Source organism: Pleurodeles waltl, chromosome 3_1 (assembly GCF_031143425.1).
Source record: "Pleurodeles waltl isolate 20211129_DDA chromosome 3_1, aPleWal1.hap1.20221129, whole genome shotgun sequence".
NCBI classification, from domain to species: Eukaryota; Metazoa; Chordata; class Amphibia; order Caudata; family Salamandridae; genus Pleurodeles; species Pleurodeles waltl.
Window position 1 is genome coordinate 1,075,817,077 of NC_090440.1, and position 72,089 is coordinate 1,075,889,165.

Genomic DNA, 72,089 nt, shown 5'->3' on the forward strand with positions numbered 1-72,089 from the left:
CAAATGATGTCACAAATGCCACTACAAACAAGATTATCAATAACTTTAATGAAACTGCTATGAGGGCTGTGGTGCTCTGCTCAAGCATTGGTCAAAAGGTGGGATTTGTGTCGAGCCAAAACATAAGTGAGCTCTGCAGAAGACATACTGAGCACCATTCTGCCCAGAACCACAAAATGTCTGGTTTACTACTTTTGAAAAATTTTACTCCTAGCCCTAAATAATTATAATACGTTTCTAATTCTACTTAATGACTGGCAGTAAAATTCATCACATTTTAGGGATAAGATTTTTAAAATTATGCAACATGCACCATGTGTCCAAATATATTTACTGCTCCAAACTTAAAGCAGACAAAGTGCAAGTGGATGTAATAAATCAATGTTCACATTTATTCCCCTGCGATATTCAGATAATAAAAATAAAACAATAAATGTAACGTTTTGTACAGGGCCTAATATAACAGAATTTTCCAGTTCAAATCACTGTAAATAACAGGTTTTGCTATATGCTTTAGGACTTTAAAATCTTTGGAGATGTTGTTCTATCAAGATGGAATTAGACTTTGAAACTATGGCATTGCATCAAGCTGATTTGGGAATGAAGCAATTTCAATCCACTTCAAACCTCTACACTTAATAAAGTTTAGATTGTACCATTTCAGGTAATGTCTTTCACCTTGGCTCAAATTTTCCTATTATACCAGCATGAGGTCGGAGTAAGTGGTTTATTGAATTAACTCCGCCATCCACTGATAAGCACAGGCGGGAAGAGTGCGGCGCATGCCCGAGTGCTCGGTAAATGATATTATGAACTCACACATATTTCTGGGCCTAATACTTAAAAGGCTTGTGGCGCCCACTTTTAAGGCATTCATTGCCCTTCTTTTATGCTGAATTCCTATTGAGCCTTTCAATAAATAAAACCTTTAAACTACGAGCCTTATTTACAAGTTTTTGATGCAGGGCAGAGCAGCAAGTCACTTAGCATCAAAAGGAAAGGGCAGGAATATGGCACAGTCCTGTCCCTTTTGCCTGTGCCAGTGCGCAAATTGGTGCCTAGCACCAATGCAGGCATTCTTGCACCATGATGCAAGGGTGTCTGTGTTGTTGGCACAATTGTTTTTGTGCAGGAAAGGTCACCTTCCTGTACAAAACAAATAAATGGGGGCATTTTCCACTATGTGTACTGCAGAATGAATAAAATTGTTTCTCCTTGTTAAGCAGATCCTTTGTAAATCTGAGAATGTGCAAAAACCCATGGGTGTATTCTGGGAAAGAGTAAGGTATCGCAGTGACTTGCGCTGTCTTATCTTACTCCATATCTACGATGCCATGCAAAGCACACAGGGCAGCTTTGTGTCGCCTCCTGGATATGATTGAAGTGCATGTGATGCTCGAGCAGCGCAAGCCTCTTGTAAATGAGGTCCTATAAGTTAACAGGTTTAATATAGTGCTGAGATTCTTGCTTATCCTATAGTTGTAGGCCCAGCAAAGCACATGTGAGTGGAGAGAGATTGATGAAGTATGAAGGTTGGGGGGCAGTACAACATATAGTATTCCATGTAATGTGTTCATTTTGTTGCAGTGTAAAGGGATAAAAATCAGTCAGTTCCACATGTCTTGTTTTGCATGCTCAGTAGACAAAACATCATGCACAAATAATACTACAATGTACTGTACACCATGCATATGTTTCTGGCTGATAATAATGTGCACATACAATTGTTTCTAATTTTCCTGAAAGAAGAATCAATAATACTATTACAGCATAAAGACATATCCACCTATTTACATATCTGTGGTTCTGTCAAATCAAATCAAATCAAATCAAGATTTATAGACTGCAACTACTCACCCGTAAGGGTCTCAACGCACTGAGGGGGTCTGTCCTCTGAGCTTCAGTTGAAAAGTCAGGTTTTAAGGTCCTTCCTGAAGTGAGGTAATGATAGTGATTGCCTGAGGTGCAGGGAAAGGGTGTTCCAGCTCTTTGCCGTGAGGTAGGCAAAGGATCTTCCACCAGCCAAGGTCTTCCGTATGTGGGGTACAGTGGTTAGTGCTTGTTGAGCAGAGCGGTCTGGTGGCAGAGTAGAAGGTGATGCAGTGGTTGAGGTAGGAGGGTCCTAGGACATGGAGGGCCTTGTATGCGTGGAGGGGGAGTTTGAAGTTAATTATTTTCTTGATCGGAAGCCAGTGGAGGTCTCTTAGATGATTGGAGATGTGTTTGTGGTGGGGAATGTCCAGGATGAGTCTGGTGGAGATGTTTTGGATGTGCTGTATTCTGTTCAGGTTCTTTTGGGTGGTGCCGGTATAGTGGGCGTTACCATAGTCAAGTCTGCTGGTATCCAGGGCATGAGTTACAGTTCTGCAAAAGTCCTTTGGGATCCAAAGGGATCCTTTGGGACAATCTTTGGCACTACCATTGCAACACACAGGCAGATGTGCTGCGCTCCATATACATTATAATGCTTCTGTATAATTTGACAATACACTCACATATTACACGCTTAACATATTTCTTAATCTGTAACAGTATGCAATGATGTTGATAAGGCACTGGTGAAAAATTCAAATTCAAATACTAATGACTAATGTGGAAGTGGATTGCTAGACTCAGAAACTGTTGTGCTTCAATGTTTGAAAGCATGCTCTGAACTTTATGTAACCCATGCTGCATGAATTTCAGAACTCGCTAGGTCGGCACGTATTTTTATTTCATGTTTCTTCTCAAACCGCTTTTTGAATTGAAGAATGCTAGAAACTTGTCTTAAAACTATGGAACCAGTATTAACTACATCCTTCCCCACCTACTAAGCTGCTTTGATATGCACTGACGTGTATTTAGAAAATAACAAGAAACTTAACATTATGTGAATAATGGGAATTGAAATGGTGTTACAATTATGTATGTAAAATTGCTCTGCAAAAGTAAAGGAATGCTTGGGAACGGGGAGTGATGTTACAGAATCCAGCTTCCTTGCCTGCTAAACCCTCAATTTCTAAATAAATGTATACAATTGTTAACAAATGTAACAGATGAAATACTATAAAAGTGTCCTAGGGAAGACAGAAGGGGGTAGAGAATATAGAGAGTGAGAGGGTTCAGTGCTGGGCTGAGACTTTCTTGAGAGAGGGCTTCTCTACAAGACAGGGACAATCAGAGTAGGGACAGATTCAGGACACTCTTCATGTGTGTTGCTGTAACCTTTTGATTTTTGATTTTTGAAAATGACACTACTTAAAACATATTTTAAACTACAATACCTCTCTTTCTTGACTACAAAAATGATCTGTTAGACAGCTACCATTAATTGGTTGTTTGCAACTGATTAATTACTCACAGTCACTCTCAGATAAAGCTCCATACCGAGGGCCCAGACAAAGGGTAAGTAGTAGCAGTGAAAAAAGTGTATTTGATTAAACAAACCTGTACTGGTGTATTTTCGTAAAGAGCAGTGTTCCCAGCAGTTTATCTGTTATAAGAGGAATAATGTTGTGCTAGGGAGAAATTCACCTGCAAAAGATTAAAAAGGAGTTAAAAGCTAGGAGAAAGATAAAATAAATAATAAATATGCCAAATGTTTGAAGCCTTACTGCATTAAACAGATGAGGTGTGGTTGATGAGGTGGTCAAAAGTGACAGCTGCTGAAATGAAGAAGATTTTTGACAGATGTGAGTATCAAAAGGGTTGTTGCGTCAATTTATGTGGAAATTATTGGATGTTTTCTTCTTTCCAAATTTAAAACTTTGAAAAGAATAAATAGAGGTTATCGGACTAAGAAGTAGCTAAGATCCTAGGGAGCATTAAGATATCTTTTGTATCTTTTGTATATTTGTACTAGGAGAAATTGGGGAACCTAATGCGCAAAGGGGATTTGTCGCTGATTGGGTGATTTCCTGGAAGTCGAGAATTCACTCAGATGAATAGTGGATTAATTCTCTTGATAAATTAAGAGACTGTCTTCTGATTTTTTAGAAAACGCAGATATTGTTTTTGGTACATTTTGTATTTTTAGTGGTTTTTTGTTGAGAATGGATAGAAATGTAAAGAGGGAGCTGCTGCAGAGAGTAAGATGTGATGTAACAGAGTGCAGCACTATTAATGGTTGAAAGGTGAAGGTTCGCTCTGATTTGTGTACGTTTGGCCAAGGAGACATTTTGTTTCTGATCATTGTAGTTGACCAGAGTTTTGACAATAATGAATTTAAAAGCAATAATAAGATTCATACTGCGATTCCAGTTAGAGAGGGAGTATGAACTCCCCCAGAAGGAACATCAGCTTACCATTCGATGTTGGGTGCGAGGATTACATACATGTCTTTGGCTCCAAAAATGGAGTAGAGTTACAGAGAAAGAGGGTGATTTGAGTTTTCTAGGATGGGGAACATTTAGGCGGTCATTATGAACACGGCGGCAAAGACCGCCGACCGCTGTGTCGGCGGTGAACAGAATTCCACCGGCGGCGGCAGCGAATGGAAACCCGCCATATAATGAACAAAAAACCCAACCCCACCAAGCATTCCCACACCACCACTCCCCGCCAGGACCCTGTCGGCGGGAATCCCGGCCCACCCCGCCACCGCCAAGCACACCCTCATCCCGCCCTCCAAATAAAGATGCACAACTCACCTCGGCGGACAGTGGAGGCTGGACGACCATTGGCGGCTGTGACCGCCACGGGCGACAAGTGGGCCCAACAGCAACCACTGCACACATTGGCTAGTCTTAGCACCCACACACCTGACACATATCCAGAACACCATAAAACACCCCCAGACACACCCCACAATCCTGTGCAACGAAACCAGGACCACAAGACGGAGAGCACCAGAGCCAGACAGAGAACGCCAGCAGACAGGACACGCACACAGGAGCACCCAAACACCGTCCCCAGTCCCAATGCCATCCACTACCCTCACCATGTCCCCCAAAAAAAATCCAAGCTTCACAGAAAGGGAGCTAAGGACCATGGTGGACGAGATCCTAAAAGTGAATCAACAAATATTCGGCTCCGAGGATCAGCACACATCGATCGCCCGGAAAATTGAGCTGTGGCAGACCATCGTCAACAGGGTGAATGCAGTGGGACACCATCCAAACACCAGGGATGACATCCGCAAGAGATGAAACGACCTGCGGGGGAAGGTCCGGGCCATGGCATCCAGGCACCACATCGCAGTGCAGAAGACTGGGGGAGGGCTGCCACCAACACCACCGACTACACTGACTGGGAGGAGAAGGTTCTTGCCATCCTGCACCCAGAGGGACTCACTGGAGGAATGGACTCGGGTAAGTCATCTACATTTACCCAATATACACCATACCTGTAATGCATGGACCACCCCACCCACATCCACCTAGACCGACATCCCTCCCAGCCATTACCCACCACATCCACCACCCTGCATCACCCACAACTCACTACCAGGCCCACATGACTCCCGCTGTGCACAGCCACCCACCCCTGCACATTCCCACAATGGAATAATAACCCCCACCACAATGTAAACCCACCACAATGTAACCCCACCACTGCCACTAGATGCTATGTCCACCTCACAAAGGCACCCCTGAAGGCCACTGAAAGGCACACCAGCACTAAATTGTATAGTACAGCCCGCCTCAGACCCTCCTGCATATGTAACAGGCACCACCACCCATGCAACCCTAATGGAGGGGACAAGGAGTGCCACAGCATTCCAGGGAGACAGAGGCTCATCGCAGGACACTGGTGAATGATCCCTGGACAGAAGATGAACAGGCAGACCCTTCACACAGCCCTGGATGCTCACCATGCAGCAGCCCCACCCAGGAAAACACTGTCACCCCTAACACCCAGTCAAGACCAGCAGCCCAGGGGAGGCGTGCCCACACCAGTGGATCCAGGGGACAAACAGGTGGAACACAGCAACAGAGGCCACAGTCTCCCACCCCCAACATGCAGGAAGACAAGGGCCCCAGTACTAGTGGCAAGTCCAGACCTGCACAGGCGACACAGGACACCGGATAGATGCAGCAGCCCAGGACGTCATTGCAGAGGTATTGGGGGCATACCAACATACCCAAGACAGGTTGGCACAGATTGTAACAACCCTGGAGCAAAGTCAGAGGATTCAGCTGGAACACCACCAACAGGCCATGGAGCAGTGGAAAGAACACAATGCCACAATGGCCATCATTGCTGGAGCACTGCTGCAGTTAGTCAACAAACCCTCAGACACCCACACCGGACAAGAGGCCCCCACAACAGCCCTGGACAACCAGCAACAGTTGTCCCAAGCAGCTGAAACTGCACAGGTAAAACCCTCCCAGGAACCACAAGGGCCGACCATGTCACCCCCAGTAGCTCCACAGCAGGCACCCAAATGTAGCCTCAGGCCAAGATATGGCACTGGAAACCCAGCCAAGAACAAGCCCCCTACCAACAATTAACACTGCTGCTACTGCCAAGCAACCAACACACACATTCACAAACTGCACTTAGCTGAGGGCTAAATGATGAACAGAACTACAAATAGGACCCACCTATGAAATCAAACAGGCCTGCCACCAAGTCGGTTTTGAGAACAACCAACCATAACGACTTCCATCACTGTACATAGGACACTTCACTGTATTCCACCAATAAACAACATATCTCATCTGTAACACTGTCCCCTGTCTTCAATGTTGAACAAAGTGGAGTAATGATGCAACAGGCAGGGATAAACTTTATTGTCAAATTGTGCATGCTGCTGGTACAGTGTGTTTATAGAAAGTCAAGAAGGGAATGCTTATGTTGCCTGTCTGTACCATGCTGAAGAGGTCCATGAATCGCATATCATGTCCAATTCCCCCTGGTTGACATGGCACACTTACAGTATCATTCACTAACCACATATACAGGCTGAAGTCCCAGACAGTTATTGGAAGTAGAGTTGTATCAGTTGGTTTCTGGAATTTACATCTTCCCCTTCCTCATCCTCACCATCACTCTCCTCTCCTCTCTGAGGTAACAGATCAGGACCTATAGCACCCTCCACCTCCAAAAGGGGGATTCAATGTCTCACTGCCACGTTGTGCAGCATGCAGCAGGCCACCACTATCCTACACACCTTATCAGGCCCATAGGCCAGGGAATCCTCAGAGATATGTAGGCACCGAAATCTAGCCTTCAGGAGACCTATATTACGCTCTATCACCCTCCTAGTACGTCCATGGGCCTCATTGTATTTCCTTTCTGCATCCGTACTGGGATTCCTCACTGGTGTCAGGAGCCAACGCAAGTTTGGATAGCCAGAATCACCTAGAGAAATGGTCAATACAGAGTCGTCATTGGAATGTCCTTATTCTGACAGGCTGTTTTTCAGCAATGTGTCAGTTAGTGACAGGCACACTTAACTATGACCCACCCTCTGTCCTCTTGGAGTTGTTCCATCTTTTGTGGCACACTACTGTTCCTCAAAACAAATGACTCATGGACTGAACCAGAAAACATGGCATTCACATGGGATATGTACTGGTCTGCTGTACATATCAATTGGATGTTCATGGAGTGAAAGTTCTTCCTGTTTCTGTACACCTGTTCACTCACTCTTGGGGGGATGATGAGTATGTGGGTTCCATCAATGGCACCAATAACATGGGGAATGTTTGCAAAGGCATAGAAGTCTGACTTGATGGCAGGGAGATCAGCACTTTGGGGGAATCGCACATAGGATTGCAAATGTTGTACAAATGCATTTAGAAATTTTGTAAGTACCTGGCTGAACATTGGCTGTGAGAAACCAGCAGACATGCCCACTGTCACCTGAAAGGAGCCTGTGGCCAGGAAATGGAGTGTGGAGAGCACCTGCACTTCAGTTAGAATGGCATGCTGATTAACATTTCCAGGAGTCAGTGCAGGATCCAGTAATGCACATAGGTCCTGAATAGTTGCACGTCAGAGTCTGTAAGTGATAATGATCTGACGCTCCACCATGGTTCCCATATCCACAAGTGGTCTGTACACAGAAGGTGCCCTTCCTCGCCACAAGGGTCTGTACCTGTGAGGGGTAAGAACAAGGAGTCATGTGCACACATTCACAGGCATATTTGCTAAACACATTCACTGCATTCTTCATAGTAGTGTCTGTACAATAACTGCAACCTGACAGATGTACAATATCACCACTGAGAGGGAAAGGAGTAAATAATGTGTGATAATATACTCTATGGATAGAGACATATGTGAATCATATGGCTGCTAGGGCCAGCATTGTGACTTAATTGAATTTCAAGATGCGTAGGTGATGGCAAAATGTCTGCCCACTGTAGTTCTGCCCCTTCATTGTGGAAGTGGCCTAAGACTGCTAACGGTTGACGTCACAGCGTTCAGCGGTGTTTACCGCTGTTCACACCCTCATTGGTTAACATGGATGCCAATGGGGAATCTTGGCGTTTCATGATCACCGCCGGCGGTGACGGTGCATTCTGCCGCGGAACGTACGCGCTTTCGTCATCGTGTGCTCACTTGACTCCCTGATCTTGTGCAGAGAAGTACTCCACTCCGTGTACTGCTGTGGCCTGCCTCTGGCTGTGGATGTTCCACATGGTGCAGGGGAAAGGGCCCCGGCCTTCACCCAGGCAGAGCTGGAGAAACTGGTGAAAGGGGTCCTGCCCCTGTACGGCAGACTCTACGGCCGGCCAGAGGTACAGGTGTGTCCGGGTTTGGGGGGCACTGTGTGTGTAATGGATGGAGTGGATTGCTCTGATGTGAGTTCCTGTGAGCAAGGATGGGGCTTGGTGCATGGAATGCTGCGTGCCACTGTCCCTCATTTGTAGGAGTACTGTCTGTCCTATGTCTAACAATCAGCCAGCTATTGCCATTGTGCAGGTGCCTGACCTCTGTGTTTCTTCCCTGTGTCTCCCTACTAGGTCAGCGCCCACCAGAAGTGGGCACATTGGCATGCCATCGCCAAGGAGGTACGGACCCTGGGGGTCTACAACCGGCGGAGCACCCACTGTCGGAAGAGGTGGGAGGACCTGCGGTGCTGGGTGCGGAAAATCAGTGAGGCCCAGCTGGGGAAGTCCTCCCAACGTGGTAGGGGTGCCCGTCGGGCACTGACACCCATAATGCGAAGGATCCTGGCGGTGGCGTACCCAGACCTGGATGGGCGCCTGAAGGCAGCACAGCAGTCACAAGGGAGTGAGTACTCACAGCCCATACTTCAGCCTGGAAGGATTAGTGTGTGTGCGATAGGGTCATGGGGCTTTGACTAGTGTCCAGCTACTGTCTGCTCTCCAAAGGGTGTAGGGGTGTCCCTGTCAGGTTTCACCTACCTCAGCTTCAATGCAATGACAGGATATGGGTGTAGGTCACTTTACTGCTCAGTAGTCAGGGCCATGGTCATGGGCCTAGTGCATGGTGCAGCCTGTTGGGTGTGTCTGCTGGTTAGGTGTATGTCTGGCCATTGTGTATCAGCATTCAGCTACTTACAAGTGTCTCTCCTGTTTTGTCTCCCCATCCCTGTTCTCTTGTGTTTGTCTGGTCCAGCATCAACATCAGGTGAGGGAGCTGAGGCACCGGCTAGGGGGGAGACAGCGGCCCACAGATCCTCGGAGACAGAGACAACGGACGCCCAGTGGACCAGTGGGTGGGAGAGCGAGGGGACTTCCACGGGGGAGGCTACTTCCACCGTTGGTAGTGACTCTGAAACCTCTTCCGATGGGGGGCCTCCGGCGGTGGCAGACACTAGTGGACTTATCACGACCGTGACATCTTCCGCCACCACCCATACCATCAGTGCCCTCCCTTCTGCTCCCCACCGAGTTGGCCGTGCCCGCCCACCCAGAAAGGTGGGCGTCTCTTTCACCCCAGGCACCTCCTCCCCTGCCCCAGTCAGCCCTGCTGCCCTCACAGAGGAGGCTATTGACCTCCTAAGAACCATCTCTGTAGGGCAGACAACCATCGTCAATGCCATCCAGGGGCTAGCATCAGAGGTGCAGCAGACTAATGCCTATCTGGATGGCATTCACGGTGCCATGTCTGCCCTACAGAGATCTTTTCAGGCTCTGGCCTCCTCTTGGACTGCAGCCAGTTTCCGAGGCCAGTCCGTCCCCCCTCCAACCTCCTATACCCCTTCCAGCACCCCACTCCCTTCACCCGTCCAAGGCAAACATTCGGACATGCAATCAAGCACTTCAACACACAAAAAAACACACTTCCAAACACTAGCACAACACTTCCCACCACAAGCATTCACACAGCCAGCATACACCTGCACACACAACAATGTCCACTTCCCCCAGTGTGCCCGCCTCTTCCGCCTCCCTGTCTGTCCCCTCTACATGCACACCCTCATGCACTGCACCGTCACTCACTGTTACTGCTCCTCTTCCTGCAATCACCACAATAGGAGACAGCCATACATGCACCCCAAACACCACACCTGTACTCACCACGTCCACTGTAGTTGACACATACAGCACAGTCACCCAACTTGCAGACACACACACAACATACATCCACACTAGCTGTCTGTCTTTTCCCACTGTGTCCACCCCCACCTCCCAAAACACTCAAACGCAGCAAGACACCCACCCATCAGACATCCACCACACCACAGCATACTGTGCAGTCACCGGCACCCACTACACGCACACCTACACCCCATACATCAACTCCCTCTGCCTTTACTCCCACGCCCTCATCCACACCCACCCCACTTGCTCCCAAGAAACTTTTCCTCTCCCGTCTAGACCTGTCCGAACCCACTGTCCCACCTCGTCTTGTCCCAAAACGTTCCCACCTCTTTGCCCTTTCCGCATCTTCCACATCTCAGTCCACCCCGGTCCAGCCTTCCCATTCCAGTGCCCCTTCTCCAGTGAAGAAGAAGGCCCGCTCGGAGCCTAAGGCATCCAGCTCCACCTGAGCCAAAAAGCCCCCACCCCCTTCAAAGGAGAAGCCCACCCCCCTCCAACCTCCTCTCACAAGTCTAAGTCCAATCTCCATCATAAATCAACACCCCCACCCCACCCCCATTCCGTGAGGTGCCTGGATCCCCCTATGGTGCCCCGTTTTGTGGAGTACCCAGCACTTGTGGGAGTCAGGTGTGGCCAGTTGTGGCCAGGGACAATTGAATCTTGGACTGGCCATTGGCCCTGTTTGCTTCATCTAGCTCACTGAGCGGGTTAATAGAGTTTTGGTGTGGCCTGTGTTTGGGCTGCACTGCAGTTCCACCTTGGTGCTTGTTTAAATGAGTTATGTGTATGGGGCTATTGTATGTCCAATGGCCACGTTGCAGTGGCCTCCGGTCGGGTACGTTTCTCTTGGTGTGGGGTGTCTGGCTAGTGCTGCTGGGAATGGGTGAGGGGGCTTTGCGGGGTGGGTGTAGTAGGTGGGCATGTAAGTTTGCCCTTTCCTCCCTTGTGTCGTAGATTGCGGTACTTACCGTTGTCGTCTTCGTCAGCGGTCTCGGTCGTGTAGATATATGGCAAGGAGCAAGGCTGGCATGATCTGCAGCTCTCTGTCCATGGCTGCTGCTGCACTTTTGTGGTACTCCAGTGAGTGTTTCCTTCTATTTGTTTCATTTCTGCCTGGCTTTGTGTGGTGGTGGTTTCCGCCCCGGAACTGGCGGCGGAATGGTGTTCATAATTTGATGGGCGGGTTGGGCCTTTCTGACGGCCTGTGGGTGGACTCTGCCGTCGTCAGCGGGACTAATTTCCTGGCGGTGGGTGGTGCGAGGGATGCAAGAGTTTTGTTTTGTTCATTATTTGGCGGTCCGGACCGCTCCTCTGTTGGCGGATTCTGCCGCCACCGCTGGCGGTGCGGAACGGACCGCCATGTTCATAATGAGGGCCATAATTTGTCAATAATCACACAATTGAGGGACATGCTGTGTGATTTGAAGCCATCCACTAGACCCACCCAGTTTGAAGTGCTTTGTGAATTGGAGAGTATGGCTTTAAGGCACGAACTGGAGAGACATGTCATAAGAACTAAAACAGTAGTAAGAAATTATACAGATATAATTTAGGATCTAAAGGCACAAGTATGGAGGAAGGGCATAGATAAAGGCATGAACTATACCCTAGGCATATGAAGGAAGAACAGTAAAGACCAAAAGACAATGAAAGACCACATAGGAAAACATTTAAGGGGGAAAGTGAGGTACAGGAAGAAGAAAAGACAGATACTGACACTGATTCAGAGGATCACATATGGGAAAGAAAATGTTATCAACGCACCCTCCACCTTATGTTGAATCCTCTGTGATGAATTGTGGAAATAATTTGACAAATGCCACTGCTCCCATAGATTCTGTATGGTCACAGCTTATTAGCCAAATGCAAACATTGATGCCTGTAAATATACCACCTGTAATGAGACAACCAATGCTGTAACAACTAATAGTAGTCCAACCAATTACTATACAGCCTGTTGTCATGCAACCCTTGACACAGCAGGTTATTGTTAGTACTCCTGTTCAAATTGAGACCTCCCAATTGATACCTTGACCTGAGGTATCGATTGTTCAGGTTACAGTTACTCAGACTACTGGACTAGTTACACAGGAGACAGGATCTACAAAGGTTATAGCAGCTTTAAAGATTCAGAAAACTTCAGGGGATACTCTAATGAACAGGTTTGTCTGAACTTCACAAACCTCACAAATTGTGGTTTAGAGTCCACTGCAAAATGTTATGAATTTGGGAAAGGCAACTTAGTTTGTCTTTACAACAAAACCTACCCAGACAGAAGAATCAGCAAAGGAAGGATGAGTCCCAGAATGAATACAGGAAGTCATAAAAAAGTATGGGAAGGTAAAAGAGGTAGAAAAAATTAGCACTTGCATAGCTAGTGCTGACACAAGTCCAGAAGCTCAAAATAAAAGACCCATAAATATCCCACAACTGGAAGTAGAATTGGAGGAAATGTTAAGACGGTATTTAAATATTGAGCACACTGAACAATATAAAAAATAATAATAATTGGTCTATGTATGTAAAGAATTTATGGAAAATGACCAGTTAACTAAATTAGCAAATACATACAATATAGACATTTCAAGGAAAAGCTTTAGGGTGAAGTTAAATGACAAATCTATTGAGAACATGAGTACACCTGGAATGAGAATTCATCTTACTGAACTGGTAAAATGTGTAAGCACATGGAGTGAAATGGACAAATACAGAATGAAATGGGCACAAAAACAGGAAAAGAAAAGGAAGTTAGCTGAGGAAGCTGAGTAGAAAACGAAAAAGAAAGAGCAATCCGAAAAAAAAAAAAAACACTACCACAGATCCCTTGAGAGAAACACCAAGCAGAACATATATTCATGAGCCATGGAGCAGAGGGGATCTTTTGTCATTTTACTAACAATTTCCCCAAATTACGAGAGAGTTAACCCAATGATATACTCAGGATAAAAGGTTATTAAAATACTCAAAAGTTTTGGTTAATTTAAATACCTCTTTCAACATTGTTCGAGTTACTAAACAGGAGGATCCCCACAAAGGATCCAAATTATTTCAAGTTAAACAGAATACAGCAAAAGGTTAAAGAGACAGTGCATGTTTTTTATGAACGATTTATGAAAGCTTTCCAGTAGCATATAAGATAGATGCATTTAGATCCAGGAGATATGGGTTTCTTTATTATGAATGTTGTACTTGGATTGCAACCTGAGATTTGTCAGCATATACAACAGAACATGATGTATTGGTAGACAGTCTTTAGATGAGATCTTGAAGTATGTGGAGTATTGTAGTAATGAGCAGGAAATGAAACAGCAGAACATTAATGAGAAATTCATGTTAGCCCAGATTAAGTTTGCACAACTACATTTTCAAAACCCTACAGGAGTTGACAATGTGGCAGCTATTCAGTGGATGAGAGGTGCAATGCCAAGCGGGATGCAGACAGAAATTCAGGCTTTACCAGGAATAGGAGCTCCTATTGATTCAAGTATAGGTGTTTATATTGTGATGTTAAAGAAAACAACTGCTTATCACGTGTGCAATAAGGTGGGGCTTTGGAAGCGGGAATGTACATTTAATCCTGAAAAGAGCTAAAGTAATCAAATGCAAGAGATAAATCAGGTTCAACTATCAAATGTTCCCATGAGGCAGATGCAAGCTCCTGTATGGAGTTAGAATTAGATTATACTCATGCCACAACCATCGGTAATTTAACCTTTTGTAAATGGAGCCCGATTTCATCAAGATCAATTGCCTAGGATGACCCAAAATGTAATTCAGAATCCCAAGTTAATACCACAATTCTCAATGTTTGATGAAAATGAGACATTGAATTTTGGGATGTTGCAATGACGCTGCCTGAGCGGAGAGGCAGGTTGCATTATTGGCGCAATCTTGGCAGTAGACCAGTGCATACAATATTTAGATTTAAATGTAAATGGACACTCAGTAGTGTATTTATTAGGCACTGGGATTACCCGTTCGACTGTGAGAACAGCGAAGGTACCAGACCTATCCGTCTTGGGAAAAATAGTACAAGTAGTAGGTGTTGCAAATAAGATGGTTATTAATCATTAATCCAATTTCAGAAGAGGTTCTGGTAAGGATAGACTCTTTCACAGACAAACATCAGTTTGCAGTTTGTGATTCAAATCCTGTCAATCTGTCGGGAAGGGATTTATTGTGCAAGTTAAATTGCAACATCAGTTGTACTCTGGACAAATACATAATGATGAAGATGTGGGAATCAGTCCAGGCTTGAGAGAAACTGCTGACTTTTTTCCAGATGTTGGGATTAAATGATTTGCCCAAAGAAATAACTGAAGAGGTGAAGGAAGATGTCTGAGATGTTACTGGAACAGATAGTGGAACAATTATAGGAGTTGAACTAGTACAAGTAAAAGTTAAGCAAGATGTGATCTTCCCAAGAATATCCCCGTACCAAATGACACCAGAAACAATAGCAGGAATTACACCCCTTATAAATTAAATGTTACAGAAAAGAATATTAAACTAACTAATTGGGAGTCCATGCAATTTGCCTATCATGGGATTACATAAACCAAATGACTCTAGGCCCCCAGCGCCATATTTATCCCCATGTGAAAAAATGACGCACGGGTGGGAGGCAGACCCAAAAAATTACGTGAACCCAGTTTTGTGTCAAATTTTAATGCCTGGGTCAGACCAGGAGTTAAAATGAGGCCAACACACCACAACTGAAGGAAAACTCACCGAAGCAACATTGGCAGCCCACAGGACAAGATAGAAGTGTTACTGCTCCGGCTTAGGACACAACACAGAAGACAACAATCACAAAAGCAACCTCCACCACTAACACAGCAACCACAACCACCACTACAGCACCCAGAAAGGCCACGCAGAAGGCAGGAGAGGATATTTCGGAACAGGACAACCCTCCTTGGCCTCAGGGAACAAGACCTCATCAGGGCTTACTGTCTCAACCGGCAACCCATGCTGTGCCTGCTGCACCACATTGAGCTACAGATCACAGCCAGGCTGCAGACACCACATAACATTCCACCTGTCACAAAGCTGCTAGCTGTCCTGCATGAGCTGACAAGTGTCACAGCCCTCTTTCTTGGTCTTCCTGCTGAAGGTATTAGATGCAATTATCTCCCTGACACACCACCACATCTGATTTCCCAACCTCAGCAAATGCAGCAGGATATAAAACAAGGCTTCTACCAATTTGCTGGCTTTCCGCATGTACTGGGTGCAATGGACTGCATTCATGTCCAACTAGTCCTACCTGCAGCAACAGAACATTTATACAGGATCTGGAAACATACAAATTTCATATATGTGCAGGCCACAGTGCACCACTGTAGACTAGTTACGAACATTTTAGCCAAGTATCCTGGTAGTGTCCATGATGCCTACATATTCAGGCACAGCAGGATCAGCGAACACTTCCAGGATGGCCAATATGACAATGGCCTACTTATGGGTAAGTAAAAAAAAAACTAGCAATATACACACAACACACCAACCCTGTAGGACACACATGACATACACCACTCCAAAAACACATGGCCAGGATAACACAGTTGTGCAGGTAATAATACATATGCACCATGCTGTAGTACAGCACAATCAGTGCACACCACAAACACATACACCCACATGTACGTAACAAACCCTCAACTTGACCGGCACACCACTTGAAGGAAAGGTGGAGATATGTACCTTTGCTAACAGAAGATGTCCACAAACCACTACAAGTGCCCACAGGTTGGCTACTAAATACATGTCTCACACACACACACACACACACATTATACCAAACAAAGGATAGCGCAATAATGTCAATGGCATACACCATGGTCATGTAAAGAAAGTCACACATAGGCACAGCCCCTTTAAATTATGCTGTGCATGTCTCTGGCAGAACATACATCAAATGCCAGACAACTGCTGTCATTACCAACAAAGGGGCATATTTATACTCTGTTTGTGCCGAATGTGCGTCAAACTTTTTGACGCACATTCGGCGCAAACACTGCTCCATATTTATACTTTGACGTCCGACGCAGCGGGCGTCAAAGTTCCACCATGTGCGCCATTTTTTAGAAGGGTGAACCTGCCTTGCGTTAATTATATGCAAGGTAGGCGTTCCCTTCTAAAAAATGACTTTAAGGCCTGTGCCCCATATTTATACTGTGACATCATTTTGACACACAGGAGGGGGCAGGCCTTAAAAAACGGCGCCCAGCCTGATGGGCGCCGTTTTTAACGCCTGGGTCAGGGCAGGCGTTAAGGTACCTGTGGGCTCAGAAGGAGCCCAGAGGTGCCCTCCCATGCCCCCAGGGACACCCCCTGCCACCCTTGCCCACCCCAGGAGGACACCAAAGGATGGAGGGACCCATCCCAGGGAAGTTAAGGTAAGTTCAGGTAAGTATATTTTTTCGATTTATTTTTGTGGCATAAGGGGGCCTGATTAGTGCCCCCCTACATGCCACTATGCCCAATGACCATGCCCATTGGGCAAGGAGGCATGACTCCTGTCTTTGCTAAGACAGGAGTCATTTCAATGGGGGTTGGGCGCCAAAAAAAATGGCGCAAATCGGGTTGAGGCCAAAATTTGGCCTCAGCCTGACTTGCCCCATTTTTTTACGCCCAAGCTCCATTTTCCCCTACGCCGGCGCTGCCTGGTGTGAGTCATTTGTTTTGACGCACACCAGTCCGCAGCGGCGGCTAACGTCATCCAATAAATAAGGCGCCCGCATGGCGCTTTGGAATGGCGTTAGACGGCGTTAAAATTTTTGTCGCACAACTGCGTTGGCGCAGTTGTGCGTCAAAAAGTATAAATATGGGCCAAAGTCTCATTAAAACATAACTGACTTACCTGTAGTGTGCATATACATCTGCCTGATGCATTGGGTCACACACATAGGAATACCAAATTAACGGCCATTACATACCATGTGCCAGATTTGTGAGAAGTGTCACCACACCTATTGTAGTGCTACCTCACATGCACCACTTACTGAACCCCAACACCATCATGTCTACACAGTAAACAATAAATGGCATGCCATGAGGCAGAGACACTGTTAGACAGTGCAGATCATGGATGATATAGTGGGATCCTGTACGAGTATTTAGACTGAAGGAGGCGGATACACTGCGCATCGGAGATATGTATTACGAGACTACAAACAAAGACGTCTAGTACGATGATGTAGATAATATTAAAATAATCTTTTCTTAACCACATTAAAACTTATTAAACAAGGGTGCGAACTTTAAAGACGGGGCGTACGCATGGTCGCTTTTAGACTTAATAATGGTAAGTTTTGAGCCACGGTGATGATGCAGGACTCAACTCAGCACATTGGAAGATATTATTATAAGTGGCGTCTACGAGGGGTAATAGCCAAACAGGAGGAGAGAGTGGGAATGGTTAACAGGAGAGATTGGAATGATGATGAAAAATTATTATATTTCAGTGTTAGAGCCCTGATATAAAGGGGAGACTAACAGGAGAAGATACAATTGTGAGACAAATGGAAGTATTACACAATTAACAATTTGTTGAAGATATATCAAGGAACAGTAAAGCATATATGAGCATTCCAAAATAACTAGCCGAAAGCTAACTACCATGGGCATGATTTAGCACATTTTTATATAATTGGGATATTCACTTGTGGATGCATGTGCATGATCTGACAATCGGTATACCACCAATAAAAAGATTTGGAATCACATAAATGCAGTGCATGTTCACATAAGACACTGTTTATTAGATCAGAAGAAGAGGGTAACTCACACTAGTTCCCACTTACACTTTAAAATAATGAAATGTCAACTCAAGAGTTTTTCACAAGATGAACAAGAGGTGTACATTACTATGTAAATGTATATTGCAGCCCTGATGAAGTCACGGGGAGATTTAGATGAAACACATGTTGGCAAGAACTTATACTGAAACTACTGTTGTGAATTGGACTATTGCACTGAATTTGCCAATATGATGTGAAGAATGGATACTCTGAATGGAAGAGGAATTCGGCAATAAATCAAGATAATTATATAATTGGACATTGGTGGGACGTGTGCTTCATTATTTATAATTAGTTATCAGCAATTAGCCGTTGTTGATGTCCAGGGAACCAGGGTGGTTTTCCCCGTTAAGTGCACTGTCTAAAGTTAAATATATACTGTATCATAATTGAAAATATTAGTGACTAGCAGCGCCAAATTTTCTCCTCTGACCACCCACAGAGGTTCATGCAATAAGGAAATAGACTGTGATTTGACCTAATATGAATGTGCCACCTATGCGTGCTGCATACTGCCGCACACACAGAAAGAGCAAATAGCCCATGAAAATAGTATATGTATAGGAAGGTGTCCCTTCCTACACAGACTTATCCTTCTCCACAGGCAGCCATCCAAGCACCCTGGTGCAAGGTTGGCAGTGTTGGTGCATGGCTGCATATTTTGCGTCAGCGCAGGGGTCAACAAAGGGTTGCCTTGTAACATATTACACATGGTGCATTCCTGCATAGTGAAAATGATGCAGGACGGCCCGTCTAATTTTGGAGCTGTGGTGTACACTGTTATTTACTCTTTATAATAAGCCTAAGTGTTGCACTTCATCTGTACTGCCACATGCCAAAATGGCTGGGACGTCCAGGCTTTGTAGGGCTACTACATCTGCCCCCTATTTTGATCAAGAATGTGTCATGTCCCCTCTAGTAATAGCACACTGCTACAAAGATGCACTACACAACACATGGTAAATACATACTGAGCATCAATTAGGAATCCATATTATATGTCATAGGTCCTTGAGCCAATATCCAAGATTGTCATGTCCAACAACACAGTGCTAGTAAAACTTAACACAAGGCCAGGAACTCACACCTTACCACAAACACTTCTTAGCCACAACCAACTCCAACTAACATGCCATGCTACATACTAAACCTGTTGGAAGCTTTAATGACAACTTACATCTCTTACCTTTGCAGCGGATCAGGGTTATGGCATACAACTGTGGGTGATGACCCCATTTGCCAACACTAACACAGTAGCAGAGCATGCCTACAGTTAGGGACACCGTCAGACACGCAATGTGGTGAAAAGGACATTTAGCATCCTCAAATCCAGAGTTAGGTGCCTGGACCTGACCCTGACAGGAGGAAGCCTCCTTTATGCCCCACCCAATGTGTGTAAAATAATCCTCACATGTGCCATCATGCACAACTTATGTGTGTGAATGAATGTGCCATTGTACGACCAGGTTGCTGACCTGCCTGAGGAGGAGGATGGTGTTGAAGATTTGGAGGGGGGACAGCACAACATAGCTGCTGAGATACGCCAAAGTAAACCTATTTTTGACAACCTTTATACATAAATACCATAGAAATCACCATGTAAAATTTGTAAATAAACAGTTCACATTTTTCCACCATGCCTTGGTCTATTCACTCTTCTCTATTTATACCATAGGAATGTGACTCTAACCGCTTGGAGCATGTAACAAACACTAAACCGACAAAAGCATTGTAGCAACGTCATATGTGATGTTGTAGATCATAGTGCTACCATCACACACATCACTTACACCCTGATCACTGGTATGTGACAACTGAAGGAAACAATCTATGGACCACTACATATTTTGTACATTCAAGTTGCCAACTTGCTAATCAATTGCCCATCACACCCAACAACATAATTTCCTAATAGGAAGTATGCAAGAGTCCCACACATGAGGTAGGGTATGTCAAAAAAGACATAATGTATGCAGGGGGCATTCTCCTGTTGGGGGGGGGCTAAAAAAATAGCACAAAGAAATCTAAAAGATTTATTTGCTCAATTTATTGCAGCATTTTTAGCACCTGCACAGAGCAGGCTAAACACGCCATTACTTATAATGGGCCTCAATCTCCTTTGCAGGATAAACGTCAACATATTTGACGCTAATCCTGCAAAGTGCCAAGCTAACATCAAAAATGTTTACGCTAGGTCCGTAAGTACTGCCATGGTGCACCGTATATTAAATACGGCACACACATGTTGGAGTTAGGGAGGCGTTAAGGGGCGCAAGAAAAGTGGCACTGCATTGGATGCAGTGCCACTTTCCTTAAGTCTTCCCTTATGAGTGAAAGCAATGGCAGTACAAACATTAAAAGTCTGAATAGTTATAGATGGCATTTATATTCCATGACAAGCTGAACTATTTGTTTACCAGAAATGAATAATTCTATAAAAAATTTGAAATTGCCATTGCACTAAAAATGTTGATTTGACTGTTGTGTCACAGTAATGTTTAATTGCCTGCAGTAGTCAAAGCTGGAATCACTTCTAACTACATACAAAGATCAAACACAAGGGAATAGTCTCATGAGGACTAATTTCTTCTATGAAAGTAATCATGGCAAGTCGTATTTATTTTCTTGGCTTCCCGTGTCTTAAATGCATTCAATCATTGAATTGGTCCTGACTGGCCCTTTTGGCTCCTAGAATCAGCATTAGATGTATTAAATGCCAAAATAGTGTCGTCAAATATCAGCCATATGCCAGAACTAAGTTGTTATTCCTTGAATAGCCAGCATTTTAAAAGCTGCTCATAGACACCATTGATGTGTTGCAGTTACTTGAGCATTAAGCCATTATAAGCCAATTATGTCGAGCCATTAATTATATTAAAAAATATAAAACATTTTAATAAAATTAACAGAAATTAAACGCTGAGTGCAGGTGACTGCAGGCGATGAGAACAAGGACTTATTTCTGGGGACCAAGGCCTTAATTTAATCGTCAGACATATTCAGCAAAAAAGAGAGAGGCAGAAAAGGCAGATGAAAATTACATGAAAATGGGGGCAAAGGGAGAACACAGGGATGAAAAAGAACTTGAAATTGGTAGAGAAAGAGCAAGGAACTAAGGGCATGATTCACAAAGATAAACTTTACACTTGAGTGTAAGTTTACTTTGTTTTGCCATTCACAAAGGTATTTTAGGAGTAGAATCTTTAATCTTTAAGACTAGGGTGTCTCCGCACATAAAAATATCTGAATTACATTTCTTTTTTATGTGCAGAGTCTCTATTCTGCAGTCCTAAAGATGATACACCTTTGTGAATAGGGAAAATTCATAAACTTACACAGAAATGTAAGAAATGTAATAATCTGGCCTAGAACGTTTACGCTGATTTAGGAAAAAGACATGGGATGGGTTAAAAATGCAGCAGCACTAGTGAGGGGCACATCTGGCATTTGGCAGAGCGTGCTATGGGTACTTCAGAAAAATAGTGGCACCCTGCACTTTTATTTTGCAAATTACAGCTTCTGTCGCACTGTGATGCTGATGTTAACACAGCAAAGATACTTTATTGCTTATGCAGACTGGTGCCTTTGTGATGTGCAAGTGTGGTAGGTGACAGCTTCGCCCTCTCATCAAGTCAGAGATGGCCCATTCAGCCAACACATATACTTGTTTGTTTTACTGTCTAGGAGCAACATTTGTATTGTTTGTATTTATTATTTGAAAAGCGCATTAAACCAAAGAGGTATCCAAGTGCTAGTCAGGGAGAGACCCCCACGGGAACACACCAAAAGGAGAAAGAGATAGGCTGAGGAGCCCCCAATAGCAACTAGCCCAAGCCGTAGCAACAGATCAGTAGAAGGTGCCTATTGGGCCATTTACATGCAAAAATCCACATCTTGACCTGCTTGCAGAATGGCATATGAGCACTTATAGATCTAATGTTGTGAAGCAAAGAATTCCAAAGCTCAGCAGTTGCAGCACTGAAGGACCGAACACCTCATCTAGTTTTCCTGCACCGTGGATTCATTACTTTAAGCCAGCCGGTTGATCTTAATGTTCTACTCGGTACATACCAACTTAGAGCTGATCAGAGATAATGCAAATCTTGTCCATGAAGAGCTTTATGGGTAAGACACTGGGCCCTAAAAAGCACCCTCTTTTTTTACTGGAAGCCAGTGCAGGGATAAATAAAGGCCAGCTACACCTAGTCATTTGATCCAGGATACAGGCAGCAGACACCAACTGGTGGGGACAAGAAAATGCCAACTTTCTAAAAGTGACATTTTAAGAATTGGCTTCAAATGAGACATTTCCATTGAAGTGGGTTCTAAATTACAATTCTTCGGACACCAAAGTCAACATTCCTACCTGTTCCCAATTGAAAGTTATCACATAGTAAATGTAAAAAGGGGACCAAATTTTATCCTATAGAAGAGGTAGGCATTGCAGTAGTGAAATGCTGTTTTTTTCAACCCCAACATGTAAAAGTTAAAAGTACAGGTTCAATTTTTCAAATACACTGCGCCATGTACTCTGGGCTGATAAGGGCTTAGACTAGGAGTAACATATTTTGAAAAGGAAGATTTGCGCCTATCAAAAGGTTTATTTTTCCAGGTCAAAATGGGAGTTTACACTGCACACAGGCTACAATGGCAGGTGCCAGACATGTTTAAAGGGCTACTTAAGTGGATGGCACAATAAGTGCTGTCTGCAGACCTGCTAGTAGATTTTATTTACAGACCCTGAGTACATGTAGTACCACTTTACTAGGGACTTACAAGTAAATTAAATGTGTTAATTAGGTGTAAGTCAATGTTACTATGTTTAAAAGAGAGAGAACACTTACTTTGTCCTGGATAGCACAGGTAAAGTGCACAGAGTCTTAAGGTCAACAACAATGACATCAAAAAAATTGAAGGAGAATGACAAAAAGTTTGGACGAAGACTACCCTAAGGCATATAGGTCTAACAAAGATGTCTGCTAAAAGTTCTTCCTTATAGGAAGCAAGAATGTGCTAATATACATTTGTAGGGCCAGAATTAGATTTCTGCCGAAACTTAAATCCTATAGGAAATAATAGGATTTATATTTCGATGGACGGGATATAGGTCACTATTGTAACGGAAAAACATGTCTGCTGAAATTTAAATCAGTTCCTTAGTCTTAGTTTGTAAGGCAGTTTAGTGGTCTCTTTTATAACTAGAGCTCTGCAGTTCAACTATGGCTTTGCAGTCATGTCTTAGAGGAGGAATAGTTAGAGCATCTTAATAGGATGCACAGACGTTTTGAGAGAAAAGGGTGACTGTGATGAGTTTGCTCTGCACATTTATCTACCATTGACATATGAAGGTGGGATCCAAGCCAAATTATCAGAATATTTCCATTGGGCAACTTTATATATTGAATATAAACAGATTCATTATTCTGTGGCTCTAGAGAAAAAATCATTTTGGTCTGGCCATTGAGGGCCAATCTTGGTACCCCCTAGTTTAGATTGTAAGAGAGGACAAACTCTGATCTGTGGATGCTTGTTGCTGTTGGGAGGATGTGGGAAGGTAGCCAGGCCCAGGACAAGGAAGCCAAATTGAGGATGTTCCTCCTGTACTGAGGCACTTCTTCTGTGCCAGCCCCACTACCCCCAAACCGCACAGCCGCACAGCCGTCTCCCATCAGGGAAGATGATATTTAGGGATTCTAGTGCCCCAAGGGAATAGGTCCCAGTTGCTCTAGGACATATTAGGGCGAGCTAGGGCAGACATATTTGAAACCTGGGTTCATGCCTGAGATTTTTTTACTTGACCTCACTTCCTTGACTGTGTAGGAAGTATGGGGCTATTGGGTTCCCAGAGTCCCAAAGCAAATTCACACTTGGAGGAGGACAGCATGGTACAATTACACCATTTTTATCAGGCCCTTCAGGTTCTGCTCCTGGTGGTGGCTTCCAGCCACCTATACTTCAAGTCAGAGACCCTCCTGGCAAAATATTTTTTTCAGCCCCTCAGACATGATTGCTTTGTCCATCTGGCAAACAGCAGTTTTGCTTGACCGACACTGGGCTTGTTTTTCTGCCTGGCCCTGGTGGTCCCTGGGATCCTGATGGCTTTCCACTGTAGACTGCTCTCCATAACCAAACTTCCTACAAAGTCTGCCATTGCATCTGTTTTGCTTTCCTTATCTTATGACTGAGCTGACAAAACTTCTCTGGAATGCACTTATTAGTTTAAAGAAGACATTTATTGTTAATACTTCACCACGAGGTTCCTGAAAGACGAGATTAGTAGGTTGGAAGCACACGTTTAAAAGTAGTCACAGCAATGAAAGCAAAACTATATCAAAGTCTTTCTCAATTACAATGTACACAGCAAATATATGTGATTATATTACAGCATAACTTCAAAGCAAAGAATAAAAGTCAAAATTCATCACCGTTTTCATCCAATTCAGTGATGCCACATCCTCCCTCTACCTCTAAATGTCACTAAACAAGCCCACAGCCTGTCTGAACCTGTGTGCCATTCTGGGCAGAAAAAAAACTGTGATTAATTTCGGAAAGACTAAGGCCCTGATTTATACTTTTTGGTGCAAACTTGCACCTATGCAGATTTGCACCAAAACATTTAGCACTCGCTTGCACCATTTCTGTGCACCAGCCGGGCACCATATTTATGAAATGGTGCAAGCCGGTGCAAAGGGTAGGCTAACTTAAAAAAAAATGACCTTAGTCGGGTGGGGCTGGCGGTATGGAAGAAGGGTGTTTTGCACCAAAAAATGACATTAGGCAGGTTAGAGTAAAAAAAAATTACTGTAACCTGCCTAGAGTCATTTTCTGGTGCAAAACCATCCATACCACATGACTCCTGTGTTAGCAAAAACAGGAGTCATGCCTACCACCCCAATGGCCATCACAGGGGACCAGGGTTCCCTGGGAATGGCCATTGCACCCAGTGCCATGTGGGGGGGAGGGAGGGGCATTTCAGGGCATTTAAAAAAAAAGGAATAAAATACTTACCTGTACTTACCTATACTTACCTGGGATGGGGTCCCCCATCCCCCGCTGTCCCTCTGGTGTGGGTGCGGGTGTTCCTGGGGCGGGCACCCTTTGGCTTATTCTATGGTGTTCCACCATGGAAAAAGGTCCACTGGTCTCCTAACGCCTGCCCTGACCAAGGCATTAAAAAATGGTGCAAAGTGAACTTTGCACCATTTTTTGACCCCTCCTCCCTTCTGTGCATGTTTTTAGCATGGAGGGGGGCTCGCAAAGGCCATGGAGTCATTTTTTTCACTGGAATACATACTTTGCATCTCATTGACACAAAGTAGGTTTCCATGTCCAAAAACTGACTTTAACTCCATAAATTTGGTGCGAGCTAGACGGGTCTAGCGCCAAAGTATAAATATGGAGTTTGTTTTGCACCAAATTTGCATGAAAAAAATTACGCAAATTTGGTGCAAAACAAGTATAAATATGCCCCTCTGTGCTAGGGCCCAAAGTTTTGCTCAGAAGCCCACAACCTGTGATAGTGAAGGTCGGGTGCCAAATACCAAGGCTGAGTAATTTGGATTTCAATTGATGCCTCTTTTGTCCACCATCTGAAACTCCTTGTCTCTTTATGTCCCTCATGTATGCTGTTTATCATCGCGGCTTTTTCCCTTTGTCATTCCTTTTCTGTCTTTCTCTTCTTCAGTGTTTCCACCATTTGTATTTTTCTCAATCTGCCTCTCATCAAAGTTTATTGAGGAAAAATAAGCCCCAGACCCCAAAAATGAGTAGTGGATGTTCCATCTGCGACCGCAACTCAAATTAAGCACTAATTTCAAATGGTTACCGCTTCTAAAACAAAAGAACCACTGTTTCTGAAATAATTGGTACCCAGTTAGACATTCATCTTACTATTTGAAGGGGCCACTGCTGAGCAGCGGATACAGAAGTTTCAGTTTTTGGACAAAGGCTATAGAGATTCCAAACATTCTCTTTTGCTCCATTAGAGATCCTTAAACCACATTAAACTGTATTATTTTCAACTGGGGCCTTTGTTCTACAAGCTGGAGAAGTACAGTAATTAACAAAAAAACCCAGGCAGTGGAAATGGTGACTTTAATTAAAGGTCATTTAGAGAAACATGCTGTTGAATAAACTATGTTATGGACTCCAGCTATGTCAAATCAAAAAAGACCTTATAGACCTTCCAGGTCCATTAAATTGTGAACAGGCCAGTTACTCTTATTTTTGTACTATGTTCTATTCTAAAGTTACATGTAAAAAGCACAACTTATGTAAAAGTATACACGTGAAAATTAACTACACATTCATAATCTTTAACCAAATGGAATGGTGCAATTTTTTTCAGTTACCATTTAACTTCTAACAATTTAGACTAGACAATGCCCCATGTGCACAGTGCTCATTGTGCCCGGACACCAGGCTGAGTAAGAGAGCAGTCTTTTTCGATTAACTACAAGAATGAACACCCTGCTTAGAGCTAATTTCCCCATTTGTACAAAGAAGCTGACCTTGTTTCAAAAGGTGAAAATTGGTTATTGCAGATCAAATCCATTTTACACAGCACATCCAGTGGAAGAGGTTTGAATACAACCACTATATCAAATCAGATGTCCAAATGCAGTCATATTTTTTAGGCAGTTTTCATCCTGTTTGCACCATTCAACATGGAACATGCATGACGCAAACCCTAAATGTGATTTATGAAACCAGCGCAAGTATTGGTAAAAATATCTTTCAGTTTTTCAAAATACATATTTAATGGATGCTTTTTTAACGTATAGATCCCGCCTTCCTTTCTACTAAGATTTCAAATCAATTTCTTAAAAAACATTTCATTACTTTCTTTTGAAGATGTAACAGTTTGAGACACAGTGCCACTGACAGAATCACCCTTAAATTGTTATCTTAGATTGCAAGAATTTCCCAGCTCGCAGATAGCACTATCACTTCATGCTAGACATGCTACATGCTACAGAAGAACACTTCACTTATTTAGGGACATATTTATACTCCGTTTGCGCCGAAATTGCGTCGTTTTTTTCGACGCAAATTCGACGCAAAACTAACTCCATATTTATACTTTGGCGTTAGACGCGTCTAGCGCCAAAGTTCATGGAGTTAGCGTCCTTTTTTGGCGTGAACACCTTCCTTGCGTTAATGAGATGCAAGGTAGGCGTTCCCGTCTAAAAAAATGACTCCCAGGCATGTGCGTGGTATTTATACTCCCGGACAAAAATCACGCCCGGGAGTGGGCGGGGCAAAAAACCCTGCATTTGCGTCGGAATTTAACGCCTGGGTCAGGGCAGGCGTTAAGGGACCTGTGGGCTCAGAATGAGCCCAGAGGTGCCCTCCCCTGCCCCCAGGGACACCCCCTGCCACCCTTGCCCACCCCAGGAGGACACCCAAGGATGGAGGGACCCACCCCAGGGACAATAAGGTATGTTCAGGTAAGTATTTTTTATATTTTTTTTTGTGGCATAGGGGGGCCTGATTTGTGCCCCCCTACATGCCACTATGCCCAATGACCATGCTCAGGGGACAGAAGTCCCCTGGGCATGGCCATTGGGCAAGGGGGCATGACTCCTGTCTTTGCTAAGACAGGAGTCATGTTAACGGGGGATGGGCGTCGTAAAAAAATGGCGCAAATCAGGTTAAGGCGATTTTTTGGACTCAACCTGACTTGCCCCATTTTGAGACCCCCATACGCCATTTTCCCCTACGCCGGCGCTGCCTGGTGTACGTGTTTTTTTTTCACGCACACCAGGCAGCGCCGGTCGGCTAACGCCATTCTATAAATACGGCGCCCGCATGGCGCTTCAGAATGGCGTTAGACGGCGCTAATTTTTTTGACGCTAAACTGCGTTAGCGCAGTTTAGCGTCAAAAAGTATAAATATGGCCCTTAATATTTAACCTCCACCAGGATATGAAATACCATGGCACTTCACAAACTGAGGACCAGATATTCAATTGCAGGTTGCAAAAGGGCAGCTGATGTGGACTCAAATGCACACGAAAATAACATCGGAGAAGCTAACTTACTTTACCTATGATTTTGCGTCCTTACAACCAATTTGAGACAATGTTCCAGAAAAAGTGCTCTAAGGCGGGGCATCATTTAGTCCTCTCGGAAACCAGAATAACGTTTTATTACGACATTAGTTAGTGCACCACTCTTTGAGACAACCTTGGAATGGTTAGCTCCTAATGTCTTAAAAATTAAAATACCCACAATCATTCATAATCCAGAAGGAAAGAGTAACATCAAGGTAATGATATTCTACGACCAATTGACTAATTTTGTAGATTGATGTCATGAGTGTCTGTCTTGATGACGGCTAGGCGTCTTTTGCTCTTCACTTCCATCTTTACATGTTTCTGATATTTGTGGGTTAATTGTTAATCCAATGGCCTCTGTGACTAGGGCATATATTTGAAGGAACTTGAAAGAAAACACAATCTCTGCTATGACAATATGGCCTTTTTATCTTCGCATACGATTTCTCTAATACAGCAGAAATAATATCCATTGGCTGTTCTATTAGAATCAGTGATAAACGGATTATCACACACATTAGTCAAAGTGAAACATTTACATATTGAAAAGTATTTGACGTGTTCTACATTAAATAAAAATAGTGATTGTATGTGTTGTAAGCCAATGGAACAAAAGATGGGGAGTATCAATTTTCATAATAAAATGTATTTAGGACGTAGATAACTTCAACACTATGGGGGTCATTCTGACCCCGGCGGTCATGGACCTCCGGGGCCAGGGTTGGAGGGAGCACCGCCAACAGGCTGGCGGTGCTCCACAGGGTATTCTGACCGCGGCGGTTCAGCCGCGGCCAGAAAGGGAAAACCGGCGATCTCCCTCCGGTTTTCCGCTGCCCTGGGAATCCCCCATGGCGGCGCAGCTTGCTGCGCCGCCATGGGGGATTCTGACACCCCATACCGCCATCCTGTTCCTGGCGGTTCACCCGCCAGGAACAGGATGGCGGTGAGGGGTGTCGTGGGGCCCCTGGGGGCCCCTGCAGTGCCCATGCCAATGGCATGGGCACTGCAGGGGCCCCCGTAAGAGGGCCCCACTTAGTATTTCAGTGTCTGCCTTGCAGACACTGAAATACGCGACGGGTGCCACTGCACCTGTCGCACCTTCCCACTCCGCCGGCTTAATTCTGAGCCGGCGTCCACGTGGGAAGGATGATTTGCACTGGGCTGGCGGGCGGCCTTTTGGCGGTCGCCCGCCAGCCCAGTGCAAATCCCAAAATACCCTCAGCGGTCTTTCGACCGCGGAGCGGTATTTTGGAGGGGGGAACTCTGGCGGGCGGCCTCCGCCGCCCGCCAGGGTGAGAATCACCCCCTATATATGTTTCGGTTTTATACTGGTTCTGATGTAGTAAAGCAAGTAATGCAATAGGCCCCTGATGAAAGAAAAACAGGTCTCCCCTTCTTACTTAGAGGTCAAGCCCCAGCTTTAATATTGACATTAGAAGTACACTAGTCCTAATTTAGAATTCAGCAGATGAGGTGCTCATCACAAACTTGACGGATATCCCGTTTGCCATATTACAAGTGCCATAAGGTGTCATTCACTTGTAACACAGTGGGCAGGCTATCTGTCCCGTTTGTGACGAAGTAATCCGTCTGCCGAGATCTAAATCTGAGCCATATTCTGTATGTTTCATCTCAGTCCCAATATTTCACCAACCTCCCAACCCTAAAATGTGTGAAGTAGTTATCCTTTCTGTAAACTCTAGGAGCTTTCCAATAACAATTTGCCTTTGTAGAAGAGAAGATTGTAGTCATACTGACCGTCAATGCTTAATCTTCACCCATATTTACTTGATGATTGTCCTTATGTAGTGTAAACATGTCCATGGCCCCACGCTGCCACTCCCACCCTATTTTCTTAATGTTTGATTCCCAAGATAGAGCCTCCCTCTAGTTATTTGTCTGGATGTGATAGGTACATGGGCCCATATTTATACTCCCTTTGCGCCCCATTAGAATAATTGTTTTGGCGCTAATCTCGTGCAAACTTAACACCATATTTATATTTTGACGCTAGACACGTCTAGCATCAAAATTTCAGAGTTTGCGTAATTTTCTGGATGCGTGAAACCGCCTTGTGTCTATGAGATGCAAGGTAGGCATTCCCGTCCAAAAAATGACTCAAACACCTGTGCGCCATATTTATCCAACCGAGCAAAAATGACGCACTGCAGGAAAGTGGACCCAAAAAATGCTGCAAAGCCCGATTTGTGTCAAATTTTAACTCCTGGGTCAGGGCAGGCATTAAAATGGGGCAACACACCACTACTTCGAAAGGAAAACTCATACAAGTTACATTATTGCTCAATAAGGATGACATGGAGGTGCTACTCATGCAGCATGCCAGATGACACAGAGCACAGGACCAACAGCAGCAGCTACAACCACACCAACGTAGACCTCAAAGGCAACGCAGAAGGCAGGAGAGGCTCTTCAGGACCAGGACAACCCTCCTGGGCCTCAGGGAACACGATATACTCCAGAGGTACAGACTCAACTGGCAAGCCATACAGCAGCTGCTGTGCCAAATTGAGCCACAGTTAACAGCCAGCCTGCAGACACCCCACATTATTCCACCGGAGACCAAGCTGCTAGCTGTCCTGCACATGTTGTCAAGTGGCTTATTCCAAACTACTGCTGCCCTGGTTGCTGGGGTCTCACAGCCCTCATTCTCTGCCTCCCTTCCTAAGGTTCTTGATGCCATCATCTCCATCACACCCACCACATCAGCTTCCCCAACACACAGCAGAAGCAGCAGGAGACCAAACAGGGGTTTTACCAAATAAATGGCTTCACGCGTGTGCTTGGTGCCATTGACTGCACACATGTCTGGATTGTACCACCTGCTGCAACTGAGCACCTATGCCGCCACAGAAAACACTCCCACTCCATCAATCTGCAGGCCATTGTTGATAACCACGGATTGTTCACCAACATCATGGCAAACTATTCTGGGGGTGCACATGCTTCCTTCATCTTCTGCCACAGCACCATCAATCGGTACTTCCAGGATGGACGATATGGCAATGGCCTTCTTGTCAGTAAGTCCAGAAACCTGGTAATATACACACAGCACAACAATGCTGTGGGACACACAAGACATAAACCACTACATTGCACATGGACAGGAAGACACTGAGGTGTGACACTGGTAGTTATGTTTGATATCCTGACCCAATGGGATTCATACCTGTGGACAAATGACGGCAGCCTTCTTTATTCCCCAGAAATGGTCTGCAAGATCATTTTGACCTGTGCCATCCTGCACAACATTTGTGTTAGGAGAAACATTCCCGTATATGAACCTGAACAAGAACTGCCTGAAGAGGAGGAGGATGTGGAAGCTGTCCGGGAAAATGAGGGGGAACATCTTAACACAGCTGCAGTAATGCATCACAGACAGCAGATAGTTCAAAACGTTTTTCAACAATAGTCACTATCAACACATTGTTACGATATGTAATGAAACACTTCACTTTAACACTCAATCATGCTCTGGGTAATTATTTATGAAACACATGTTCTCTAGAAATCAGAGTATTACCTCAGGGAGAATTTCAGAAAGACAAATTTGACTACTTCTGATGCCACATCACATTTGATGGGTATGATTGTACAGCAAACGTCAAACACAGTTTGTATGAAAAACATATTTTCTAGTTCACATTTGAAGGGCAAATTCATAGGGCCACAGCTATGAGAGACATCAATTTTGCCAACATGGTCTATTGCAGCATATGACATCCGACTATGACATCATCAATCATAAGGTAAATAAGCAAATCATACATGAGGCAGTGTATGTGAAACAGCATTGGTAACAGGAATGTATGACCAGACCCTTGACATCAGTAAGTGTGACATCAGCTATCTCTGCAAGGAGCATGTGTGACAAGAAGTGCATCAATCCGGAAATTGGATAGTATGAGTGTTCCAGGTATAACAAGCAATGCTCACAAGACATGCCATGCGTAGTCCATCCCAGGGAATAAGTCCTGCCACTGCCATGTTTTAAGTCTCTGCCTTCCCTTCTCTGGGGGGCACTGTAAATGGACTATCTGTACCCAGGGAATCATTATCTAAACTCACCCAGACTCCCATTCTGACACCTGTATGCTTCCGTTTTCATATGGCATGCCATAGTTCAACTTCATCAGCCTGCCTGGACTTCATGTCCCATAATGCACTGCCTGGTATTCGGCAAGACCTGTTATCTTCTGTCCATTGCTTCCCATGAGAAAGGTCAGGTTGTCCCCTTATACTGGATTCTCTCCTCCAGGACTTGTGAGAGACTGAAGCAGCACACACCTGTGAGCTCTCTCATGCAGCCCAGCTATTTGACTCTGCCCTGACCTTGCTGCTGTCTGGAACTGTTTAGAAGCTGCCATTCCCTGAAGCTCCTTGTTGTGCAGTGGAGAACAATTCATTTGTGTACCAGAGCCCTTGTTGGATTGTGTTACAGTGCTGAATACCCCGGAAACTGCTCTTTGTTTCCACAGTGTTGTTCCTGCTTGTTCCAGTCAGACTCTGCTCCCTGTTTTTCTGCCTTGGTTATGTTTGTTCCTGACAGAGCCTGCTTCCTGTAATCCAGACTGGTTCCAGTATTTGCGTTAACCAGAGCCGTTCCCTGTGCCTACATTTCCTCATAGTTGGTTTCCATGCCCTTCGTTTCCTCTTGGGGTACTATATCTGGTAAGTCTACAATCAGTCCTCAACTGTATAGAATAGTCTAAATTATATTTTTTGTACTGGCACATGTTTTCCAGGGTGCAAATCCAGCCCCCATCCTTTGTCTGGTTTTGCATGTATTCATTAGTGCCAAACAGTGACAGTGTGCTATGGCTGTATTCATGGATTTGGTACTGTGCCTCCAGCCCAACAAACTAGGGCTGGTAATGTGTATGTAAGGACAATCCATGTTTGTGCCGTGACGGTCCAAACACAGAATCACTTCTGCCGCCACTTTTCGATGGGGCTTGCGTGGTGACTAGGTGTGAGAATAATCTGCACAGAGGCACTGATGTTCCATCTTGCAGTGGGAAGTTCAGAGCCCTACCCTGTGTACAAATGTAGTGATGAAACCTGCGTGTTTGTCAATTACTGATCTGTAACATATTTGTCCACACCACGGCTGCTCTGTCTTCACTCTTCACTCTTCTGTATTCTCTGCTGTACCATAGCTGCCCTATCCCCTTGTATGCCTTTAGCTGATCTTCAGCTTTAGGTCAAATCTGCTTTGAAAGATACTCTGTGAACTCAAGAGTTGGCTCCACAGACTCCTAACTATACCTGCACATGACCGTTACACTATGGAACCTAATACTGACACAGGGTACACATGGCCACATACTTGAACTGGACACTTTTGTGCAATGAACCTCTGAAAATATGTGAGCAAATGCAGCTTGGGCTGCTGGTCCACCACAGCCACAGGAGGAACATAGGTCAATTACATTAGTCAAACTGTGTTGTACATAACAATGTTGTGATTGAAATTGAAGCCCTGTGTCGCAAACACTGTACCTGCCAAACATGTTCAAATGTCTGACTCATGGGTAGTATACACACAAGTGACCATGAAGTGGTAAACAACATTCATGACATGTGAGGGGTAACATATCCGACATAGCACTCATCAGCCATCCTCGATCTTCCCTGTGTATTGTTTGTTGTGGGAAATGTATTGTCCCCAAAGTCAAGCAACTACACACAGCAAAAGAGTCAAAACATATTACAAACACATACATGACTGTTGTACCAAATTGATTGTCATCTGATGGTGATAGCCATTTGTAACACTTTCATATATGAAAATTACAACAAATGTATTACATGCCGTTCCAACAGAAGCACACAAATAGTTTTAACAGTTAATTCACACACAAAACACACAGGCCATGATTCATATATTTGTAGGATAGCCTTGCTGTCCTCTATTGATGCACCACCTGCGCAGACTAAAAAATTCCAATTTAATTTCCAAAGTTTGCGCTGCTGTTGCGTCAGTTAAGAAAGCTAATCCTGTATAATGATATTAGTAATGTGGGCCAATGTAGCATGGTCTACCACATGTGGCCAAACACTAGAAAACACACTGCAGGTCATACCATCCTATTGTTGTCTAGTTATAGGCTGCATACATGTTAAAATATGAAAAATGACACAAACACAGCTTAAGTCAGAAATTTTTACGCAAATGTGTCAAAAAATGATGCAAACGCTCAAATTACATCAATGGATCCATAGCGTTAATTCCACCATAGCACCCCAGACATGCGGATATCCATTGAAAATGCATTGATCCATGAATGCATGGGATTTTGCCGTCTATGCATCAAAAAGTTTGACGCAAACTACGTAATCATCACAAAATTACACGCAAGACAGAAAACGGGCCTCAAATGAGACATGAAGTGATGTAATAGTATATCTTGTTTACAGAAATGGTACAGTGGGTGTACTTTCACTTTCACTTTGCAGTCTGTGATTTGTCTAGACTGTGTGGCTGTGTGTTTGTTTGCTCTTCTGTGGATTTTGTAATTTTGTCTCCTGTGTGGTCTATATTTTGTCTTCTGGTGTTTAGTAACTGTATTTTGTACCTGTGTCGAAGTAAGCCTCAGCAAGGCCTACTAGTGCAAGGGGTTTGCCCTTCTCTGCACAAAGTCCTCAGACCATATAGGAAGAAGATGGCACAGAAACTGAAATAAAAGACAAAGTTTATTAAACCTCATGAGGTGGTACTACAGTTCAAACAGCACCCTTTGGTAAAGTTTGAAGTAGCACACTGAACTGAGAGAGCATGGTCCTTTTATACCCACGCAGGGGCTAAAAGAAGGTGGTACAATTATAGAAGCAAGACTTATATACGTACAAGGTCATATGGAAATGTACAGTCGAGAGGTAAGAGGGGCTAACAGTTTTCAAGGACTAGTTGACACATTACTGTCTGTTACTGATTACTAACAGCTGCAGATCTTACTGGGCATGTGCGAAAGTGGGAGATGCTAAATATAACTTGTCACTAGACAGATTTTCAAGAGTAGTTAACAGAAAGCTAGGACAGAGCACATGTTGAGCACATGGCAGAGAAAATGGCTGCCATGAATACAAAATGGATTCCGCGAAATGTTCACAATAGTTGCTAAATACAAGATGTCTTCTGCTAATGCTTAATCTAATCGCTACTGATTTACAACAGACGACCCTTTCAGCATTAGCTGAAGACATTCGTCTTTCTGGGATAATCTAAATAGTCATCTTGTATACTTATGCTCATCATTTCAGCTATTTCCTTATCTAACATGTGTTGTGCTTTCATTTCTGTAATATTTATTTTGGTAGGCATACAAGCAGTAATGCACATGGAGCAGAACATTGGACCACACTGAATACAGATACAGCATGTGAAAACTATTGCAATCATTACACACAGGATAGTCAGTAGTTTCCAGCCCCAAGCGGAAACAAGAGCCCAAAACCATCTAGAAAAAGTCCTACTACCAGTCTCTGTGTGGATTTCTGCAGCAATTTAGATAATGCATCATATACTAAAGGTGAGTGATCTGGAATGAAAACGCAGGAACTACTACCGATGATGCGACATGCACCACCTCGATCAGCTAATATCACATCTAGTACCATACGATTTTGGAGAGCTACAATCTTCGTAATTTGGACCTACTCGGTAATATTCCCAAGTGCCAGAGCTGCCTGATTGGTAACAGCTTCCACAACCCTAGTCAATCATCTCACTTTCCTACTGTTTAACGCAGCACCCACAAAGGAGAAAAAACCCCAAATAAAATCAACATATTGTTGAAGGCTAGTATCCGTTTGGTCTACCTCATTTGTACTTATTGTCCTTTTATATCTATTTTCAATGATGTCATTGAACAGTTTAAAATCTCGGTGATATGATGCAGGGGCCAAAAACACAGGGGGTAATAGAAAAGATACATAACACACACCTGACCACCCAAAAGGTAGTTGGTAATATTCCATAGTTACCACAAACAAAATATGTATTATGTGAAGCTGTAAAACTACTATTATTTACACCCTCAATAGTTAAAATCAAGGTACAATCGCTTATCCCCACTGGAATTCTCTCAATGCTACGTATACATAAATCTGCTTTTATTTTTTAAACAGAACTCACAAATTGTTCTTTCTTGTCAAAGTCTCTTATACTGTATTTGTGAAGACATATGGTATTGAAACATTGTCCAGTTGATACTCTTCCCATGCCCATTTAATTCCGTTGGCTTGGGGATACCCATCTTTGTCTTGGAAGCATACTTTAATAAGGCGAAAAAGAAGTCCGCCCTCTGTACGTTTTCCAGATGCAAACAAAAGCGTATACCAAGCTTGACAAGAACCATTGTGTGAAAAAGGAAGAGGAATGAAAGGTGTTCCTCCTTTCCTTTGATGCGCAGGTATCATTCCACATACACAACAGTTAGTAGTATTTGTAGCATTATGAGTATGATGCAACATCTGAATGAAAGTATTATTGAAGTACGATTGACGGTGCTTCTGCTCCTGATAGGGAAGCATAAAGTAATAGTGATCCTCTGGTACTGGAGCAGTAGCAACAAAAAACTCACGAGCAGGAGCCTTCTTTTCAACAAACCAGGTGATTATTGCTATAACCAACAAAACAACAACAAACCCCATAGTACTAATGATCAGTTTGTTATTCATTTTAGCAACCGTGATAATCGACCCTTTCAGAAATTAATTAAAAACAATTGTTGGAGCTCTTATCCCTGGGCAGCCGCTCATTTCTTCACCACGGGCCAAGACGGGTGTCACTACTCTAATGCATGGCTGATCCTCCCCCCTTGCCACATTGGCTCTCCGCTTCACTAACCGAGGGCGGTAGCTCAACCAGTTTTCTCCAGGACTACGGGGTCTTTCCTCGGTCTCAAATTATATTGCAACACTCCAGAAATCGTATGGTCCAGGAAGAACTCTGCAGATTCGTCAGGTGATATAGCACGGCCTTTCCCCGTAGTCAAAATCTCTCGATGATCGGTCACCACTGCAGGTTCCACCAAGATAGGTAGCACTCTCTTGCAGTGAGTACTATGGACCCAATTCTTTCGGTTCGTCACTCGAACTGCTGTCCTTGTCGCAAGGAGCACCTGCTCTGGGCCTCACCACCTTGGTTCCAAGCAGCTTGATCTTTCAAAGGACTTAATCATCACCTGGTCACCAGGTCAGAGTTCATGGCCTTCACCTGTAGATCTGTCAGGAAGTGCTTCTCGAACCTGTTGATGAATAGAAACCAAATTGTCGGTTAACTGTGCCAAATATTCATTCATCAGGGCACAAGGTACATCATATACAGAATTTGGCTTAGGAACTCCCCAAATGTTCATTGGCCTTCCGAATACTATTTCATAGGGGGTAAAGCCTGTTCGTGAGTGTGGCACTTACCGAATAGACAATAATGCCAACGGTAATGCATCCGGCCAAGTTAAAGATGTGGAAGCCTGTATCTTCGATAACTTCAGCTTCAAAGTAGCATTATACCTTTCCACCAACCCTGCTGATTGTGGGTGGAAAACCGCATGGAACTTCTGTTTGATCCCTAATCCTTTCAGGACATACTTAATAACTTCCCCAACAAAATGAGGTCAATTATCATTGCATAAAAATCTGCAAACACCAAACCTAGGGAGAAATTATTTCAAAAGCACCTTTGCTGTGGTAATGGCAGTATTATCCTTTGTGAGGTACGCCTCTATCTATTTACTGAAGGCACATACCACCACCAAGACATACTTTAAATTGTTGCAGCGTTCAAGCTGAATATAATCCATTTGTAGAACTTCAAAAGGTGCAGTTGGTGTAGCAAACCCTCCAGCAGGAGTTCGTGTCCCTTTGCCAGGATTGTATTGTAAACAGATCAAACAAGACTGTACAACTCTCTTAGCTGTACTGGAAATTTCTGGATGCTCCCAAACTTGCGTAAGCAACTTCGTTATTGTTGAAGCTCCAACATGTGCCAGCCCATGTGCCATCTGGACCATGGGTTGTACAAAAGCTATAGGCAATTTCCATTTATCCATCTGCCTATTCCGTCAACAGCCCTCATCATCCAATTCTCCTTCTTCAGACCATTGCTCACGTTCTTTCACAGAAACAGATTTCTGTATATCTAATACGTCTTGTCTAGCATTATGCCAACGATCAGCTTGTGATTATGCTACATATATAGAAGTAGTACTTCGCTGCATCGCAGTCTCACGTGCTACGTGGTGCGCAAGGGCATTACCTTGCCCTATCTTATCGGTCACTTTCTTGTGTGCACTACATTTCACAATAGCTAGTTTCTTTGGATATGTCAATGCAGTCAAGAGGTTATGCACTAATTCTCTGTGCATTATCTGCATCCCGTGGGATGTGAGAAAGCCTCTCCTTCCAAAGCAAACCAAAATCATGAGCCACTCCAAAAGCATAGCGGCTGTCTGTATAAATGTTCACACATAAGTCACATGCTTGTGTCAAAGCTATTAGTTCAGCTGCTTGAGCTGACTTCTGTGGTATACAAGCTGTCTCATGTATGTAAAGTGCAAAAGGCTTTGTGTAATCTGGAGTATCAAACACTGGTGCTGAACAAAGGGCTTGTTGTAGCTGCCGGAAAGCAGTCTCACATTCATCTGTCCGTGGGAGGGGCATTGGAGTATCTTTAGTCAAAAGTGCTAGCAAAGGTTTGACAATGTGTGAAAACCCTAATATCCATTGCCTACAAAAAGTAGTAAGACCAAGGAATGCACGAACATCTTTCTGAGTAGAGGGTACTGGTGTGTTTAAAATAGCTTCAATACGATCTGATGTAAATGCACGGCCCTCCTTAGACAAAATGTGACCTAAATAGGTTACCTTTGGTCTACAATATTGCAATTTCTTTTGTGACACTTTATGATGGTGCGAAGCAAGAAAAGAAAGTAAGGACAAAGTGCACTTTTCACATTGCTCAGGGGTATCAGCTGCCAACAAAATATCATCAACATACTGTATGAGAGCCACACCTTCAGGCAAAACAAAAGAATCAAGTTGTCGTTTTTAACGCTTGACTATAAATACTAGGACTCTCAGTATAGCCTTGAGGAACTCTGCAAAATCTACATGATCGTTTATTCAATGTAACACCAAACAAATATCGGCTGTCGGGATGAATAGGGATCGAAAAGAAAGCATTCTTCAAGTCTATCACAGAGAACGTAGTTGTTGTCGGGGGAACCAAAGTAAGAAGTGTTGTGATGTCAGATACCACAGGATATTGATGGTACCACAATCTTATTGACTTCTCATAAATCAATAATGAATCAGTAACTCCTAGTATCAGTATCCTTTTTCAGAATAGGAGGAATCGGATTGTTTCAAACATTATACGGAACTTCCTCAACAACTCCAACTGCAATAAGATCATGCGCAGTTTGTGTGAGTGCTTCTTCGCCCTCCTGTGAAATTTTGTATTGAGGCAAACGTGGCAATACAGCTCCCTTCTTGACACTAATATGTACCGGTGGAATAATCATTTGTCCCACATCAGTATCTGAAGTAGCCCACAAAGTACTAGGGAGTGAAGCTAATGCAATGTCCTCTTTAACAAGACAAACTCTTTCCATCACAGGATGATTATCATTCAAAATAACATGCACCCCTTCAGGAGAGCATCGTATTGTAGCCCTGAAATTCTTGAGCATATCAAGACGCACAATATTGTCAGGTGTATTTGGAGAAAGCAACAATGGACATGGAGCAGTAAATTTATCAACATGGAATGCAAGTGGTTGTGACAATGGGCTAGGGGAAGGTGTTCCATCGAAACCTATCGATGTAATGGTTAAGCCCGACAGGGGAGCCCTTGGAATCAATTGTTTAGACAAGGCGCTGCGAGTAGCTCCTGTATCAACCAGAAACTGATCAGTAGAACCCAAAACATGTGCTTTAACATAGGGACCCCTCTGATCTACTGGAACTTCAACTGATTCCTTACCCCATCCTAGGCAATCCTATGCATAAGAAGAATCTTGGAAATCAGGCTGCACATAGTTAGACATCTGGTATTGGTTCCGTCTATCAAAAGTGTTAAACCCATCATGACCTCGTACATTAGCATCAACCCTAACATGATCATTCGTGCTTCTTCTAGGCCCTGAATATCCTGAGCAATTTCTCATTTGTCCCCGACCACGTGAACACTGCTGAACACGTAGTGCTGGACAATCGGCAGCCCAATGCCCAAATTTCTTACAATACGCACAATGCTCAACAGACAAATTCAAACGAGTGTAAGAAGAACCATAAGATCCACATCCACCTCTATCACTACCTCTAAAAGGCGGACCATAAGCTTGAGCCAACATAACCTTCATCTTTAATCTTTTTATCCTCGCTACCTTTTGTTTCTAATTCCTGACGTTCATAATACTGAGCCATAGTCAAAAGAGAAACCGAGTAGTGGTAGTCCATGAACTTTCACTAGCTTTTAGATGACTAGCTATTCCTGGTAACAGAATTGCGACATATTTATCAACAAACAAATTTCTGCCCGTATCATCTGACAATAACTGGCCACTAAAATCATGAAATACTTCTTCAAATCGTGTAAAGAAATCAGAGACCGATTCATCTGCCTTTTGCTTACAAGACTCTAAAACAGTCCAATCTATCTTTTTAGGGGGGATAATCATTTTTAACTTATCTAATATAGCTGCGGGAAGATCTAGAATCAACTGATATGGCTTTTTCGCAGGTTCCCCATCCCCGTCCATCTGTTCTAATTCTTTCCATGATGCCCCAAAAACTACACGATCATCAACTTTACGAACAATTCTCCACATATCTGGAGGTAATATCAATCCGAAAAATAAATCAATGTCAGCCAAAGTCATGGTACAAGAACTACTTGCTCCCTCAACTTTCTCATAAAAGGCGGCTGGATTTTTCCACGGGTCAGGTAATGCTGTTTTAAGTGCCATTACATCTGCCCTATTCCAAGGAGTATACACCCAATTATAAATAAAATAACCCTTAGCATCAAAAGAAGTTTTATCATCACTTGTACCCATTCCTTTAGGAGGAACATACAAAGGTGCGGCCTCCCGCATTGGTTTCGCGTGAACTATCATAGTCTTATCTGTTCCGAAGATGGAAGCTTGCACCCCGCCGGTCTGAGATGTCTGTGCAACTACGTCCATGGCACTTTTCTCCTGTTGCAAACGGACTGCCACAACACATAATTTCACCAAACGCCTGATTGCATCAGCCACCTGGGAGAAAACAAAAAGACCATCACGCAGTTGCTTACGATCAGCTGCTACATCATCGGTCTCTAACTCATCAGAATATTTTCGAAATAGTTCAATAACTTCTGTGCCAAATGCCTCAGTAAAATATAGCTGCTCCTTTTCTGTCCACCCTTTCATGTTGTCTAAAAGTTCAGAAGCAGAGACAACGCTACGAATTGTTTTACGAGCAGTAGATCTAAGCTCAGACGCACGGTCAGCAGGCAACATAGAGCGACTGTCTCGTATCTTCTGTTGCTCCGAACCGGAGACCTCAGCTAACTCATGAGGGGCAGAAGGAACGACATACGGAGGTGGAGGGCGATCTAGTAACAAAAAATCATCGAGTGGTTTATTAAGGATAGGATAGAGAGGTTGCCTAACAATGTATAGGCCAGTTACCTGTAATTTACGTTCTTTCTCTTTTAGCTCCTTTAAGTCATTTATTTCTTTCTTTCTCATTTCCAACGTTTCACATATACATTCTTCCACTGCTCTTTCTCAAGCAAGGCTTGCTCACGCTTCACTCGTCCACGCACTTCTTTCTCCCACATTCGTACACAGTCAAACATATCTTGCCTAGACTTTCGCTTACACATACATTGTTCCTCATCTTTCGCAAATCAAATGACCCATGCATAGGCCAACGTAACTCAGGATCCGCCCAAGTGTATTTATTCCATGATGTGCTGTACATTATAGAAGAAAGACCATGTTTCACATACACATCTCTATTGGGCGTCCCCTCTGGGGGTGCTGGTTGCGACCTCTCACCAGCCTGTTACATCAATTTCCAAAGGGAGAGGGTGTAACACCCTGCTCTCAGAGGAAATGCTTTGTTCTGCCTTTCTGGGGCAGGGCTGCCCAGACCCCAGGAGGGCAGAACCCTGTCTGTGAGGTGGCAGCAGCTGTAGCTTCAGTGCTAGCCTCAGAGAGCTGGTTTGACAGTACTAGGGGTCCATGGTGGAGCCCCCAGGATGCCGAATTGGCTCCCCAATACCATATTTGAAATGGGGGGACAATTCCATGATCGTAGACATGTTACATGGCCATATTCGGAGTTACCATTGTGAAGCTACATATATGTATTGACCTATATGTGGTGTACGCATGTAATGGCATCCCTGCACTCACAAAGTCCCAGGAAATGGCCCTGAACTATGTGGGGCACCTTTGCTAGTACAGGGTGCCCTCACACTTAGTGACTTTGCACCTAACCTTCAGCAAGTAAAGGTCAGACATATAGGTGACTTATAAGTTACTTAGATGCAGTACAAATGGCTGTGAAATAACGTGTGCGTTATTTCACGCAGGCTGCAATGGCAGGCCTGTGCAAGGGTTTGTCTGAGCTCCCTATGTGTGGCAAAAGAAATGCTGCAGCCCATATGGATCTCCTGGAACCCCAATGCCCTGGGAAACTAGGTACAATATACTACGGACTTATAAGGGGGGTCCAGTGTGCCAATTTAAATTGGCAAATTAAGTCACTAGCCTACAGTGACAAATTTAAAAGCAGAGAGAGCAAAAGCACTGAGGTTCTGATTAGTAGAGCCTCAGTGACACAGTCAAGCACTACTGACAACACATACATTAGGCCACAAACTATGAGCACTGGGGTTCTGGCTAGCAGGATCCCAGTGAGGCAGGCAAAACACACTGACATATAGGTTTTTATCTAGGAGCACTGGGGTCCTGGCTAGCAGGATCCCAGTGACACAGTAAAAACACACTGACACACACTCACAAACAGGCCAAACGTGGGGGTAACCATGCTAGAAAGAGGCTACTTTCTCACAACAATTTCCAGCAAGAGGTGGCCCGCAACAGCAGAAGACTGAAGTCTACTAAAAAAAACTCTGAGGAGTGCAAACCCCCTTATTCTGTCCCCTCTCTCTTTTTTTTCTTCTACTGTTTTTTTGTGGGTTTAGGGGCTTTAGTGGTAGATTAGAGTAGGCTATTTTTTTAGATAGGAAAAGTGGGTTGAGGTGGGGGAGTTATATTAATACTTGTTAGTTTGTGGGAGGGTGGGTGGGTGTTGATGTTGGGGTTTATGTGTATTCCAGAAAACAAACTATAAAAAATACATATTTGTTTAGTATTAGTTAGTATCTGTTTAGGTTAGTATATGTTGTCCTACACGTGTCCCATCATATAAGGGGGGTAGGGGGTTGATGTTTAGAGTGTTTAGTTAAATGTGGTAAGTAAGTTTAGCATTGGGTAGTTAGTGCCAGTTGTGGGTAATGTATAGTTAGGATAGGTTAGGTTAGTATAGATGTGTGACATAGTTCAAGTTTTCTTTCATACTTATGTAATAAGGTTTTAGGTACTCCTTTACGGTATGTGTCATATGCATGTGGATCTGAGCCTTTTCATGAGTGTATAGTGGCAAACTTGTCTTTGCTTGTGTATTCCATCCTGCATCCACAGCCCATTCTTGACATGTTTATTCCCACTTCCAAATGAGCTGTAACATTGACAGCTTCAACAAAGCTACATGTCAATGCATCTGCCATCCATTGAACCCACCACTAAAGGTGACTATGGTTCCCATGTATTGGAGAGGTAGGTGTGATTTTAAAGCTGTCATCGTTCGGGTCCTGTGTTGGAATCTTGGGCACTGTGGGACGTCTGCCTGCAGCCTGATGTTCACGTGAACCCTGATAACCTGAGTGGTGTCATAATCTTATAATGTTTAGCATACATAAATCACACCTATGAGTTTTCCCATTGTACTCCCAGGTGATGTTATTGTCCAAACACTTACACTTCCATTCCTGCTGTACTGTGTGGTTATGGGATTTAAATTTAGATTCATATGTCGTATACACAATGATTGTCTTGTAGGGGGGGTGGGAAGCATTGAGTTTCATTGTGTGGATACCTTGTGCCTGACATATACAATTTGTACACAGCATTATACTGTTTGAGGTGCTTTAACTTCAGAAAAGAGCCACAAGCAGCACAGATGATTGTACAATACAGACCCTTGTGCGTAGATATCAGCCCACATTCTTTCTACGCTAATGTATTGACATTCTGTGGCCATTGCTATGTTACATACATCACAAAACTCCTGCACAGTAGATGTGTCACATTACACAGAGAAAAGTGGTTTTGTAGGTGATGTTAATTTTAAAGTGCTGTAGTGCAAAATTTCCGGGGTTTGTAAATCCATTGGTGTGACACATTCTATTGTGACGCAACACATGTGCAATGTTGTGGGACATGTCATTGGACATGCTGCGATGGAGTGTCATTCAGTGAAGAGGAACACAAATTGCCAATTGGGTAGTGAGAGACAATTTCAGTCCATAGTGGTAAGGTAAACAGTGTGTTGGAGAACAGTGCATGCTACCAACTGTAGCAAGACTGTCATGTTGTCAAGCACAGGACATAGGAAAATCACTGCCCATGTGGCATGGGCTGGTGCCACCGGGTACTCCTACGGGTGTAGGTGATCTGTTCCATGTCTTCATCTTCTGATGTGTGTGTCGTCTCCTCTGCCCTTGGTGGTGGTGGGTTTGAGGGGGCAACACACACTTCAGTGTTTGGAGTAGTAGAATCTGAATTCCCGGTAGCTGCCAACTGTGGAACTATTAAGGACATTACTGCAGCAAGGAGGAACTGCTGGTTACTGAGTATAGCAGCAACATCCCTGTGGTAGGCAGCCAGGTCGGCCCTGAGGGAGTCCTTATTGTTGTCATGCATACAGTGCAAAGTTTGGGAGGCCTGGTGTTGTAGCAACTCCCTCACTGCAGTGGGGAATTCCCTGACACAGTGTTGTAATCCTTGCAGTAGCGATTGTTGGACTTGCATGGCTGCTGACTGTTCTGCGGATGCCATCATGCACATGCGCATCACCCAAAGGCTGGCTGTCAGATTTTGCATCCTACCCGCACATCCTTGGCCAGCTCCCGCTGTACTCCCAAAACTGTCCTCTCAAAGGTGGACCCAGTGTTATCAGAGTCCTCAGCTGTGTTTGAGCTGGCAGATCGTACTATTGGGGTGATGGGTGGTTCCTCTGGGAAGGCTGCTATATCTGTGCTCCTCCTTGTGACTAAAGGTGGGGTCTGGAGGGTTCCAAGGACATCTTGGAGGGTTTCCTGGCTAATGGTTGTCAGATTGGCATCCATGTCATCAGGGTAGTCCAGGACAGGCATATCCACAGGAGAGCCATCGCCCTCTGCAATGAGATATTGTACAATTAGTGTGTCTGTGTTGTGGCAGTTGTAATGTGACTTCCTATGAGTGGAACATTGTAATCTGAGTTCCTGTTCATTGTTCCTGTCATTAATATTAGCTTTCTCAAAGGCCTATGCTCCACCTGCATGTTACATGTAGGGGAATTTTCTGTGTCACATCCTTTAGGTGTAGGTTCTGTCCAAATTGTGCCTTGCCACCTTCTTGTCCTACTCAACCCTCCCTCTACTATCATTAGCATGGTGAGGCCTTGCAATGCCTGTTGGTGTTCTGAGGGCCACTTGCACCACACATAAGAATATGGGCCTGAAATAGTCAATGATATTTCACATACGCCTACATGTTGCTGAAACCAAGCACATTCCATGTATTGCATTGGCATGACACAATACAGGTATCAGCATTGGTAGTGTGTCATGTTGATGTTTGCGAATGTGTGCTACATTGCATTGCACTGATGGGCCTGGCAGAGTTCCATTTCCTCTTATGACTGTGCGAGTGTGCTTCACTAGCTACTCACATATGTCCTCCCCCTCAATGCTGTTGTCTTAGCAGTATGACAGTTGAGATGTTGCAAGGTGGCATTGCAGCTATTGTAACACAGGCACGGGGTAGACCTTGGAATGGGCAGCATGGGTATGACATTACTGCTGTGTACTTCATAATGCAAGTGACAATACCCAATGTGTATTGAGCCTATAGACATGAGCATTTGATAGGAGTTACACTTGGTTAGGAGTTGAAGGGAATTGATCACGTAGTCATCCTGAACCCTCATTTTGAGTGTGTTTGTTCCATGGGCACCTAACTGCCATTTCCTAATTGACCAGCACACACAGCAGAGGTAGTAGTGGCAAATGTTGTCAATGGTAAATGCCGCTTGAGGCAATGGCCTGAGACTGGGCATTGTCCCCTAGTTCACATTCTGACAATACCAGCTATCCTGTGACAGCAGCCCAGTTTTGCCTTCTAGACTACCCTCCTGGACTGGCTTTGCCTTTCCAGCAGCCTTGGCATGGCGGTGCACCCACATGCAAAGGTTGTTGGTATTGTGTTGTGCAGTGCCCCTGGATGCCCCTTCACAGCCTATGCACCCGTGCCATGTCCCTTTCCCCTTTCCACTGCCTGATTTCCATGGCTGACATGCATTGTGTAGTAGGTATTTACCTCCCCCTGCTTGCAATTAACATTTAGGCATTTTGGTTCCCATGCAACTTACACTGCATATGTGTTGTTTCCTGGTAGTCTGTGCTGTCCTGCGATTCCTGAAACGATTGCCTCCGGGATGACGGCTGCAACCATCTCCTTCATCTCTTCCAGGGCCTCCTGCGGTGCTGGACGCCCACGTCCACTCTATAGTGCTGCCTTCCTGTTCCTTGCCATTTTCTCCTTTGTCCTGTGCTTTCAGTCATGCCAGTGTTTCTTGCACTCAGTGACAGTTTTCCTGACCTCTGCCACACTGTTTATCTTGTTGACAATTTGTTGCCAAATTGCCTCTCTCCTCCCAATTGGCAATTTAGAGGTAATGAAAAGTTGATGCTGGTGCTCCGTCACCTCTCTGAACAGTATTTCATGCTCCTCTGCACTGAAACAACACTTCCTTTTCTTCTTGTCTCTCCCCTGGGTCATGTCTGTGTCCTCCTGGCTGGTTCTTGGTAGATTGAGGTCTCCCTGGGGTCTCTCCTGGCTTCTGGGATCCATTTTGGGGCTCCTTAGCACTGTTTGCTGTGTTTGCGCCACTTTTTGACACTATTGCGGTGGAAAATGACGCATATCCGGTTTGCGACGTTTTCCGTGTTGCAAACCATTTTCCCTTTGTTAACGTCATTTTCCTTTACGACACAACGCAATGGTTAGCGTGAAACAAATGACTCTAACCAGTTCTTAGTGCCACTGTGCATCAAAGTATAAATTTGACGCACAGGTGTTGCTAAGAAATGGCGTTAGCCCACGTCAAAAAGTATAAATATGCGGCTAAGTTTCTAGCAGGGCGAAGTGACATCAACTCACTTCCCCTCAACATACAATGACTAAAAATGCTGTGAAGGTGATCATGAGGGCCTTGATTGGCATTTCCACACGGTCCTTAAGTACATTTCTCAGAGAGCCTGCCCTGCTCTGTATCATATAATTTATGAAAGCCGTGTGGTATACCGTTTGCCATATACATTGTGTTCTTGCCTTCCACGGGAGATGTAGTTGGTGGGAACACTAATACAACAGAGGCAGTGGTACTGTGTATAGCCTCCATTGTCTTGGGCTCCATCTATGATGAGGAACAACATGCAGAAGAAATACTACTTTGCAGGTAAGTACTTTTAGTTGTTCTTCAACCAGAGAGCAGACAACAAATTCAAATATTATATTCATGTGTTAGTGGAATTACATTTGTTTCATATTTTTCGACTCTCTGACAAGCAATCTTCAGCTGCCCATTTAGTCTTATCACTTTAACAATGTATGCTCAACAGAACACACAATGGCCCTCATTACAACCTTGGCGGTAAATGCCGCTTACTGCCGTGCAGAAGACCACCAACATACCGATGCGCCCGTGGAATTCCGGTACAACTATTACGACCCACAGCTCGGAATCCGCCATAATACAGACACCCACACAAGTCTGCCACACCAAAGGTCAGTGATAAACTGGTGATAACAAAACCAACACCGTCACACCAACAGGAATATGCCCACACTATCACGACCCACAAATCCACGCGGCGGACTTTCAACCACGGTATTCCATTGGCGGTACACACCTCCGCGCTCAAAATACACACACATTTACAAAACACAACCACATTGGACAATTGGAAACTCACACACCTGATACATATACAAACACCACATCCATACACCCAATCCAATATAAAACACACACCCACATCACCCACAAACCCTTATTACCAGAATTCTGGTACCACGCCCGAGAGAGATACCACCATCAACAACACTAGCATCCACAGACACACAACACCATCACTTACACAACATCCACGCACCTCAAACAACACACAACACATCCCCTCAAACATCACAACACACACCACCTCACACATCACCCACACCACATCATGGCACCTCAACGACTCCCCAGGTTCTCTGAGGCGGAGCTCAGGGTCATGGTGGAGGAAATTGTCCGGGTAGAGCCACAGCTATTCGGATCAGAGGTGCAGCACACCTCCATTGCAAGGAAGATGGAGCTATGGCGCAGTGTCAATGCAGTGGACAGCATCCAAGAACACGGGATGGCATCAGGAAGAGGTGGAACGACCTACGGGGGAAAGTGCGTTCCGTGGCCTCCAGACACCAGATTGCTGTACAGAGGACTAGTGGTGGACCCCCACCTCCTCCCCCACAACTAACAACATGGGAGGAGCAGGTCTTGGCAATACAGCATCCTGAGGGCCTCGCAGGAGTAGCAGGAGGACTCGACTCTGATAAGTCAAAGCTTTACTATTATATCCCCCACCCTACCTGCATGCCATCATATACTCCCACCCCCACCCTAATCCCTATCACTCCAACACCTCACATATGCCCCACTATCATAACCCACCCATCCCAACACCAAGCCCTGCATGGACACCCATCACCAAAGCATGCCCACTACAGATACCCACACATCACACAAGGACCAAGACAAGAATGCAAGCACTGGAGTACAGGGTCACTCACCCATTGAACACGATGGCACACACAGATGCAATAATCATGCTTTTACACCCCTGCAGGACCCCAACCCATCGTCACCGGACAGGAGGTACCAGACATGTCCAGTCCCGCCACAGAAGAGACCCACAGTGATGACAGCAGCTCTGCACAACTGGATCAAGATGACCAGCCCGGCCCATCAGGGACCTCAGGACAGTCGGTTCCCCTGACACTGGCACAAGCCACCACAGAGCCTCCCCCCTCAGGAAACACCAGCACAGCACCCACCCAGCGAGCCCATCCCTCTGTTCCCAGGACAGGTCTATCAGCAGTGTGTCCACCACTACAGGGAACCCAGGCAAACCCACAAACCCAAGACAATCAGGGACCTGGGGGCAGTGGCAGTGGGCACACGGTTCAGGGGACAGAGGCTCAGGAAAACAGGGAAACTGGGAGGACTGATCTGCGACAGGGGGAGGCCAGGCACAGGGAACCCACTCTCCACGAGGACCTCTCCAACATCATGGGAGCTTACCATCATTCCCAGGAGACGATGGCAACGGTACTGGCCAAGTTTCAGGAGACCCAGCGGCTGCAGGAGGAACACTACCTTGGGATCAGGGAGGACCTGAAGTCCATTAACAACACCCTGGTCACCATTGTAAGGGTGCTGCAAGACCTTGTCAAAACCAGGAGGGACACTGTGGCACAACAAGGGGCCCCTGACACTAGCCTGGACGATGAACAGCCCTCTACCTCCGCCAGCGCTAGTAGAAAGGAGGCACCGCCACAGGAACACAGCACCAGCACCCCACCCCCTGCAGTTGAAGAACCACCCCACAAACCGTCCCTGAGATCCAGGAACAAGACAGAGAACATTGCCAAGACCCCGCCAGGAAATGAGACCCCCCTGAATGTCAGCCTTCTGTCCCACTTTGTCACACTGTCCTTCCTTCAACGGCCATTGCTCCACTTCCTATGCCACTTTGGACAATGCACCTGTGAAACAAATAGACTGGACTCTGCCTTGGACATTCCTCCACCATTCCCCCTGTCCATTTTACAACCCCCTCCACATATTTTCACAGAAATAAACACACTTCAATCACAAAACAATCTGGAGTCAGTCTGTGCTTTCACAAACGTTTAATTGCAATAACCATGGAATATAGCAATGTCAATTTAATTGTTCACATACTGATGTTACACAGCTGTAGGGCTGGAGGAAATATAGCAGAGGGCACAAAATTGGACCCACATCTGTGAAATGGAAAGCAAAAGTGACAAGTCAGGGTCCATACACTGTCAGGCTCCTGTGACTTCCATGTGTGCAGCAATCGGGCTTAGGCCTTGTACCCCATGGGCATTTGATTATTCTAGGAACTATAAGTGCATGGCGTAGTGCAGAGGGCTGCTGTGTCTGTAGTGTCCGCCAACAGTAGTGGTGTTGCATGCACTGAACATGTCTTTCTTCCGTCTTCCCCCCCTTTTTTGTGGTCTCCCTGTTCTTGTGTGCAATAGCATCATCAGGCGGAGGAGCATTGGCACCGGAGCAGGAGGGAGCTGCATCCCACTTGGCCCGTGAGGGCGAAACAACTTAATCCACCAGTGGGACAGAGGGTGAGGGGAGCGCCATGGCGGGGACAGGAGCAGACAGCAGTGACAGCAACTCCTCCTCTGATGGAAACTCCCTAGTGGTACAGCTGCCACAACCCCTACCAGCACTGCCCACCTAGCAGCCCCTCAGTGTGTGTCCTGTGCCCGCTCACCGAGGAGGGTGGGCATCTCCTTTGCCCAAAGGCACCTCAGGCCCTGCCCCAGTCAGCCCTGCTGCCCTCAGTGAGGAGGCTATTGACCTCCTGAGATCCCTCACTGTTGGGCAGTCTACCATTCTGAATGCCATCCAGGGTGTTGAGAGGCATTTGCAACAAACAAATGCATACCTGGAGGGCATTCATTCTGAGCAGGCAGCCCGACAGAGAGCATTTCAGGCTCTGGCCTCAGCACTGATGGCAGCCATTGACGCTGTGTCCAGCCTCTCCCTCCAACTTCCTCCACCCAGACCCAATCCCCTGTAACTCAGCCTATCCCAAGCACACCATCAGACTAGCATGCGCATACCTCAACACACAAGGGTGGCTCAGGCAAACATAAGCACCACACATCCCACAGGCACTCACACAAGCATCAAAACCATGCACACATACCAACATCCACTGCCTCCACTGTGTCCCTCTCCTCCATGTCTCCCTCCTCCCTCCCAGTCTCGTCTCCACTCACACCTGCATGGACTACATCCTCAGCCACTACCTCCATCACCAGCACACCCATCACCACACACCACTCACGTGCACTCACCACCCCCACTACCATTCACACATCCCCTTTGTCCTCTCCCAGTGTGTCTGTGAGCCCTACTCACAAAGTACACAAAGGCCGGCGTGCACGCACCCACCAGCCATCCACCTCACAACAGCCTCTAGCCCATGCACCTTCACCCAAATTCAGCAGATGTACACCTCCTACAACCACTACCTCTAACTCCACTCCCAAACCCCCTCCATCTACCCATCCCAGTGTGTCTAAAAGACTTTTACTGGCTAATATTGACCTCTTCCCTACTCCTACCCCCGTCCTTCCCCTAGGGCCAGGCTTTCCAGGTCCCAGCACCTCAGCCACCACATCCCCAGGCATAATGGTGCCAGCAACTGCGGGTCATGGAGTGTGCCAACCATCAGTGCTGCGAGTGTGCCACGGAGCGAGGGCAAGGACATTCCGACACCTGCCAAGGTGAAAAAGGTGCCCACATCCCAGAGGGAGAAGCCAACAACAACTGCCACCAAGGGGTCAGGGAAAACAAAAGGGGATAGTGGCAAGACAGCTGCGTCACCATCAAAGGTGGGGAAGGGCCAAAAACGGAAGGGCAGGTCAGGAGAGGGCATGGTGACACCGACTTAGGGACCAGTGTCACACCTTCTGTTCCTGTCGACGCCAACCTGTATGGCGGAGACCACTGCCACATGCATTGCCACCTGAACCGCCATCTGCACCGCCACCTGCACCGCCACAGACCACGCCGCCAGCACCACCGCCACAGACCTCGCAGCCAGCACGGCCGCCACAGAGCCCGCAGCCAGCACAGCCGCCACAGAGCCCGCACCCAGCACAGCCACCACAGAGCCCGCAGCCAGCACCGCAGCGACTGCCACCGCCGCAAGCACCGCCACGACTGCCACCGCCGCAAGCACCGCCAGCAGCCCCGCAACATCATCAGCCAGTGGCACCACTGCAGACATGGCTACCATCTCCAGTGGTCAGTCATCCGAAGCTGGTGGTGAGTTCCAGGAACCTGGGCAGCTTCCATGAAGCATCACTCTCATAATAGGTGTCACCTGTATATGGAATGGGAAGCCACAGCAGTGTGGGGTATGTCACTGCCTCCATGGCGTATCATGCTACCTGTACCTCGGCAATCTCATGGCACATACACCCAGGTGAGGGAACTGTACCGGTCACACTGCACGTGGAGCACTCTGGGCACCAGGCCCCCTCCAGAACTAGTGGAGAATGATTTCCACTACCTCAGTCTTTGGCAGGATGAACCACTCTGGGCACAAAGCCCCCTCCAGGACCAGTGGAGAATGACATCCACTACCTCAGTCCTTGGCAGGATGAAACACTATGGGCACAAAGCCCCCTCCAGAACCATTGGAGAGATACATTCACTACCTCAGTCCTTGGCAGGATGAAGCACTCTGGGCATCAAGCCCCCTCCAGAACCAGTGGAGAAAGGCATCCACTACCTCATTCCTTGGCAGGATGAAGCACTCTGGGCACCAGGCCCCCTCCAGAACCAGTGGAGACTGTTATCCACTTTAGAGACTGTGGCTTTTCACTCCCCAGGATAAAGCAGTGGGCAAACCACCCACTGAAAAGACTTGAGAGGCTGTGGCTTTGCACTCCCCAGGATAAAGCAGTGGGCAAACCACCCACTGAAAAGACTTGAGAGACTGTGGCTTTGCACTCCCCATGAAAAAGTTGTGGGCAAACCACCCACTGAAAAGACTTGAAAGACTGTGGCTTTGCACTCCGCAGGATAAAGCAGTGGGCAAACCACTTACATGAGAGACTTGAGAGACTGTGGCTTTGCACTCCCCAGGATAAAGCAGTGGGCAAACCACCCACTGAAAAGACTTGAAAGACTGTGGCTTTGCACTCCCCAGGATAAAGCAGTGGGCAAACCACCCACTGGAGAGACTTGAGAGACTGTGGCTTTGCACTCCCCAGGATAAAGCAGTGGGCAAACCACCCACTTGAGAGACTTGAGAGACTGTGGCTTTGCGCTTTGCACTCCGCAGGATAAAGCAGTGGGCCAACCACCCACTTGAGAGACTTGAGAGAATGTGGCTTTGCACTCCCCAGGATACATCAATGGGCATGGAGCCCCCTCGTGGAGCAGTGGCGTCGTGCGTTCATCAGGCTGAGGTGCCCCCCCTCCCCCTTCCCCTGTGGTGCTTGTGTTTTTTCTATGTGATGCCCCTCCAGTGTTCTCTCCGTTTGGAGTCAGGTATCATGTGTGGGTCTCGCCCATGCATTTTGGGCCCAGTGGTCCACGGACAATGATTGGGGCAGTATCCGGACTTGTGTATTTGGTGTACATATTTGTATATACTGGATTTTGACTTTTGACTAATGGATTTTTATTGATTACACTTGTTACAATTATTTCCTTTTGTCCTTGCATTCTGCCGGGGGGGGTGGAGGGTGTATATGATATGTTGCAGCATGTATTTGCGTGTATGGGGTTGTGGGTGAGGGTGGGGGTGTTGCATGTTGCGTGTGTGTGCACTCTCTTTTCCCTCCCCCCTCCCCTGTTGTAGGTGCAGTACCCACCGTGGTCATCGCCGGCGTCGTTGGAGCTCCTGATAGAGGAGCAGGAAGACCACCGCCGGCAGGATGTGCAATTTGGGCTCATTGGCGTCCTGGTTCCTGGTGGGCTGTGGAGAGGTGAGTGTTTTCCCTTCTGTGTACTGTTTCCACCCATGTTTTTATTCCTGTTGGTTCCACCCTGGAAAAGGTGGCAGATAGGCGTGTTGTGACAGGGTGGGCGGTACATTGTCTCCCGCCTGTCTGTTGGCGATGTCCGCTGCTCTGTTTGTACCGCCGTGACGGTCGGAGTGCTAAAGTGGCTGTCTATGTTGGCGGTTCCCGCCATGGTCGTAAACCCATTTGTTTTTCCGCCGGCCTGTTGGCGGTATTATCGCCGCTTGAACACCGACTGCCAGGGTTGTAATGAGGGCCAATATGTAGGGAATGCCCAAACAAATACGATGCAGAAAGATTACAAACAGCAAAAATGCAAAATGGAAGGACCGCATTATAAATATACCATGCATAGATAACCAAGAAGATGATTAATAAATAAAATGAAACACCTAACACCAGTCCTTTTTTTAAAAAAATCGACAATAACTATTGGAACCGACAAGCAGAAAAAAATCTAAATACTTGTAACTTACAATCACAGAATAAACAAATAAAATGTATCATGTGGAGAAAAAGAAGTTCGAGACATAAAACTATTGTGAAGGAATGATAAATTATAAATACTAACAAACTCCTCAGGGTGCCTGCGGGACTACACTATGTTGTTATCGCTCTATCTTGGGACATAAATTAGAGCAGTGATTAACCAGGGAATTGTGGTTTAAAAGTTTATTGCTCCGTAGTGTACAACATGCAACCTGGCCGGCTCGGCTCTGACAACAAAATCAAAGATTTACACCAGGAACACAGGAATTGCCTTTTGCAAAATCATTATTTTTTCCTGAGTCAACATTTACTTTTTCTTCTGCATTAACGATGTTTTGCCTTTTGAGAAAAGGTTTAAATAGCATTGCCACCTTTTTCAATACTGTCATGCAATATAAATCATTTTTAGTGGATAAAAATTGTTGAACATATATTTTTTTAATCTACCACTCAGGTAGCCATCTTGTTAAAGGAAACTACAATTATAATAGTGAAGTTTTGATAGTGATATTTTTAAATCAATATGACGGCATCGTGTGAAATAATGTATATTTTTTAAAGTATATTTCTGCCTATATCAGGTGCAGCTGTACTAAATACAGCGTTTTTGGTGAAATAGGTATACTAGCTCAAAACAAGTATATTGAACATATACTACTTTTAAAACCAGTATGTTGATATTCTTGGTGGTTGGAGATTCATTGCACTAGAGACTAGCATCCCAGAAATGACTCTTGAGGATTGATTTTAGATCTTGGTGAATCTGGTCCTGCCGTTCGATGAACGAAAGTCAGTCCGAATGTCGCTGTCTCTGACAGAATTTTCCTCCCATGTCGATGGTGCCACAGGCAAAAGTGGCTGTCAGAGGGAGTACAGGCAGATTTTCCACTGGGCCAATCGTGATGTGCCTTTCCGCTGACCTAATTGTGACGGGTCAGCCTCGACACCTGAGGGGATTGGTAGAGATAGAAGGTCAAAACTTAACTTTTTGTCTTTGTTTTTCACTGTTTGTATTTCACTTACCACTACATCATGAACCCGATCGTCCAAGTCCTTTCTTTGCTGCTGAAACTTGATCATGAAGCAAAACAACCCTATCATTGCCAGAATCAAAGGTAAATGTATTTTTGCCTGTAACCGTTTAAATTGTCTGTTTCCATTAGATCTGGACTTGTGGTGTAATTTTACAAGCACTATTTTACTAATGTGCAATGCTTATGTGTGAAAAGTTACATTTCCCTTTGTCTTGTGCATTTTCTGCAAATTATGAAATGTTAATTTACTCTAATTTTTTTTAATGTGTAATGCATATGTGTTATTTTTAGCACCCATCATTTTAAGATAAACATACCTGTATTAACACTTAATAAATGAAAATGTTTAATTTTGGTGAAAGTGTCGTTTATCGTGATGAATGCTTGCACCAAAATTTCTATGTCCATTACACAATTTTATCACCAATGTTTGCACTGTGCAAATATTTTATTTAAAAATCCTTTCGTGTTTACTGTCATAAATGTAAGTATGTTTATGTATCTCTCATGCTTATCATTAACATTGTTTCTAATCAATGACTTGCAAATGAATGATAATGTCAAACTTTGCAAAAACAAAATAATTTTACTAACAAATGAGATAATCCTGTCAAATTTTTATTAAAATAAAAATATAAACAGGACAACCATGATGCACAGGATCAGCCTGTGGGTTTGTTGCCAGAACCTGCCTTCTAAATAGAATGCTACGGTGTATTCTCTTTAGGAAGGGACATCTAGTGGGCACAGAACTAGCACCTCAAGGATCTTTCTTGTGAGAGGTGGGTTTTGGTTTCACAGGGTGTAAGACATGGATTCAGGTGGAGGAGTATTGGTAGGAGGGTTTGGAAAAGATTGGAATTGGGAGGTTGAGGTTGCAGTAGTGGTTGATGCGTGTCTGTCTGTCTGTTTTGCAGTTGCATGTGCGTCTGGTGTATGTTGTGAATGTTTAGATGTGTGTGTTTGGCAGGTTTTGGTGTTCGGGTGACTGTGTGCATTTGGGTTTGGTTGTTGTGTGTGTGCTTTTGTGTGAGTTTGTTTGTTTGGATGAGTGTGCTGTTGAGGTGGTTGGTGTGGTTGTGGTGTGTGTGTCGGGATGTTTTGCAGCTACATATCTGCCCGGTGCATGCTTGGATGAGTGCAGTTTAGCAGGTGTTCGGGTGAGTGTGTGCCTGTGGGTTTGGTTGGTGTTATTGTATGTGTGCTTTTGTGTGAGTGTATTTGCTTGAATTAGTGTGCTGTTGCTGTTGAGGTGGTGGGTGTTGCTAAGATGCGTGTGTCTCTATGTTTAGCAGCAGCATGTGTCTCTGGTATATGTTTGGATGTGTGTATTTTAGTAGGTGTTTGGTGTTCGGGTGAGTTTGTGAGCTTGGTTTTGGTGGGTGTTTTGCTTGCAGGTGTGCTTTGTGTGAGTGTGTTTTTTACTAAAGAAACCTACGGCTGACCCGAGCGACCTGAAAAACTTCCGCCCCATCTCTCTCCTGCCTTTCCCAGCCAAGGTAATAGAGAAGACCGTCAACAAACAGCTGACCACCTTCTTGGAAAACAACAACCTGCTCGACCCTTCACAAACCGGATTCCGAACCAACCACAGCACGGAAACGGCCCTCATCTCAGTCACAGACGACATCAGAACACTGATGGATAACGGTGAAACAGTCGCCCTCATTCTCCTCGACCTTTCGGCTGCCTTCGACACCGTCTGTCACCGCACCCTAATCACCCGCCTCCGCTCCACCGGGATCCAAGACCAGGCCCTGGACTGGATCGGCTCCTTCCTCTCAAACCGCTCCCAAAGAGTTTACCTCCCTCCGTTTCGCTCAGAACCCACCGAGATCATCTGCGGCGTACCTCAAGGCTCATCGCTCAGCCCGACACTCTTCAATGTCTACATGAGCCCCCTCGCCAACATCGTACGCAAGCATGACATCATCATCACCTCCTACGCCGATGACACCCAACTTATACTCTCCCTCACCAAGGACTCCGCCAGCGCCAAGACCAACCTACAAGAGGGTATGAAGGCCGTCGCAGATTGGATGAGGCTCAGCCGCCTAAAGCTGAACTCTGAAAAAACGGAAGTCTTCATCCTCGGCAACACCCCGTCCGCCTGGGACGACTCCTGGTGGTCCACAGCCCTCGGCACCGCACGGCCCCCGCAGACCACGCCCGCAACCTCGGCTTCATCTTGGACCCTCTTCTCACCATGACCAAGCAAGTCAACGCTGTGTCCTCCGCCTGCTTCCTCACCCTCCGCATGCTCCGCAAGATCTTCCGCTGGATCTCCGCCGACACTAGTAAAACCGTGACCCACGCCCTCGTCACGAGCCGCCTGGACTACGGCAACACCCTCTACGCTGGGACCACTGCCAAACTCCAAAATCGCCTGCAACGCATTCAAAACGCCTCGTCCCGCCTCATCCTCGACGTACCCCGCAACAGCCACATCTCCGCACACCTGAGACACCTGCATTGGCTCCCAGTCAACAAAAGGATCACCGTTCGACTTCTCACGCACACAAAGCCCTCCACGACAAGGGACCGGAATACCTCAACCGACGCCTCAGCTTCTACGTCCCCACCCGCCTCCTCCGTTCCTCTGGCCTCGCACTCTCTTCCGTCCCTCGCATCTGCCGCTCCACGGCGGGTGGGAGATCTTTCTCCCACCTGGCGGCCAAGACCTGGAACTCTCTCCCCATCAGCCTCAGGACCACCCAGGACAACTCCGCTTTCCGGAGAGTCCTAAAAACCTGGCTTTTCGAGCAGCGGTAACCCCCTCTTTCCCCTAGCGCCTTGAGACCCGCACGGGTGAGTAGCGCGCTTTATAAATGTTAATGATTGATTGATTGATTTGTTTGGATGAGTGTGCTGGTGAGGTGATTGTTGTGGTTGTGGTGCTTTTGGGTGTAGTGGTGGTTGTGGGTGTTGTGGTTGTGCTGGTGACTGTAGGCATGCCAATGGTTGTGGTGGTTGTGGGTGTGCTGGTGGTTGTGGTGCTTGTGGGTGTGGTAGTGGGTATGGTGTTTGTGGTGATGGTTGTGGTGTTTGTGGGTGTAGTGTCAGTAGTGTGTACATGTTGTTTGGGTGTTTGTATTTGGTGTGTGTTTTGTTCATGTGTGAGTGACCTGCTGGTTTCTATTAGAGTGGGTGCCTGTGAAGAAGTGAATGTGCTTGGGATGGGGTGGGACTCGGGAATTGGGATGTAGAAGTAACCTGAGTTGGGATCACAAGGTTGGGCTGGTTGCGGGGGATGCAGGGGCTATTTTCCAAGTGATCTCTGCATGCCAGACATTGAACTATGAAAGGCATACATATATGCAGCAATTTGTTGCATTTGGCAACTATGGCCCAAGATGCCATTCCCCATTGCAGTCTGGCCTACTGTCAACATCAGGACAGTGCGCGCTCTAAGGGCGACTAAAATGCAAAAACCCAGTCTTTATGCAAAGCCATAATTCATGCATTATGTTTATATGCAGTTTGTTAACCTTTTGCATTGCAGAGTTTAACCTTGAAAACCACTATTAATGATGTTTGTAATAACTGTTCATTTGCAAGGTATTGCTGCAGGCTTACCAAGTGTGTCAGGGTGTGGTCGCTTTCTAGGACCTTCTAGAAGCTTTCCCTGCCCCATAACTGGGTGTGGTCTGTGGGCTGGGCTTGACTCTATATAAGGGAGTCAGCCCAGCTCCACGTGCTCACTATTCAGAGGTCCTGGTGCAGAGCAGCAGCAACTTCCTGAGCTCCGGTTCTGGAGGCCTACAAAGATATTTCCAGGCCTGCCCTCATTATATTGACGATCCTTTAGCAGGGCGGTAAGGCGGAGGTTGGACTCGGCCCCTGACACCCGTTTTCAAAGACATTTGAGTTTTTGGGCCTAGTTGTGAAACTCCTTGTGTGCGTGATTGTGTTTTCATGACATTTACATATTCTTGTTTGAATCTGCAAGGTGCGCGATTCAATTCTGGCATATGATTCTTGACATTCAGATTGGCAACAGTGTGAGCGATCACTTCATGATATTTGCATTGTGTATTTCAAATCGGCAAGGCACGAAATTCATTTCCTGGCATCTAACTTTGATATTCAAATCGCCAACAGTGTGCGCTATCATTTCATGATATTTGCATTGTGTATTTCAAATCGGCAAGGCACCCAATTTATTTCCTGGCATTTAATTTTGATATAGTCAGATTGGCAACAGTGTGAGCGATCATTTCATGATATTTGCATTGTGCATTTCGAATCGGCAAGGCATGTGATTCATTTCCTGGCATTTAACTTTAACATTTAGATCGGCAACAGAGTGCGCAATCGTTTCATGATATTTGCATTGTGTATTTCAAATCGGCAAGGTGCACGATTCATTTCCTGACATAAGAAACTCTTCACATTCAGATCGGCAGTGTGCACGATCATTTCATGACATTAGCATTGTGAAACTTCGAATCGGCAGCAAGGGACGCAATTCTTTTCTGGCAGTAAACTCTTGATTTTCAGATCGGCTCTGCACGCGATCTTTTCATGGCATTGAATACTTTGGTGTGCAGTGCTTGTTGAGGTGCACACATTTATCCTGAGCTTTTGGTTTTCTCGAAACGCTTAATTCAAAGTGCGGCATTCTTTGTGCTAATTAAGCTCCTAGTACATTTCCTGTTGTTTTTTCATGGAATGTTCAGATAGCCTTTGTCCTCCTGTAAAAATGCAATGTTTATTCTGAAACTATTTTGAAGGTTCTTGTATTCTAGGCAGTATATGATATTTCCTGAAAAGCTCAGATAAAACATTGTATTAACCCATTCTTGATTTTTCCAGGTACCTAGATTTCTTGAGGCCTAGTTATAGTCATGTCCTAGGTTATCCATGATTACAGTATAAGAATTCTTAGGACAATAGTCTATTGAGAGTCAATGTGATTATATCTTGACATTGTGTTGTTTAACCTCTTGCTTCCTACAGGTCTCCTTACCAGCTGTTCCCTACCTAATCCCCTTTTCCCCCACTTGGACTCTCTCATGCTCTGTGGTATATCAATTGGAGTTTTGGAGCTGTCTAGTGGTGGCCATGTTGGGAGCGTGCGCAGGCCCAGAGGATCTGGTCTTCCTGACACCTACAGAGATGCTGTGTAAGAGGTCAATATCCTCTTCACTGAGTGCAGCTGTTGGGCAGATGCAGGGGGCTGAGATGTGTAGGGCAATGACTCCAGCCCATTTAGGGTATAGGTTTGGCCAACAAGGGGGTACAAGAGGGAGGGTGGAGATGGATCACTGGGTGGCAGACAAAGAAGTGGATGGTACAGTTCCTGTAGGGTTCATCACCACTTAGGGCTAGTCGCTTATGGAGGCCTCTGAAAATGATGAAGAGCTGGTGCCTCCATTCCATTCCAGTTCCTTCACCCTCCATGGCACTGTGTCCATCAGTGTCTGAGGTCTCACCAACTGCCAAACAGTGGCTAGCTGCTCATCGCCAATGTCCCCTTTGCCTGCTCCTGAAGATGCTGAAAAGGCATATACAATAATTTTATTGTATCTGTGTAAATAAAACTGAACATAAGGTTTTTTCACAAAACATTTTCCAAATTTTCATATTTTACCTGCTTCAGAGCTTTCAAACTTAGCCATTATCTCATGCATGTCTGGAACATCTTCAGAACCCATTTGGTCACAGTTTTGTAATTTGCGATCATTACTCCCATATAATGTTTGATCCTGTGTCTTATCCATTTTCAATTTTCTCCAGGAATTGTTTAACAACTATGAATGGTTCTGATTGCTTGTTTTGAATGGTGAATGTATGCTACAAAATCAATATCAAGCAAAAAAACATTTGTACAATGTGCATTTTCCATCTGCAAAAGTCCCATTAACTAATCTCTTTTTGCACATTATTTATTTATCATCTGGACATAACAAACGACACACCAATGGTGTTTTTGGTTATGCATTACTCCAATCTGTTTTTATTAATGTAAACCTATCAAATTCATTTTTCGTAAAGCAGACTGGCTCCCATGCACATTTCTGAAGGAGTAGGACATCATGCCAATGTGTCACTTTTAACATCATTGGAATTGACTGCTTTACTAAAAACATATTTTAATATTAACCAGAAGTCTCCTACATTGTTGGTAGTGAGAGCTACTTCTAACCAGTAAAAACCCTTGTGAGCTACTGAAAGCTAAAGAACTTGTGCATTGTGACAAGACAACCCCAAACCCAGTTTTATTGACTTTAAGCCTAATGTCCAAAGGCCAGATACTATGGTTTGAACCATACACCATCACTAAGGGCACTATGAAAGAGCCGTCATGTGTGTCAGCGAGAGAATGGTCTTTGGTGATGGAAGGACGTGTGCATATGAATGTGATGAACTGAGAGCCTTTGTCATATGTACATGCAGCACAGGACATACCTTTTGCCATATGTGGCACTATTACATGTCTAACACAAACATACAATCATTTGTGTTGAAAGTGAGAAGTTTAAAGTGCAGAAAAATATCCTGCAGAAAACTGCAAATTATGAAACATCTTTCTGCACTTTAAATTTCTCTCATTTTAGAAAATGGCTGTATTTTTCCCATATACTTATGGCACAGTGTCTGCTGGCCACTAGGAGTAAGGGCCCTGCTGTTTGTAAAGGCAACACTTTGAAATGGAAGAAAATGAAAATGAAGTGTTAACTTGATCATCAAGGTAACTTTTCATTTTAATGTTCTGTTATTCAAAAGCATACTGAAACATCATGATTCGCCACTCCAATATTGAGTTGGGAATTTATTAAGAGTTAAATACCTCAGAAGTTCAATTGTTCTCCTCTGTGACCCAGCCCCAGCCTGGATCCTAAATCTGACTGAGCACTTCTCATTATCAGGGCCTGCTATCTGGAGCCTGATGATAATAATGTAGTATATATATATATATTTATGTGTGTGTTTATGTACACACATATATGTATATTAGCTACCTAGTAAAGAATCCTCACAAAAATGTGAGAAATATCGATGTGCCAAAATATCATAAAATTAATATTGAATACCATAATATCAACAATGTATATTTAGGTAGGTATAGGTATAGGTAAGTATTATTTATTATAAATATATTAGAAATATATACAACGTAATGGCGGTCGCCAGTAGGTAGTTACAGTTAGGACTTAGGCCCTTATTACGAGTTTGGTGGTCTGTTGGCAAGACCACCTCGGTGGAGGCCCCCAAAAGACCGCCAGTGTTGGTTGTATCCCACCCACTGTATTAAGAGTCCACAATGAAGACTGCCACAAATCAGCACGGTAGTCCTTCCATGGCGGAAAACCATTGGTGGTCCAAATTGCCGAGGTCAGAATACACTCCTGTCAGAAAACAACACCACATTGGAGAGTTCGAAGAAACCACACCTGACACACGTACACACACCAGTAACACCCACATACAGCACTATATAACACACCCACACACAACCCACAAGCCTTTGTGACTAAAACCACAGATCGAGAGACAAGAGCAGCCACAATCACTGATCTAGCACATGCACACTAGAGGCAAAATATACTTCACACTCACCACACACCTCACAACTGCACCACCAACACTATTCACATATCACAAATACACACAAACACCCTAACCTACCAGCACCCGCAATGAAACACCCCAACCCCACCTATCAGCCCACTCTGCACCTACACACAACACTCATCCCCAGCCACAACACAACCACCATGTCCAGTCAAAAGCAACCACGTTTCACTGAGGAGGAGTTGTGGGTCATGGTAGATGAAATCATCAGGGTAGAACTGCAACTCTTAGGAGCACAGGTACAGAAAACCTCCATAGACAGGAAAATTGAGGTATGGCAGAGAATCGTCGACAGGGTCAACTCAGTGGGCAACCATCCACGCACAATGGAGGACATTAGGAAGAGATGGAATGACCTTATGGGGAAGGTGCGTTCCATGGCGCCCAGGCACCAGCTGGTGGTACTGAATACTGGTGGTGGGCCCCCACCTCCTTCCCCAGAGTTCACATTGTCGGTAGAGAAGGTCGTGGACATCCTGAGGGCCTGACTGGAATACCTCGAGGACTGGACTCTGGTGAGTAACACTCTTCTGGCACTAATTACTCCTGTTCAGCATGCTTCCTCATCACCCAAACACTCCCCAATTCACTCCATAACCCACCTTACATCCCACCCAGTCACCTAATGCCCCACTCCTGCGTGCACACCACCACCCACCCCCAATGCACACACACTCCCTGCCAAGTGCACAGATAGCACTGCCAAGTACAATCACTACAACTCCCACAATGCACTACCCCATCCACATCTAAACTCGCAATGTGCACGTCATATCACACCTCCTGCATGTATGACTATTGCACTAGCTACACCAACTGGATGCTTCGACTGGGGACCACTACATGGTAATGACAGCAATGAAATAGCACAATACAATCTCAAACTAGCCCAAACTCAGACACAGCACTGCCACCAATCTAAGGGCCCCACATCCATGCCCACTACCCTGAAATGGATTAATCCTGGCCTTGAACATAATAAGGTATACTCCATGAACAACAAGCACAGACAGGACAAACAACCTTGTATACATATATACCCCCCATTTGGACACCATGCTGCAATGTAGTAATTCCCACTGACATATACCAAGCCAAAATGCCCACCATCTAACAGTGCAAACCTGTCTTGTTAACAATCACACAGGAACAGAACTCACACAGCTAGCTAAAGTGACCAAGCCTGACTCACAAAAACCCCAAGAGGCATGGTACACTTCTCTAGCCACTATCCACAAACAGTGTTAGCAGTTCTGCACCTGTCAATGTCATTGCTGGAAATCAAGTCATGCCACTGTATGCATCAGACTAACAGACAACGATACACACCTCCAACATTTAACTCTATCTCACTCCATCCACAGGTATCCCTGCCACTGCCGAAACAGAGAGGTCACCAGCGACTGCCAGCCCTCCTCAGGATGAAGGCCCCAGTGAGGACAACACTTCTGGATGTCTTGACAGTGAGACCTACCAGGCCGATCTGGGCCCCTGGTCAGTCTACCACTCCTTGGATCACCCTGCCCACATCAAACCCCTCCCACCCTGTGGCACCACCACCTCAGCCAACCCTTCGTCCTAAAACCTGTGCCCCAAGGACTGTTCAATCAATTGTGTGCCCACAGTACAGGGACCTGAGTCGACCCCGTACTCCCAAGACAATGAAGGGCCTGGTGAAAGAGGGAGTAGGTACACAGTGCCAGGGGCACAGGCATATGGGGGCAGGGGACACTGGCGGGAACCTGTGGGCCAGAGGACAAGGCAGCCTAGGGAGGCCTCTGACCATAAATCCATCTCCTATGTCCTGGGAGCATATCAGCTATTATATCCATATCCATGTTGGGGGAAAACCAGCAGATGCTGCAGAAAGAATTCCACCGGGCAGTCATGCAGCAGCGGCAAGCCCACAATGCCACCATGGCCTCCATTGCAGTGGTGCTCAGGGACCTCACAACCATCATGAGTGCCCCTTCCATCCACCAGTAGGCCCCTTCCACTAGCCACATCACACCTGATTACTCAACATCTGTAGCTGCTAGTGGAATGGAGGCCCTGCCAGGGGAACCACAGGACCCAGGCACCCCTCTCTCTGGAGCTGAAGAACCCCCCACAAATATGGACATCTACCCAGAAATCCGGCTGGAGCAGATGCCAAGACCAAGCTCACTGCCAGGAGGTGACCCTCGCCTGATTATTTTCCCTTGTGTGCCATTGAGAAACCCTATTGACTGTTCAACTACATTATTCCAGTTTCCTATGGGCCATGGACAATGGACCTGTGCTACCTACAGCTGTCCACCTACTCTGAGGATTCCATCTACCATGATCCCACTCATTGCCTATTTGCCACTGTATGCACAATGAACACTGTAGATCACAACTACTTTTTTATGCCTTTATTTGTACATATACAAACATTTGGGGGGTCATTACAACCCTGGCGAACGGTATTAAAGCGGCGGTAATACCGCAAACAGGCCGGTGGAAAAAAAAGGGAATTATGACCGTGGCGGAAACCGCAAACAAAGACAGCCACTTTAACACTCTGACCGCCATGACGGTACAGACAAGCAGCGCGGCGGTCACCACCAACAGACAGGCTGAGGACAAAGTACCGCCCACAGTATTACAACAGGCCAGTCTGCCACCTTTTCCGGGGCAGATTCACCGTGGATAAAAACATGGCGGAAACAGCCATTTCAATGGGAAAACACTCACTTTAACACACTCCACGAGGAAGGAGGGCACCATGGAGCCGGAACTCCAAATACTCCCTGCGACAGTCTTCCTGCTCCTCTACGATCATCAGCAACGCCGGTGCCGAAGACAACAGTGAGTACTGCACCTACGAAATAGGGGAGGGTGGGAGGCAAAAGTCAGGGACACACACACGCAACACCCCCACCCCCACCCTGACCCTCGCACACTACAACACACACACCAATGCATTTCCAAACATCACAGTAACAACCCCCAACCCCCCCGGAAGAATGCAAAGACAAAAGGAAATGAGTTCAACCATTGTAATGTATCAAAATACAATAAGCTAATATATACAGATATATATACACATTCAAAACATTATACATCACGATTAGTAGTGCAGGTATTCACCATTCAATGTCCGTGGACCACTGGGCCCAAAATGCATGGGCGAGGCCTACACACGATACCTGTCCAGAAACGGAGAGAACACTGCTGGGGCATCAGATCGAAATACAACAGGCACCTCAGGGGGAAGGGAAGGGGGGGCACCCCAGCCGGATGACAGCACCACGCCAGATCCACAACGGGGCTCCGTGCCCATTGATGTATCCTGGGGAGTGCAAAGCCACAGTCTCACAAGTCTTTGCAGTGGGTGGTTTGCCCACTGTACCATCCTGGGGAGTGCAAAGCCACAGTCTCACAAGTCTTTGCAGTGGGTGGTTTGCCCACTGTACCATCCTGGGGAGTGCAAAGCCACAGTCTCACAAGTCTTTGCAGTGGGTGGTTTGCCCACTGTACCATCCTGGGGAGTGCAAAGCCACAGTCTCACAAGTCTTTTCAGTGGGTGGTTTGCCCACTGTACCATCCTGGGGAGTGCAAAGCCACAGTCTCACAAGTCTTTGCAGTGGGTGGTTTGCCCACTGTACCATCCTGGGGAGTGCAAAGCCACAGTCTCTCAAGTGGATAACAGTCTCCACTGGTTCTGGAGGGGGACTGGTGCCCAGAGTGCTTCATCCTGTTAAGGACTGAGGTAGTGGATGCTGTTCTCCACTGGTTCTGGAGGGGGACTGGTGCCCAGAGTGCTTCATCCTGTTAAGGACTGAGGTAGTGGATGCTGTTCTCCACTGGTTCTGGAGGGGGACTGGTGCCCAGAGTGCTTCATCCTGTTAAGGACTGAGGTAGTGGATGCTGTTCTCCACTGGTTCTGGAGGTGGACTGGTGCCCAGAGTGCATCACTCTCCCTGTGACGGTTCCAGTTCCGTCACTGCCCCTACCGCACATGGGCTAGCGGTGCTTGAGTTGGCGGTGCTTGCCCTGTTCAGCGGTGCTTGCCATGGCGGTCTTTGCCCTGTTCAGCGGTGCTTGACTTAGCAGTTTCTGACCTGTTCAGCTGTGCTTGCCATGGCGGTCTTTTCCCTGTGCAGCGGTGCTTGCCCTGTTCAGCGGTGCTTGCCCTGTTCAGCGGTGCTTGCCAAGGCGGTCTTTGCCCTGTGCAGCGATGCTTGTCCTGTTCAGCGGTGCTTGCCCTGTTCAGCGGTGCTTGCCATGGCGGTCTTTGCCCTGTTCAGCGGTGCTTGACTTTGCTGTCTGTGACCTGTGCAGCGGTGTTTGCCATGGTGGTCCCTCATTGCCCATACAACTTGCTCCCTGTGTACTCACCTGTTGGTCTGGAGGACCATAGAGTATTGTGTACTGGGGGAGGACCCTGTCCACGAGCTTCTCCAACTCCTCTGCAGTGAAGGCAGGGGCCCTTTCCCCAGACGCACGTGCCACTGCCTCTTCCAGACCGAGGTCACAGCAGCACTTGCAGTGTAGGTCCTCTCCTGTGAAAGATCAGGTATCGAGTGATTGAACAGATAGAAAATGGCGGTGACGTCCACGGCGGTGCGCATCATCACCGCCGGCGCACTTCGTCATTGGCTCCTGGGACCCATAGGGTCTAATGTTAACCAATGCAACATTGTGCCGCGGTCTTCGACCACCTACCGCGACGGTGTACAATGCCAGCGCAGTTACCTCTCATCCCATTGTCCCAGTTTAGAGGTCAGTCAGCCGCCATTTCAGGGGCCCACATGGCTTAATTTTCAACTGCATCACACATACCTAGGCATGGACTCAACACACATACAGACAACTTTTGGGATTTTGTTTCGTGTTCTGTGTAGCTGTGGGTACATACCTCTGAGTTGCTAGGCACCGTCAGCTGGGACATGTGAGGAGATGGCGGAATCCTCCGGTGTACCGACCGCTGGTGGAGCTGTTGACAATGGAGGAGCGACATTTAATCATCACCTACAGGTTTGACTGTGCCACAATCCAGGAACTGTGTACCCAGTTGGAGCCAGACCTTATGTCAGCAATCCGCCATCCCACAGGAGTTCCCCCTCAAGTGCAGGTGCTATCAGTGCTCCATTTCCTAGCAAGTGGGTCATTTCAAACAACAGTGGCCATGCATCAGGGATGTACCAGCCTATGTTTTCCAACATGTTGTCCAGACTGTTGTCTGCCCTGCTGAAACACATGAGGAGCTACATCGTTTTCCCTCACGTGGAGGATTTGGCTAATGTTAAAGGTGACTTCTATGCCCTGGGACATATCCCTAACATCATAAGTGCCATTGATGGGACCCATGTAGCTCTGGTCCCCCCCCCCCCACAGGAGTGAACAGGTGTACAGGAACCGGAAGAGTTATCATTCGATGAATGTACAGATGGTATGTTTGGCAGACCAGTACATCTCGCAGGTAAATGCTATGTTCCCTGGCTCAGTGCATGACGCCTACATCCTGCGGAATAGCAGCATCCCTTATGTGATGGGTCAACTACAGAGGCACCGGGTGTGGTTATTAGAGGACTCTGGTTACCCCAACCTGTCATGGCTACTGACCCAAGTGAGGAATCCCTGGACCAGGGCAGAGGAATGCTACAATGGGGCCCAAGGGCAGACTAGGAGGGTAATCGAACACACCTTCGGCCTCCTGAAGGCCATGTTCAGGTGCCTCCATATGACAGGTGGTTCCCTATTCTACTCACCAAGGAAGGTGTGCCAGATCATCATCGCCTGCTCTATGCTTCATAATCTTGCTTTGCGACGCCAGGTGCCTTTTCTGCAGGAGGATGGTCCAGATGACGGTGTTATGGCAGCTGTGGAGCCTGTGTACAGTGATGAGGAGGAAGCAGAGGAAGAACACATTGACAACACGGACTCAGTCATACAGCAATATTTCCAGTGACATACAGGTGAGAACACTTTCTTTACAAATACATTTACTTTCACACTTCTACCTCTATCCTGTCTCTAAATTTCAAGCAGTATTTGGTAACTGAGTTGTACATTTCCATTACGGTTTCACAGGTGTGGTTACCAATGTGTGTCATCTGCTTGCATCCTTCATGGACTTGTGATGTGTGACATAGGTATGTTGACATTACATTTTCGAACAGATTTTGTCATTGCCATAGCTAATACACATTTTCAAAATCACAGACTGACTCCAGATTGTTTTGTGCTTCAAGGGTGTTTATTGAAGTTCTAATTATTGGAGGGGGTGGTAAAATGGTGATGGGTGATGGTGGAGGAATGTCCATTGCAGAGTCCAGTCTATTAGTCTCACAGGTGCACTGCCCATATGGGCATAGGAAGTGGAGCTGGGGCAGTTCCAATATGGACAGGGTTACAAAGTGGGACAGTGGGATGACAATCAGGGTGGTCTCATTTCTTGGCGGGGGTGTTGCCATTGTGCTCTGTCCTGATCCTGGATCTCAGGGACCGCTTGCGGGGTGGTTCTCCATCTGCAGGGGGTGGGGTGCTGGTGTGGTGGTCCTGTGGTGGTGCGTCCTGTCCACTAGCGCAGGCAGAGGTGGTGGGCAGTTCATCGTCCAGGCTAGTGTCAGGGGCCCCTTGGAGTGCCACGGTGTCCCTCATGGTGTTCTGTATGTCCTTCAGCACCCCTACGATGGTCCCCAGGGCGGAGCTGATGGTTCTGAGTTCCTCCCTGAACCCCAAATACTGTTCCTCCTGCAGGCGCTGAGTCTCCTGAAACTTGGCCAGGACCGTAGCCATCGTCTCCTGGGAGTGGTGGTATGCTCCCATGATGGAGAGTGGGTTCCCTTGGCCTGTCCGCCCCCTGTCGCACAGCAGCCCTCCCAGTTCCCCTGTGTTCCTGGGCCTCCGTCCCCTGGACCGTGTGCCCACTACCACTGCCCCCAGGTCCCTGTTGTTGTTGGGGTGGTGGGTTATCCTGGGTTCCCTGTAGTGGTGGACACACAGCTGATTGACGTGTCCTGGGGATGGAGGTATGGGCCCGCTGGGTGGGTGCTGTACTGGTGTTTCCAGAGGGTGGAAGGTCATTGTTGGGCTGTGCCTGTGCGAGGGGAAACGACTGTCCCAAGGCCCACGATGGTCTGGGCTGGTCATCTGGATCCAGTTGGCCAGAGCTGCTGTCATCACTGTGGGCCTCTTCTGTGGGTGGGGTAGGAATGTCTGGACCCTCCTGTCTGGTGACGTTAGGTAGTGGTCCTGCAGGAGTGTAAAAGCATGATTATTGCATCTGTGTGTGTCATGGTGTGCAATGGGTGGGTGAGCATCTACCCCAGTGCTAGCATTCCTGTGTGGGGGCTTGTGTGATGATGGTTAGGGGGTGTTATGGGTATGTGCAGTGGGCATGCTTTAGTGATCGGTGTCCATGCTTTGTTGTGTCATGCAGGGTTTGGTGTTGGGATGTGTGGTTTGTGTTATTAGTACATTAGTGAGGAGTTGGAGTGATAGGGGAGGGGGTGAGGGTGGGGGTGTGTGATAGCATGCAGGTAGGGTGGGGGATATGATAGTTAAGATTTGACTTACCAGTGTCCATTCATCCACCGACTCCCCCGAGGCCCTCTGGATGCATAATGGTCAAGACCTGCTCCTCCTATGTTGTTAGTTGTGGGGGAGAAGGTGGGGGTCCGCCGCCAGTCCGCTGAACTGCGATGTTGTGCCTGGAGACCACGGAACGCACCTTCCCCCGTAGGTCGTTCCACCTCTTCCTAATGGCCTCCCGATTTCTTGGGTGCTGTCCCACTGCGTTGACCCTGTCCACGATTCTTCGCCATAGCTCCATCTTCCTAGCTATGGAGGTGTGCTGCACCTGTGATCCAAATAGCTGTGGCTCTACCCGTATAATTTCCTCCACCATGACCCTAAGCTCCTCCTCCGAAAACCTGGGGTGTCTTTGGTGTGCCATGGCGTGGTGTAGGTGATGTGTGGGGTGGTGTATGTGGTGATGGTTGTGGTGATGTGTAGTGGTGTGGGGTGTTTTGTGCGTGGATGTTGTGTGGGTGATGGTGTTGTGTGCCTCTGTGTGGTGGGGTTGTCTATTGTTGTGCTCTCTCTTTCGCCTTTGTTTATAGTTTTTGGTCGTAGGGGTTTGTGGGTGATGTGGGTGTGTGTTTTATATTGTGTTGGGTGTGTGGGAGTGGTGTTTGTATGTTTCTCAGGTGTGTGTATTTTGAATTGTCCAATGTGGCGGTGTTTTGGAGATGTGTGTATTTTGAGCGCGGCGGTGTGTACCGCCAACGGAATACCGCGGTTGAAAGACCGCCACGTGGATTCGTGGGTCGTAATAGCATGGCCGTGTTTCTGTTGGCGTGACGGTGGAGGATTTGTTTTCACCGGTTTATCACTGACCTTTGGTGTGGCGGACTTGTGTGGGTGTCTGAATTTCGGCAGATTCCGAGATGTGGGTCATAATAGATGTGGTGGAATTCCGCGGCCGCAGCGGTGTATTGGTGGGCTTCTGCACG